General features: G+C 44.5%; 1 protein-coding gene across 1 annotated transcript; it reads right to left on the bottom strand.

Moving 5' to 3' along the window:
• Positions 1 to 29681: 29681 nt before the first annotated feature.
• LOC149347172 (putative sodium-dependent multivitamin transporter) lies at positions 29682 to 65265 on the bottom strand. The gene is made up of 16 exons (XM_089585516.1): positions 64815 to 65265; positions 63719 to 63979; positions 62694 to 62759; positions 61558 to 61609; positions 60253 to 60320; positions 59534 to 59691; positions 57123 to 57263; positions 56910 to 57039; positions 41347 to 41435; positions 38549 to 38658; positions 38124 to 38191; positions 37958 to 38044; positions 37310 to 37485; positions 34779 to 34879; positions 32541 to 32635; positions 29682 to 30707 (listed from the first exon to the last, which is right to left on the bottom strand). The coding sequence occupies exons 1-16, from the start codon at positions 64983 to 64985 to the stop codon at positions 30552 to 30554; spliced, it is 1929 nt and encodes a 642-aa protein (XP_089441642.1). The 5' UTR covers positions 64986 to 65265; the 3' UTR covers positions 29682 to 30551.
• Between the last annotated feature and the right edge of the window lie 2501 nt (positions 65266 to 67766).

Raw genomic sequence — 67766 nt, 5'->3', positions numbered from 1 at the left:
CTCAACGGTTTGATTTGATGCAATGAGTTTGATATTTCCTCTTGCTTCCGTACGGATGGCGTTTCTCCGGGTTGCTCTTGTACCCGCTGGTACAGCCGGGCACGAAGCAAGTTGGCATTGTTGCGCTCGAAAGCTGCTTCACGGCGAGCAGCGTTTGTTGTTCTAAGTGCACGATGGGGACCACGTGTTCGCAGAGCGCACAGGAACACAAATGGACAAAACAAGGCAACGACAAACCCGCGCACACAGGCTAAGCCGGCTAAGCAGTAACTGCAGCCTGCAGGAGAGGAGCCGCGCGCGCGTCGGCGACGGCGCAAACCTCGACTGCAGCGCCCTCTCACCGCCCGGGTACAAGCAGCGCCCGCTTTCAGGGGAGGAGTTATGGAACTAAAAAAGTATCTATAAACGTTGGCAGTGACCACGACGCAGAAAGAAGGCGCAGTCACGAGCTCGCGGTAACGTCCTTTCGAGCGCTTTTTCAACAATTCGGCTTCTTACCAGCTTCAGTCAGTTGCTAACACAAATCTCTCGCAGTAACTATTGCAGTGTCATTCACAGGTCCCCATAATAAGAAACACATCATTGTGAGCTTGCTATTAAGCTGTAAAGTTGCATAAAAATGAGAAGTACCGCTGTATCCATTGTTTCAGAGTTTCTTTACTAAGTTTAATTCGGTGTGCTCAAATGTACTAAAATGTACATACAGCTTTAGAACACAACTCCAGGTGCAGTTATTCCAACTAACGAATACTGCACGAGTTCTATTCTGTCCACGTGCCCCAGCTTTGTTATTTACATATTTGCTGACTCATTTATATGGAGCGTGCATTTGGCATTTTCTTAAGCAGTTATTTACAGACGTGAAAGTAAAAACAAGAACGCGGTCGAAAGCATCAAGACAATTAAAAATTAAATCAAATTTTCTTTTTTTCTTTGCCACGCTCTTAACACTAGATTATCTAGTGAACGCTGAATATAAAGCTCAAGAATTAAAACTGATGTGATTTCGTTCCGCGATTTGTTTCATTTTAGCATCGAGGAAGGGCTTAGCCGACTACACTACCGCTTTTTTGTTTTGTAGTCAACTTTCCATTGAACAGATCGCACGACTGCTATGAAAAAAAGAAAAAGTGCCTGCATATGGTTTCATTTCTTTCACGCACAAACAAGTCGGGTCAACATGCAGCCTGACGCGACTTTTCTCTCTCATCGAGCAGGGATCCTACGAAGAGGTGCAACGACCAACAGCTGTGCCTAAAAGAAATTCACGGCCAGCCTTATTCGCATTCGTTACGCTTGTTGGTTGCGTGAAAGAAAGAAAGATCACAGCTTAACGTGTTCCCAAAAGTGATGCAACAAATGCTTCACAGATACATACTAAAACGGGTGTTTGCTGTCAAAATAATTCCACGTGAACAACGTCAAGTTTCGAGTAAGTGCACAGCTCCGAACAACGGCTAATTACGCAGCTGCCGAAAACAACGCTGGAGTGCGCAGGCGTACGAACAACTAAAACCGCGCATGGCACCGGCTATTCAACACCTGAGCCGCTTGAGCGGGTTTGGATAAACCGGCTGTATCAACCACACGCGCACTCACTACATCCCCACGCCAGCGCCGTCTGCTAGGTTGTTGCCGCTGTTACCGGGGCTGTAATAAATCAATAGTTTCATCTATGAAGGGTGAACAAAATCATCAGCATCTAATGTTAAATGCCACTGTTGTATTTAGCCCTCTTCACCAAAAAAGTTGCAAGTGTCTCAATTCGAGAAACAAATAGCACCGTCTTCACCGCCCTATAGTGTACTATTAGGTTCCGCACCTCCAGCATGCGCGCGAATAAGCTGAAGTATGTTGAAAAACTTGGTAGGATAAATATGACACTTCAGTGCTATTGCTCGGAAGGGATCACCGGCCATTGAAATGAAAATTTTGTCTCTAGCATACCTCTTTGATAGCACTCCAGTTCCCACTGTACTAAAAATGTGGAGGCTGCGATAAACCAGGCTTTCACATGTGCGTTGTTTACAATCCAGATAGCTGCCTTGTACCTACGGCTGTCAGGAATAGTGTGGCCTAAATGATGTTTATTGTACACTTTCTTTTCGACTAGTACAACGGGTGGACACCGCGAAGTAGTAGCCGGTGTCAAGTGGAGCGATCTGCCATTCGTCCCTTCGTGGGAGCAATGGAAAGCCACAGGGGGGTGCCTCCTACTCCTGAGAACAGCCTAGCAGACGACGCCAGCGCGACGCTACCCCAGTGCGCAAGCGCGTGCTCTCGGCGACTTTGCCGCCTCTCTCCGTGAGAAGACGCAGAGGCTACCTTACGAGTGGGACCGCGGTCGACAGATGTCACTAAATCCTTGTGGAGAATGAACGGCTTACCGACCATTCAGTCTTCAGAGAAATATAACCAAAGTAGGCGAGTTAAAAGCGGAGGTTTTCGATGATTTTGCACCTAGAGTTACGAATGACACATGTGAATAGTTTCCTCACCTTTTGATTAGCGGTCCCGCGGCGCTCCTGATTTCGACGGCTAGTGCAGAGACAAAAATAAAAGAGGTACGAGAACAAAGTGGAGCCCGACCGAAGAGCTGCGATTGAATGAATCCTTCAACGGCTGCTTTAGGCACTGCGGCCGCGCTTATTTAGGGACCGGCTTTACCGGCGGAGTGGCATTCTGCCAAAAGCAGCGGATACCTGCATCCGGCTGCAAGAGATGGCGCGAATGTCCCCGTAAGTGGCGCCCTCATGTGCTTTCTTTTGAAACTCCTTCGCAGACAGCGGTATTTATGAAATCTCTCTCCTGCAACTCCCTCGCAGGCAGCGGTATTTATGAAGTCAGGAGCGGGTAGTTTGGGAACGAGACCGGGGGAGAAGGTTTTTCTTTTTTTAACTGTCAGGTCGAATACAATGCGACGCCTGAATGAGTGTCTTTGTCGTAATCCGCTGCTGATACGAAAGGCAAAGACTTCGATGCGAGCTCGCATACCACCGGCAAAAATGGGCACTTGGAATTTTCGCGCCGAATACGTGCCCAAAAGGAAGCAATAAGCCGCGCCGGCGGCGTAGAAGCTCATAGTCGAACTCGACGTTCAAACACTATACAGCCTGGTAGGCCCGCCAAAATACCTCGGAGAGGAGGCGCCCCGTATCCCTCGCACCGATTTCGTGCGATGAAAATCCTTAAACCGAATTAACCGTTTCTTGACAACAGGAATAGTAGTGTGCAATCATTCTGCCACTAAACAAGCGCAGTTGGCCCTTGGGCATTTGGGTAGCATTTTTATTTTTCAGAGCTTATTGGAAGGTGCGCTGTTGTGGTCTTACTTCAATTACTAATTATTCTGGAAGTTTCTGTAATTCCGCTCAATATTTCCGAATGATGATGGTGATGATGAATTTCTAGTGCGAAAGGGCATCTGTGGCCAAAGAGCGCCGTGGCATAAGGTATATTTACTCTACTGAGGGCGGGATCGACGACCATTTTCCCAAACATTTCACCCTAAAGAAGCCGAGCGCCAGGCAGGGGAAAGCTTGTGAGTATTCTATCACCGGTGGGTACCGAGCGGCACTGGGGACCGAACCCCGCACCTCCTGCATGCTAGGTAGATGCTCAGACCACTAGGCCACCGCTGCGGTTCCCATATTTCCAAATAATAATGCGTGATTTATGTTTTGTAACCGGGACCCTCGTCATCATCACTGTGTGAACGTATATTTTAGTATTTTCTTTTTAGTATCGCGACATTTAGAATTTTTACCTTTTATTACCACGAATTTCTTTCTTTCTTATTTATACTAACGTAAGCATGCAGGCTAACTATGAGCTAACACATAATGGACAGCTCCGCATCTGGGAGCCAGAAGAAGATCATTAGCGCGCAAAGATTTCGTTGAGCCACAGAGACGACACGAAGCACGAACTGCTAACTTGCTCGACAGAAGAAAAAAGGCTGTCTCAACTTGTAATTTTTTAGGAAATCCCAAATAATCTGACTGAAGGAGCTTATCACCTCATGAGTAAAGTCACAAGACATGCACTGGAACCAAGCCTCGTCCCAGTTGAATTCCTCGGCATTGTGAATGCAGCTCACACCAGAAACCACCGTCGAAAAATAGACTCCTTCAATTCTGAGCTCAAAATACGATCTTTCAGGATTCAATACAGGCTTGGTTCCCTAAAAAGTTTAGCCTTCAAATTGCTTACCCCAGACATATGAGGCCAGGCTATTGTTCCACTTTTTCTCATCTGTTTCGTTCCTCAGAACCTGGGCGTGCTAATGATCTCCATCAGCCTTCAAGGAGGATGGCTGTTCACTATGAATGTAACTTTTCTCTACATTTTGCGTGTTTATCCGTAGCACACTGTGCATTGAGAATAAACTAAATAGCATGAAATGGCACAAAGCACGAACGATGCCGGTAGAGAAATATATAAGAATGAATATCTGTTGTTGTGACGCTAGGAATATGCATCTTCAGGTAAGGAGCAGGAAAAGCGACGTGGCATTTTTCTTTTCTGCTCATTTTTGAATAGTTAGGTATAGATGCCACAGTTTACATTACATTGCACGTACATGCACCAGTGTGATGCACTAGTGTATGTAACATGCCTATATGTTTCATCATCGTTCATTGGCGTATGTGCACTATGTATATTTACGTATTGACAGCGCCGATGGCATTATACATAGTGTGTATATATATGGTGCCGGTGGTGACGGTAGTGATGATGCAACCAAATATGCGGCAACCTGCGGACGCCGCGCTCATATGTAAACATCTCATCTCAGCATGTTCAGAAACATATGTAAATAGTTCATTGTGTTCACGTGTTTATTGAACTTAGCAAAGCGCAATTAAAAGACAGGGACATAGAAGAAGAAGCATACTGGACAAACACTTGACAACTAGTTCTTTACTCGGGAAAAAACACATATATACAGATACATAGAGGGCGGAAACAAATTATAAACCAAGCAATGAATCGGCTTTATCACAAGTGTGTTAAGCGTGAACAGGCATCAAGGTAAGCAATTTCCTTGCGTGATACGGTCAGGGAAGGAGTGCTGATACATTTTTCAGCTTTCTTTGTAATGCAATAAGCCTCTATAATTTCTCTGTCAAGCCTCTTTTTTCCTTTACAAATGCATCAGCACTCCTTCCCTGACCTTATCACGCAAGGAAATTGCTTACCTTGATGCCTGTTCACGCTTAACACACTTGTGATTCATTGCTTGGTTTATAATTTGTTTCCGCCCTCTATGTATCTGTATATGTGTTTTTTTTTCTGAGTAAAGAACTAGTTGATATCAAGCGTTTGTCCTGTGTGCTTCTTCTTCTGTGTCCCTGTCTTTTAATTGCGCTTTGCTAGGTTCAACATGTATTACCAACTCGCCCAACTTTCTGCATTGCTTCAGATGTTTATAACGTTTGTTCCGTGTGCACCTCCTCAAGGTAAATTACGTATACATGCGGCACAAAAGCATTCATGCGCCCGGTGCCACTTCCTGTCGTTGGCGTAAAATCACAAATTACGCTTCATATGTACTTCCTGCTTTTAAAGTCGCCCATCCAACGGAACCAAGCTGTAGAAAGTTTGTTTAACATATTGGTGAAATAAATTGCTGAAATAAATAAAGGTTTATGGAGGTAAAAAGCTTTTTTATGACCTCTGCTGCTTTCGAGTGTTTACGGTAGAAGTCTCCGTTTTCTCTTCTCACTGCAAACGCGTTCTATGGCGGAAATATAGTATGTACGGGGACTGATGTGCCTTCCATCAAGCGTTGAAGCCATTATAAGTGCAGCAGTCCCAAAAGTGCAGGCAGCACACGTAAGCACAGAGAGGATTGAAAAGGAGACCCTGCTCCATCGCAGTGCTTTGTAAACTTCATGAGTTTTTTTTTTTGTAGGACATTTCCAAGCACACGGCATATAGTTCGAAGCGCAGCAAAAAAAAACATTTAATATGTTTAGAGCCTAAATTATGATATCTTAGGTGCTCGAACATCATCGCAGGCCGCGTTCGCACGGCAGATCTGAGGAGGATGTAGGTTCTGCCGTTGCTATTTATCGCGCATTTTCGTTTACATTGCCCCGGCACCCGTGAAGCCATGCACAGCCTTTGCTGGAACGTTCGTCATCATATGATTATGAACGTTACCTACAGTTTGCCAAGACCATAAGGACGAAGTGCGAGTATACGTCCACTAAAATTGCGCAAACACAATTTCATATACATTCGACTCCTAGCCGCCAACTGATTTCAGAGAGAACCGCTGCTATAGGGCTTATGAGACATTTGAAATTTGAAGGGCGAAGCGCAAGGCCTTTGGCTTCGGCTGTGCCGCGGGCAATGATATAGCCGCCCATCTTTTTAGTTTGTACATTCACGCTGAAATCCACTGGCAGGCGGTTTTATCAGTTTTGTCTGTGACGCAAGATGCGACGAGACCTATCTAGATTGATCGTGGCCACGAAGAACTGCTTCCACTTTTTCGCATACTGTTGTAGTTGCTTTTGGTCCCTAATCTCAAAAGTAGTTGCTTTCGCCGCCGCCGAGTCATTCAGTCCATTGTGGGCACAGGTCAGCACAATAAACAGGTGTCTTTTAAAAGGACCTTTCGCTGTCTGTTTTCGCCGCCGCGGTGACTCACTAAGTGTTTATGGTGCTCGGCTGCTGACCCGAAAGACGCGGGTTCGATCACGGCCGCGGCGGTCGAATTTCGATGGAGGCGAAATTCCAGAGGCCCGTGTACTGTGCGATTTCACTGCCCGTTAGAGAACCTCAGGTGGTAGAAACTTCTGGAGCCCTTCATTACGACGCCCCTCACAGCCTGAGTCGCTTTGGGACGTTGAACACCATAAACAAACCAAACAATTTTTCTCTGTCTACCTGACTACTTCGACTGCTGTCACCACTACGTGGCAATATGATACAACGTACGAACGCAACCAATCGCGGGCTTCTGGGATGCGCTTCGCTAGCCGGGCTATCTGTGATAGATTAGTGGCGCAGTCAGAGGCCAATCTTTATACACCATAAATATACAATCTGTCAATCAGGCTATGAGCATTTCAAGGAGTAAGGTCCGAATTCGTGCCCGTGTTGTTAGCTTTGCGGTTCCGTGGAGCAAGAAAGCTTTCTGCGCATCACCGGTTAGAATAAGCCACGAGTCAGAACAGCCCTGCCCACGCTGATCGTGGCCTGAGTAGAATCGCTGCATACGATGACGGAAAGCAACAGTCACCGCTGGCAGGCGGCATGCGGAAATAGTGTAATGGACATTTTCTGCGGTTGATCTCGGCCCCTGGCTGGTTTTCATACTGCAGATGCAGCGCGATGAATTTACCGCTTGCCGCTCATGTGAACTCGATATTTCAGATAGTGTTGTCGCTTTATGAAGGAGTTACGAATGTTTTACGAACCAGCGAAAACAGACCGCCCGTGCTTTCTCGCTAGTGAACAAAGAGCGATTCTGAAGAATACCGGCTTCCCTTAAAAAGTTAAAAACATGCGGCATCCCAACAAGCCCATATTCACTTAAAATCAATGCCGGATTAAAAAGAATGCGTTCCTGGCAAAATGTACTAAAATATTTTTTTCACAGCGATTCAAGTTTTGTGCAGAGAATAATATGTGGTAACTGTAAGTGCGTCTTCGCATTTTTCACAAACAGGTTTGTCTTCTTTTGCAAGTAGAAAGTTTTGAGTGAGGTATGTGTGTCCAATACGGAGACGGCATAAAATAACTTCGATGAAACATTCGTGGCGTGAGCATGACTTACGTTCTTCTATGAGAGGGTTTATTAAATGTAGCTTATTATTTCTTTAAATATTCCATTGCCACTGGCATTCACCTCCGAGCTTACACTGTAAAAGCTTACGACGGGCTACACAGGCAACAATTGGGCAATAATAATGAACCTAAAAAAAAGGTCCGCGAAACGAGACTGCTGAGTGGAGGCAAAAATGGAAACAAAAGAATCACCGCGTGAATACAGAAATGGAAAGAATGAAGTCCGGAAAGAAACGCTGTATAATAATTCAAGAAACAGAACCTTCCTATTTGAGGCTACATCAGGTTGCCTTAAAAGCCGGCTATGTACAAGCAAATATGAATAGGGAGATGATATTTGGGTAATATGCGGGAGCAGTGTAGAAAACATTGAACATGTTCTTGGGGAGTGTAAAGACGTGCAATCGGACGTCAGAAAGGACATGTTCAGGCTTCTAGTATCTAGGCGTCTTAGGGATAGCGATGGCAACATTAACAATTAGCTTTAGAAACGAGGACAGAAGATTGGTTTGGTTTGGTTTATTAGGGTTTAACGTCCCAAAGCGACTGAGGCTATGAGGGATGCCGTAGTGAAGGGCTCCGAAAATTTCGACCACCTGGGGTTCTTTAACGTGCACTGACATCGCACAGTACACGGGCCTCTAGAATTTCGCCTTCATCTAAATTCAGCCGCCACAGCCGGGATCGAACCCGCGTCTTTCGGGCCAGTAGCCGAGCGCCGTAGCCACTAAGCCACCGCGGCGGGGCGGCAGAAGATTGGAGTATTGGTATAGCGCAAGAGCAGAATGAGGAAATTACACAAAAGGTCACAGAAATCGAAGTAATTCAAATGAGGCCATGAAAGATAGCCTTCAAAGCCGGTGAATGAACGAACCGAACAGGATTAGTTGTTTCAAAAAGGAGGTGGACAGCTACAAAAAATAAAAAAAAAACATTAACCAATCTATTTTCTGGGCTCCGATGCACAAAGGGATCCTATTATCTATTTATCTACGTAATAGTTTTAGCTTAGAGTACATCTTTGACAGGAAATGCCATAGACAGCATGGAACTGAAGCTGCTTTACAGTGGGAATTTGCCTTCGATAAGGCTGCGAATCGAGCATGCTTGTGCGACATGTCGTGGAGAATAAACACAAAATTAAGGGGCCACTTATGCTCCGCCTTAAGGTGGGGTGAGACTTTGTTTGGTCAAAAAATTCAGTTTTGAGATTTTTCAGTCATCTGATAGAGAATTTCTTTATCTTTCAGAAAATATATTACACTTGGGTATTCGCTCTTCCAAAAATATTTTTTTGTCCTTTTTCTTCAACACGTTTACAGGAAAAGTGGGTGTATCTCGACCACTGATCTCCACTGTGATCTCGACGCAATCTCTTCGTTTCCGATACGTGCAGAAAGTCAATGCTCTGAAGGTTTCGGTTTTGGTTTTGAATTTATTCCTGTGAGTAGTTCATTTTTAAGCCACTAGGGCTCCTTCTGTTGCTCTTCTGTTTATGGCTGCGCGCTAATCTTTGACGCTGTCCCCTTGTGCTGTCGATGCTCTAACAATTATTCTGGATGAGGTGTCCTGAAAGCATCTTTTCCAGTCTCAAAACAGTTGAGACAGCTGTAGATGATGAAATTACGTTCTTTAATGATGAAAATGTAGCACGAATAAGGGTGCTGAAACATTTGGGAGCCACCCCTGGGCCTCGGTGTGTGTCAACGCTAGCATCTATACATAGACAAGCGGAGGGTAAAAAAAAATGATTTCAAGCTGAGATCTGAAGCGAAACAGGAAAGAAAGGACCGCAGAAACAATGAGAAAGGGTATGGCGATGCTACCACTTCAAAAGACAAAAGACTACAGCCCACAGAATTTTTGAAGAATAAAAATGCTTTTAAGGACTTTACAGACGTTTTTCTCAAAACAACATTTTTGGAACTTTGTGTACCTTTTTCTCGGGAACTATAGGGCACAAGCAAACAAAATTTCACTGAGGCGTTCATTAGTGGTAGTTACATAACTGGAACTAGAATAAATAGTCTGGCTGCATTTTTATTTTTTCTAGCATAAAAAGACCTGTCAAAAGTGGCAATTTTCATGCATCGGCAAAAGCAAAAAAATGTAACAAATCAAGTTTTTGTTGTAGGAACATAATTCTAGTTCCAGTTCTGTGAAGCATTCGTTGCTACCTTTGTACAAAATTGGAACACTCTGTGGGTAGTAGATCTTAAATAAAAGGTACAAACGTATAAAAAAGTAAAAACAAAAATAAAAAAACTACTTCAAAATTTAAAACTAATTTTTAACTCTACTGCAAGCTGCGACAATCTTTAATATTCCTTTCAAATTTTATGACCATAGCTTTTATTGCTACTGCTGTACAGCCAAATTTTGAAACTCGACTTCAAAGTCTCACCCCACCTTAAGGGTACGACTCGATAGCGTTAATGGTTATTGGCCACTTTCGTTATTAGTTGGCATTTGTATCTATTCACGCACTCATTAGCATAAATAAGTAGGCATTCTAGACCATGTGACACGCCACATGGCGCACGATGTCTCCCTTTAACAGTGTGGAACGTGCGTCAATTGCTGAGGGATAGCGTGTCTGACTCGTAACCCAGGAATCATTGGCTCGATTCCAAGCTAATGATCCCAATTTTGATTTCAGCATAATTAACTTACTACATACGTTACATTACTTATTTCAATTTGCTTTATAACATGCTACGGCCTCGTAATCAGAATTGAACTTAGTTTTAATCACTTGATTCCTCAGCTCAACGTGTGACGCTTCGAGCCTCTCGACCAATCGCGATTTTCTCCACAGGCCCACGGCAGTGCCAACTACGGCGGTTTTTCTGATGAGCGTGAGTTTAATGATATCGCGCATAAAAGGACAAAGCACGGGCTGACTGGACAAGAGCATTTCCTGAAGTACGAAAGAATGTTTTATTGGGGCCATGTCACAAGCTCCGAGGCGAAGGTGTTATTGACCTAAAATTAATGCATGCAAAAATTCTACAGGACAGAGCAATAGAAGGCAAGTTCATGCAGTCAAACCTGTATCGGGTGATCTGTTGAGATTCGGATCTTTTGCGCGCGTGACTGAGCCCTTTCTTTTAAAAATGATCACCTCTTTATCTGAGTTCAGTGTAATAAAATGCTCGGCAAAAAGCGGTTAGAAAACCATACTGAACCCTCACTACACGTTCATTTTTTAGGTTTGTTGCAAGTTCGTGAACCTATCGTTTCTCTTTGGTGTTAATAAAATGTACTGTCACAAATCGGTGTGGTTTGTACGAATTAACGTTGCCTGCCGTGTTCAGAGAGCGAAGTAAATATTTAACGATGCACATTAAGCTTACTTTAAATAAATATTGTTTATTGTATTCTGTACTGGGCGTTGACGCAGTGAGTATGTTGTTTTACGTTCATAATGCGAGTTTGAATTTCAGCCTCAGTGCTATTACACCATTCTCGTTACACTGCTGGATGAAAAAGCTAAACGTCGTGCGTAGGAAACCTGGTATATGGAAACCAGTGAAATGACACAGGCGCCTGGTGCTTCGTCGAATTTCACGATCGGATTGCAATGTCTCCCTTCTCTGTGTTAGTTTAGTTTAGTTTATGGGGTTTAACGTCCCAAAGCGACTGAGGCTATGAGAGACGCCGTAGTGGAGGGCTCCGGAAATTTCGACCACCTGCGGTTCTTTAACGTGCACTGACATCGCACAGTACACGGGCCTCTAGAATTTCTCCTCCAAAGAAATTCTAGCCACCGCGGCCGGGATCGAACCCGCGTCTTTCGGGTCAGCAGCCGAGCACCATAACCGCTGAGCCACCGCGGCGGCGGTGTTCTCTGTGTTAACCTGGATCTACAAGCCAAATAAGCCTATGGACGCCGAGCTTTTCAGCCGGCTTGTACGCAGCCGCGAACAGTGGTAAAGCCGTGAGTGCATACTGAATTTTTTCTGCAAGTTTCATTTTTTTCCCGCCGTGAAGCGGAAATTCAGATCATTTTGATATGCACTTTTCAGCACTGAACCAAAATCTGTGAAAATGTACGGCCCCATGCGACCATCGAACGCCTTACAGACAGGTCACACTGTTATAGAGTAAGCAAAAAAATCTACCATATCAGGAAACAAAGGTATATTACATCTGCAGCCATTTTTTAGGATTGTTTTCGAGCAAGTGTTGCTTGTATTTTGATATGCTATGGACGCTTGAAATCCCTAAGCCGCATGTGGGCTATTATGGATGGAGTTGTGGTAAACTGCTGCTTAATTTCGACATCTTATGCTCATTAACATTCACTGGCAGACAGCACACTGCCGTTATCACATTTCTCCGGCGACGACAGGCCACCACCGAGGCCGGCATCCGACCGCGTTTCATTGAGCTCAGAATCCGAAAGTCATGGCCACTTAGTGACTACGGCCGCTAAGTTACATCATTTTATATTAGCCTACACTGTCATTGGAAAATAGGAGGCATGACAGAAAGGCGATTCACACCCAGTTTACCAAGAAAACATGAACCCCAGACATCGTGAATCTCCGAGTACGGGATATTTTTGAATTTCAACTATGGACCACTGAACCGATGTCCTATATGCATTACATCTATACGTGAAGCTTGCTGGAAGGCATCAGTACGTAATCCGCAGAGGAGCTTTAAAGAAACAACTAAATCGAGGCAATGGAAGCGTTTACGGGCTGAGTATAGTGATCACTATATATTGGTTAAGAAGAGACAAAAAAGGACAAATAAAACTGTTATTGCGAATAACCACACTGCATAATTTTTTATCTTGTTTCTTACCCGTGTTTAGACGTCACTTTGGAGCTCGTGGATGTGCTTTGCTTGGTAAGCCAACCAGCTGAAACGCAAGCTACACTGAATCTAGGCAGCACAGCTGCTTTTCATCACTGTTCACATCTCATTAGCATACGATTGCAAAGGAGTTCGAGGCTGCACACAGGTATATAAAAAAAAGACCAACTAAAATATGCTTATGCCTAACGCACGCTGAACAAGGGATTGATACTCCCTGTGTAGCATTCACTCCGCGCGTTTGTTATCGCTCGAAAAGAGTCAGAAAAACTTGGTAGACTTTAAACATAGTTAAACCGTGTAGACGTGCGAAAGCATGTTTAGCATGGTTGGCTCATGTATTGCTTTGCTGGGTCGTCGACACGTCTGGCGACGATATTAGACTCAGGTTAAGCTATGATTGAGGTTCAGCTGATCTGATCTGTTTGCGCCACAGGAAGTTGATGAAGACGACGACGTTCAGTGCACAGCGAGAGAGTGTTGCAGTTGAACCATTAGATGCGTTGCATTCGAATTTGCGCATAAAGCCATCGTCCCGTCTTCGATCTCCCAGCTAACAGGTCCCATGTCTTCGCGTCGTCCAATCTGTCAGCCTAAACCCTATTACTACTCACTTTCCTCTATAAATGCTCCACTTTACAGTATTTCACCGCCTCTGTCTTGGCCACTCCCCCGTAGTGGGTATGTGCCATTTTATGGGAGGCCACCCAACCAACTAAACACCAGGTGTGATGGACTGCAGCGACAGCACAGGGATTTCGTGCAATGGGCAGTGAAGCTCATCTATTCGCGTCACTGCGGGTTGAAAGCCCAATCTTGGCTATATTTGTTTTATTTCTCCAGGTTGACCATTGGCACCCTCAGGGTCGTCCTACCTTTGCGAACCGCTGGGGCAACGCTCCTCCGAACTAAATCGAGCTTATCAGGCGTCACACAATTAATTTTTTTGTTGGTGAACCGCTTGAACGCTCTCGCACTAAAAACTTAAATAAAAGAGTAAGGGAGTCTAGTTCCACCTATCCTTGCTGCGCTAGAAGACTATACGCCAGGAAAAGAAAAGATGAAATGAAAGCGTCCAAAGAGGAAATTCAAGAAAAATTAATTTGCGAACCATTTTGGTCAGAATATAACCTGTATATACGAGAGACTAAACAGCGTCGCTGTCCTGCTCTTGTGCTATACTCTCCCGCCGGAGCCGTTTTCCTCCTCAGTGTTTAAAAATAGTTCGTACTAGATGCCAGACATTCGCCAGGTACAGGCTGGCCCTTGATGGAATGCAAGAGTTCAATGCCTAGACTACAAACGCAGAACGTTGAGGCTCGATCACCCTGTGCTTATCTCCTGTGAGATCGTTGCAAGTAGCGTCCAAAAGGATATGTACAGGTGAAGCAGTCATGTGTGGCAGTATCAGTCTATTCTGATAGCAGTTGTCATTCGGCCAAGCTGACAGACTGCAGCGTTCGCGTTCGTTCAGTTCTGCGGGCGCTAGTACACAGCGACCGGATCAATTTCGCTTAATTCATGACGGTGCATTAAATAAAACAAAATTGAGGGGACACTTGAGCTCCGTGTCCAAGATATGAAGCGACAGCGTTAATGAGTTAATGCCCTTATATGAGGAATTTATGATGCCCAGCTCTACATTCATATCTGCCTGATAGTCCTCACATCACTCCTGCCGCAACGGTGCAGCGGTTAAGGGATGCGCCATTGGCCTGCGATGATAGGCGCTGCCACTGGTTGGGCTTGCGCAACTCAGGTTCCACTTCCCGAGAAACCTCTCGCGATCAGCCAATAATACTGCAACGAAAAACACTTGCTGCGGATTTGCCCGGCTACAGCTTCTGTGAGACGACGCTTCTTAAAGAAGGTAGGCCTGCGATGGGACGTTGCAGGCGACTATCGCAAGTGGACTCATGATAATCGCTTTATCGCGAACTTTTTCCACTTTTTAAGCCAGGCTCGTTTACACTCTTTCTTATAACTTTCTTTCCCTTTTACATTATGCCTCATGGCAAATATCTGGAATAAAAAAAAAGAGCACACCTCTGAAACGGTGGTCAGTTTATTCACAACCCGGCTGGCAGGTTGCGATGATGCCACAGGGTCATGTAACCTTGGTGGCCCACCTTGGTTGTTGCTTCGGAGAGTGGCCACCTAGGCCACCCTATTTTTTGCTCACAACGCCGACAACGCCCTCACCAGACTTTCTGGCTAACGGGGCCTCTAACGCTACCGCGTTAAAAATGACGTCTCGAGACAGCGCTTGAGACTAAGTAGCCCAGTTTAGAGCCCCCAGCTTTAGATTCTAACCAATAAAGGCAAACCACGTATATATAATGGCGTGCCATGTTTATATCTTCGGGTAGAGGGGACTTTAGGTTAAACGCGAAGCTTTCCCTTCTCTTCACACGCCAAGTTTAAGATACTGAGTACGATGGTTCTATGTCTGCTTAATGCAACAATAGGCAGATTTTACAGCGACAACTTTAAGCCTCCCGCTGTGCAGAAAAAAATTGGCGGGGCTTAGCTTTGGTTAAGCCTGGTAGGTTGCGAAAGCAGGTGTTTTATACTGCATATGCAGGGCCTCTAGTGGGAAGAGTGGTGGTGGTGGTGGTGAAAAACTTTAATTAAAGAGAGCTTGAGGGTGAAAAAAAAAAACCCTGCTACATGGTCGGTATCCTTAGTCCGGGACACCGCACGACGAGGCCCCGTCTCGCGCCCGCTTGACCAGAGCCCTTTGGGACTCCAGTGTGGAGCAGTTGAGGAGGGCAGTCTCCCATGCCTCTCGGGTGGGGGTGGGGGAGGGGGGAAGGTGAGGATTCTGAGTACATGCCCACACCATGTGAAAGATATCGCAGATCTCTCCACAGTGCGGGCAGCGCCCATCTGTGTTCGGATCGAGGTGTTTTGCAATTGCAGGACAGAGAAGGGCCGCAGGCGCAGGGCTGCATGCGCCGCAGAGTTCGCTCCTCCGCCTTACTCAGCCCCTTGCCAGGTGCCGGGTAGAGACGGTGGCTGTCGCAATAATAAATTAGGATTTCGCGGAACCGCAAAAGCGGTTTATGAGCTTCTGAGCCATGAGAGCTAGGATGAGGAGCCCGGTGTGTGAGCGCTCGGGCGGCCGCATCAGCGGCCTCATTGCCTCGTAGACCCTGGTGGCCAGGAGCCCAGATCACTTTTGTGCGAGTTGGATCGGCGAGAGCGCGTCTTAGGATTTGCGAGGCAAGAGGTGATATTTCGCCTGCAAGATAATGTTCACAGGCCCGGCGAGAGTCTGTGATAACCGTTTTCGATTTTGGATCGGCGGCAGCGAGAGCTATTGCGACTTCCTCCGCTCGTGTTGAATTTGGGGCCCGAAAAGATAGCCCATCGACATTCATTCCCCGGTGGACTACGGCAGCCGTGAAGAATCCCGCGGGCGACGGCCCTGTGATGTCCACGTAATTGACGCCCTCTTTATAGCCATATTGCCTCTCAAGCGTGCGAACCCGCGCTTGTCGTCTGCCTTTATGTGAAGCCATGTCCATGTTACGCGGGAGCGGAGCCACCAAGAGCATGTGGCGCCACAGCACCGGGATGTTCTCCGTCCCCTGTGGTATGCATGTGTGTTGGATGTGTAAGCGGTTTAGCAGGCGGCGCCCAGGCACCGTCTGCGATAGCCGCGTATATTGGTTCACGAGGTGGGTCTCCCGCAACTCCTGATAGGAGTTTACCACTCCCAACGCCTTCAGTTTAGCTTTGGAGGTAGCCACCGGGAGGTCCAGTGCTCGCTTTGTTGCCTTCCTGATGATGGCGTCAATGCGCTCGTCTTGTTGTTTGGAGGTGCGTAGGTACGGCACGGCGTAGAGGATCCGGCTAGTCACGAAGGCATAGGCGATCCGTAGCGCGTCCCTGCCCCGCAGACCACCCCGCTTGTTGGAAACACGGTGGATCATGCGCCCTACCTGTTCACCTATGCTCTTGAGTTTCGCTAAACTAGAGTCCGGCCTAAGTTTGTTATTGATGAACAGACCCAGGATCCGGAGCTCTGCCACTTCTCTGATGGGACCGCCCGACAGAGATATGTGTAGAGACGTGCGGCGCGCCGTGCCAAGTGGCCGCCGTTACCCGACCAGCCGAGTTGGTAGCCCGTCTCTCGCTCCTGGTATGACGTCACGCCATAACGTCACTAGTGCCTCTGGCGGGAGGAGCGCGGCACGCCGTGGCAAGCGGTCGCCGTTACCCGACGAGCCGAGTCTCTCGTTCCTGGTATAACGTCACGCTATAACGTCACTAGCGCCTGTACGTAATTTCCTTTCCTCTAATTCATTTTAAGACGAAAGCCTTTAATCGCTCATGCGCGCGGTGTCCGTCCGTGCTCGCGGCGTCCGCTCTTGCTCGCGGTGTCCGTCCTTGCGCAGGAATCGTGGCAACTGTGGCCTCTCCTCCGAGCAGCGGCGAAACCTCCTGCGTAATTTACTTTCCTCTAATTCATTTTCTTCACTACGGGCCCTCTTTGTGTTCCTTCTTTCACTCCCACTTCCTCCCTTCCTCTGCAAACGGATGACGGGTGTCCACCGAGAGATGGCAGACAGTTACTGCGTAATTTCCTTTCCTCAAATACAATTTTCATTTCCCTCACTACGGCTCCTCTTCGTCTTTCTTCTTTCAATACCACTGCCTCTCTTCTTGTACGGTGCGGTACAGGTGTCCACCGCGACGGCTGCTACGTCAGAGGTCATTCTAAAGGTCAAACGCGGCTGCCGGCCGTCGCTACGCGAAAGGCTGTTAGTGAGCGTAGTATTGCTTTCGCAATAAAACTGGTGTCGGTGGCGGCGCCGTTGTGAGCGAAAATGCCGCTGATACAGCTGCCCCCTAGGTCACATGATCTTACGACACCGCCACAACCTTTTTTTCACTATGCAGTGAAAAAGGGAGCCAAGGGAAAAACCATTCAAGCACTGCTTGAGTTGTCCTTGCTACCACTTATCAGGCACTGGCAGCAGCGAGAACAGCACAAAGAACAATGTTCTAGGACCCATATGTATCAGCAGCGCGAACACAAAGCAGGAAGGAAAAGCGCTCTGTACTATCTTCTCCTCCTTAATGTTCTAGGACGCAGCTAGCTCAGTCAGTAAAAACAAAATATACAGCAATAAGAATAGAACCGTTGCAAGTGCTACAAACGTTCAACTTAAGAAAATAAACTACATCACACTGCACCAATTCACATGGTACACAAAATAATAGAGTAAGATTCAGCGGATGAACATTGCGATGAGATCAGAGAGTTGCAGTTTAGAAAGGGGGATACCTTGATTTATATAGTCATTTAAGATACGTGGTAACAGATCATGCAGCATTTGTCGACCGTAATTAGTCCGGCAGGTAGATATTTTCCAAAACGGGGCAGACCTTGTGTATATTGAATCGGCTAAGGATGATCTGGAAATGTCGGTAAGGGTATTGCTTCCATACTTTTGACTAATATAATATTCTCGTGTTAATATAAACCTATATAGCTCACTAACTCTGGGTATATTAAACTGTTTAAAAAGCTGAGAGGTAGATTGCAGCTATGGTACGTTAGCAATAATGCTCTGAATTTTTTTGTGTGTTATTAGTAGCTTGTTTAGATTACCCTCTGTGGTTGTGCCCCATACTAGAAATGAATAATTTATGTAGCATGCGAACCGAGGCCTGTTTATGACTAACTTCACGCTCTGTGGTAAGACACCTGTTTTGATTTACTATCCCTATCGTACTGCTCTGTCTGTTCAACATAAAATTTATGTGGTCATCTCACTGCAAGTGTTCGGAAAAATTTACTTCAAGAACATTAACATACCGCGTAATTTCAATCTTCGAAAGTTTTAAATATAAGGTCAGTAATCATATCAGCCTGTTTACCTCTAGGTTGAAAAATTATTGCTTTTGTTTTTGTACCATTAATTTTCAGGTGGTTATTTCTCGTCAAGGTATCTAACGCTAGCAAGACATCGTTTGCTTTTACAATAGAATCATTGACATTTGGAGAGGCAGTCAATACACTCGTGTCATCAGCATAAAGAATAAACTTAGTTTCTGGCGCTATATTAACCAGATCATTTATATGCAGAATGAAAAGCAAAGCGCCCAAAATGCTACCCTTTGGGACGCCGGATATGATTTCCTTCTTGCTCGATACCAAAGTGTTAACAGAAACAAACTGACACCTCTGTGAAAGATTTCTTTTCAACAAAGTAAGTGGAAGACCACGGATGCCATAGTGGTCTAATTTTTCGAAGAGAATTTTATGATGGATATAATCAAATGCCTGATTGAAGTCAACAAATACGCCTACAACGAATTGTTTTATCCCGCAATTGTGCAAAATATACACTTTTTGATCCAGTAGTGCCAATTCTGTAGATCGATTCTTTTGAAAACTTCTTTTGAAAGCGCTCTTCTGTATTGTGAAGCTCATTACATAACAGTGGACGAGGCATTTGTCCTGCAGTTGGCGTAACCAGGGATAAAGACGACGATGACTACCGCTATGATGACGCTTACACGGTCATTGTGCACAAGTAGGGATGGCCATGCGAAGACAAAGCTTGGTACTACTCTTGGGTCAGTGGTTATGGCCCTCGGCTGCTGACCCGAAATACGCGGGTTAGACCCCGACCGCGGCGGTAGAATTGCAATGGAGGCCAAATTCTAGACGTCCGTGTACTGTGCGATGTCAGTGCACGTTAAAGAACCCCAGGTGGTCAAAATTTCCGGAGCCCTTCACTACGGCGTCCCTCATAGCCTGAGTTGCTTTGGGACGTTAAACCCCAATAAGCCAACCAAACCAAAACACGGGAAGGATTGATATCGGCCTGTAGTTAGTGACTTCATGCCTCGAACCCTTTTCACAGAAAGTTGAAACGTGCTATTTGCATTTCTGTCGGAAATATACCCAGAGATATGGAAAGATTGTAGATATAGGCAAACACGGGGCTTATTATATCAATAACATACTTAATCGGCTTCATCTGTCCATCGTTTGCATGACAAGCGTGAAAGCTCTTGCGGCTTAAAAATATAGACTTCAGTTCGTTTGTATCTGTGGGTTCTAAGAAGAATGAACTCGTATTTACCTCACTTAATACATTATAAGCAACCTGCGATACAACGTTAAAATCTCTACGAAGAAAATAATGATTAAATGTATCAACCACTCACTGCCCAGTAATTGTTTGATCCTGGTGAATATTTTTTTTAACTGCTTCCTTTCCTGAATTCCGTCCCATTAGTGAATTTAATTTATTCCAAAAATACCTCTGTGCCTGAACAAGATCAGAAAATTCTCAGATAGTACATATCCCTCGCCCTCTTCAGCTCCTTACTTAACGCGTTGAGAAAGCTTTTAAAGATGCGAAGGACAGCTTCATTTTTGGTCCGTAAAAACTTCTTAAGCAGGGAATCTTTTTTATCAGTTTTCTTAAAATGTGATCGAGTAATCCATACCTTATGAGCACCTTTAACACTGGAACTAGGCTTCTGGAAAAAGTGTTTTTTATAAATAGGAAGTAATTGTTGCAGGAAGGTCTGCTAAGTGATTTCTGGGTCGTTTCAGTTAGGTCAGTATTCCAACATATCTGGCAGATTCCTACTCGAAAGGAATCCAGCGTGGCTTGAGTCACATGTTGATATGTTATAGGTGTATCAGCGTTCGCATTGTTAAGACACTTTGAACACTACAGCATGTGGTCACTCACAGCTTAAGTTAGAACGCAGCTATTTACCGAAGAAATGCCATAAATACTTATAACCAAATAAACCATGGTTTCCGAGAACAGTCTCACTCGGCTTAGTGACTGAATGCAGTTTCTGCAGTCATTGCAGGCAAGAAAGTTTTCGAAATCAAGTTTTGCTACACTGTTACTACTGAAATCAATGTTAAAGACGCCACCAAAAATAGCATTCAATTGATTTTCATTTATAAATGTTAAGAAATGATCCATGAAGATAACGAACTCTGATGTGCTTCCATCGAGAGGACGGTAGAAGGCAACTAAGATTAAATGTTTTAATTTTACACAAACCATCCGGTAATCATTTTTGACAAACGTAAATTCATCCAATAAATTCGCTTGCAAGGAGTTCTTCACCACTCTTTCACACGCCACCTCCTGTACGAATTGACCTATGTACGCTAAACGTGTTCATTGCGGACATGTGAAAAAGATCGAAGCTATTTGTTTGCCACGTTTCAGTAAACATTACTATATTGAAAGAGTGCCTTAACTCACTAAACAAACTTTCAAGTTCCGCGACCTTGTTTCCTGTGGATTGAATATTTGAATTAAAACTGTCAATAAAACCGCATTTTTTAATATGAAAGGATTTAAGCAATTTTTTTACTGTAATGTGAACTAGATGACCCATGTTCGGGCTATGCACACAATAGCACAGTTTATCCGCTCAAAGTTGACAAATCGTTCAAGCTCCTGATTACAACTGCTCATTCGCCACTCTTTCTGCGGACTAGCCCCTTACCATTAGCGTGCCATACAAAATCATAGCTCAGCTCTTTTGCCCAAGTTTTCGCAGGCGTAAGGATGGTACTAGAGTGCTTTGTCAAGTTTTCAGAGATGTACACGTCCTTTTCTAGTTCTTGCAACTTTTTGCTATTTTGGAGGCAGTAATCTCGGATTGTGAACCTCCCACAGGATTGTGAGAAATCTGCCCACCGTGACAGATGATAGTTAATGATTAGTCGCGAGATGTTACTTTGAAACAGCCACCTTAGCCTCACAAGCACCACCAAAGACAGCTCTTTGCGGGTCAATGGCTCATCTCTGAACCACGGCACCACAGCGCCAAGAATGGCATGACGACTCGCATGATCTATGAACGCAAATTTAAGAAAACGAATTGCGCATGTATGCAGGCATCGACCAATCAACGCTAACGAGTCATACTTTGAAGACGAAGCTTGAGTGCCCCCTCCACTCTTTTTTCTCCTTTCAATATATTATGCATCTTGCTTGGTTTTGCTCACTAGACGGCTAGATATAATAAAGAATCACTTTTCAGAATTGCTTCCCTGGTCTGCTGCGAGGAACGTCGCGGCACGACGTATTTCTGGGGGGGGGGGGGGCTTAAATACGCGAAGTATTACATTATAGCATTACGAGGCTCATTAAAGAAATACACTTCAGCTAAATTACTGACAAATCATTCAATAAAATGTGATTACTGGCGATTGCCTCGGTTTTTACTCGCAGTTGACTAGTTGGTTGTGAACAATTACAGCTTGAATTTTTGATGCCTCGTTATCAGAAGCAAACAATCCCTGCAGTTCAGGAGAACACTCTTGTACGCATGTGGTATCATTCAAGGGCTTTCTGGTAGTTCCATTTTGGCCGGATCTGAATAGGCACATACTTTAACGTATTCAGATGCGAAATAAGATAAGAGTTGAAAGTTAGGTAAAGTTCGCAGGTAGTAGGGTTGACAAACTTAATGCATGCGAAAACACGTGAAAAATGCAGCTTATAGTGTAAAAGCTGTTAAAAAGATTGCAAAACTGCGCATGTGCCATTTTGCGGCAGAAAACATGTACCTTCAATTTGATTGTCCGTTTGGAAATGTTATTAGTTCATTCTCCGAATCTACCGTTTTCCTTTCTTTTTTGGTGGCTGATTGAAATTATTAGGGCGCTGAAAAACATTGAAAGAGAAGGGGAAGACACTGTTGAGCTTAAAACTTTCGACACCCTCAGCAAGGCGCCATGAAGGGAAAAGTCGAACAAGTTATTTCTCTACGCACCAAAAAGTTTCCCTTGAGAGGTCCCATAAGAGGAAAAGAAACGGTAAGGAAGCCATGAGACTTACCTCTTGTTGTTGAACTTAGTATCTTTTGTGCATTTGACGTGACGCACTGGTGAAGTTTGTTTTCAGAAAATAATGGCCGCAATCGGGTGCAGCCTTCCGTGTACCAGCCACTGATGGCAGCGGCTATGACAACCCGTGCAATCACGACTGCGCACGCATTCGTAAACACGTGCGGCGATGGCGACCGATTCCGGAGCTTTGCCTAGTTAGACGCGAGCGGCAGTTGCCGTTCGTGGGCTGATTTCTTTTTCCGCTGCTTTTGTTTTCGTAGCGCAATGCGTAACGTGAGCCCATCCGTGTCGGGACAAGCCGACAGCTGTCGCCCCACGTCCGGCGCTGACGGGCCAGTATACCGGCATACCGCAAGCATTGTGTGGTGAAGGGGACGAGAGTCGCGCGCGATGCCAATACGATTCCGACGCCATTTCCAGCTAACATACAGCTTTGGATGGCTGCCAGAACTTTCGAGTGCGCTGCTGAGTCCGTAGAGACGGAAAATCGGTACAAGTGACAAAGCGAGCCAGCCGATTGTGTTCTTGTAGTGTACTTGTATAAAAATAAAGAGGGGCATACAACCGTGACACACAGTGCAACTAACCTACGAATTGTGAAATTTACAGCTACTTAGTTTCAATACGCTAAGTGGGTATACGGATGAAGCAAGACTACAAGCGTTTGTAGTGTACACGTAAAATGAGATGTTATGCGACAAGAAAGTGCCCACTATAGGAAGTGGGTGCCAGCAGCATACGCGTCACTTTTTTCATCATCGACTGAGCTATTTACCTATGAATGCCTTGTAACCCCGCGTTAGAAATATTAAGCGGATGGTAGCACGACATTCACGAGTGTTGTAAACAAAGAACACCTGCGTTATCTCCCTGGCAACTCTGTCTGCAAGTGGGAAGAGCATGTGTTGTATTGAAAATGAGCCAGAATGGAATCTTGGGCGAGTTGGTGACGGTTCACTTGCCACATAGCGCTAAACAGACACGGACACAAGGAGACAAACAGGATGGGCGATAACTTACAACTGCAATAAAGGTTCAGTTGTAAGTTAGCGCCCGTCCTGTTTCTCTCCTGTATCCGTGTCAGTTTAGCGCTATGTGGCAAGTGATTTGAAAAGGAGTTGTCTTTTTAGCAAGTATTGCAGTTTTTGCCGTCATTTGCCAGGGAACCTGGCGCTATCTTTCCCAGGTTTCTTGAACGCGGCTGCAACATGGACTAATCTGGCCAACATAACTGGCAGCGCAAGGCAGGGGAGCGCTGTAGATTGCTGGTTTCTATGGTGCGTTGCCCATTTACTTGATTTATTGGGTTTAAACTTTATTTACCTTGATTAAATGTACGTTTTTTAATATCTAAATGTATGTGCAGCGAAATTACCATTGTACTTCTGCCTGCATTCACCCTTTAAGCAAGAGGGAGAATATCACTCTTTTAACAGCACCCTATTAAGCTGTCAGCAAGTGGATGGCTTGAGGGACCAAAGCAAGGGAGCCAAAGTAAGCAATATTTAGACACATTGTGCAAGCGTTCTATTCTGCACGCTCCTTGCGTGCGTCTGGGCAATGTGTCACAAAGATGCGCACTTCGGCAGTTGGGCATTTTTATATTTCTTCATTGGAAATAATGCTGCTTGTCTTCAAAACAACTCGTGTACTCGCTAAATAAATGATTACACCAACAGCATTACACCATTCGACCTGTACCGTAGGAGCGCAAAACTTCCCCAGGAATGTCCCAATGAGGAGTGTCTGTTTACATCTTTATGTACAAGCTGCTAGTGCTCCTTTGCATCACTAGAGATTCAAGTTGCACTTTATTTCTAATTAACGACCTGTAACGGTTGTACGCTTGCATCTTTATGCACTGCGACAGCTCTGCAGGAAATGCCGACGCGATTGTCCACCTGGGAAACACTTTATAGGCGCTTCGGTGACGTCGAGTGAATAACAGTGGATGTTACAACCGGTAGGCCACTGTAGGGATTGCTGAGTAGTTAGATCATCCCCCTGATAATCGGCAGGTGTTCGCCCTGTTTTTGTTAAATGCATTTTTATCAGTGCCTGCCCGGACTGCTATTCGGAAAACGCCACCCGCGCGGCATTTTTAGGCACGAGCTCAGAGCGACTAACGCTGTAAAAAGTGTAAGATCACCCGTTTTCTTTTCTACCAGTGGGTACTAAAGCTTGTATGAACAAAGCCTTCTCTCCCGTAAACAGCAAACATCATTGAACATGGCAATACACGCTGAAGCAGTGCCGGTCGTTCGATTTAATAGTAAAAAATGCTACATCATTGGCGTTACACAAAGAAAAAGATTGCTAGACGTTAAACATTTCTGTTTTAAGCCAGCAATAGAATGGAGACCAATGCCATTCATGTTAGTCACCAGAAAATCACAAAATACCTAAAGCTCTAACAATCTACAAAGAAACACAATTCTGCATGGTGACGCTGTAAAGCACGATGTAAAGCAAGTCGCGAGCCCAGCACCAATTTTCTGGAATCCTGCAGCCTAGGCACTTCTCAAAGCGCAGTCCGCACATGCTCAACTGATGCTAACACCTAACTGTGTGTGAGCTAGCTCCATATGTGAGCATACTTGCACATATTTTGACCTATGCAAACAGCACTGATAAGAACGTTCCCGCTTAGGCTTGTGCATGGGCGATGTGATGTGATGGGCGCATTCTTATTTACAATTTTTGAAGCGAAAAGCTTCACTACGCCAGTCAACACCGCGCTTTGCGTGAGCCGGAGGCCAGATGTGCCACTTCTGCGCATGCGCGAAACCGAGCGACGTCACGCGCAGCGCACGTGGCCGCCGACTCCATAATAAAAAAATAAAAATAAGCACACAAACGACAATAAAAAAGAAATGAAAGGAATAAAATAGCAGAAATAAAAAATAAATAAAAGCCAAACAGTGCGCCAAGAAACACTTATATCTCGGTGGACACGCGACCCGCGCTGTAAGGGAAGAAAAATGAAAAGAAAATTGGTTTTAAGAAAAGGAAACGGCGCATGTCTCTCTCAAATGCCGGTGGATACCGGAACCGCGCTGTAAGGGCCTTAAGAAAAAAATTGGCGGGGGCTTAGTTTTTGTTAAGCCTGGTAGGTTGCGAAAGCAGGTGTTTTATACTGCATATGCAGCGCCTCTAGTGGGAAGAGTGCGGCGCGCTGTGCCAGGCAGGCGCCGTTACCCGACGAGCCGTGTTAATGGGATACTGAGGCGTTTTCGAATCAGCTGACCTTCTAGGGTTTTGAAGTAGTGTCATTGCTGATCACGTCTGTGAAATCATTTTTTTCGATTTTGGCTCAAACAGTGGCGCAATCACCAATTAAAAACGCGATGTTCAATTCTCCCGCGCCCCGCGCGAGCGTAGGAGAGGAGAACAGCGGAGAGGGAAACCTCGTCCATGTCGGCCAACGTGACGTCACGTTGAGGAGCCGGGGATACTGCGGCGCACCCGAGCGAGCTTTCAGCGCTCGTTGTTTCTCGTGCTGCGTGCGTTGTGACGTACAAAGCGTGTCAGCCGACCTTGAGAATCAGATTCAACACGAGGTACTACTCTGCGTTCGTGTCCATGAACAAATACGGCCGAGACTGTGTCGTCTTCCACTGTTTTTAGAAAGGTCAAAAGCTCGCAGCGCAAGCGCTCGCTGCTGTGACGAAGAATTCAAGCTGACCAAAGCAAGCCTACTCTGCTCGAAGAACCTTCGTAAGAGTGGCTACATGCAGAGCTTGTCCCTAATGTGACCTCCGGAGATTTCTGTCGAAAGGGCGCGGAACCATGACACAGTTCCTTCGATTTTCTCGCGCATGAGAGGCGTGTCACCATTCCGAAGAAGCGCCTCTTTTAAAAGTAGAAACATGCTCACTTAGCCCCTGAAGAAACCTTATAGAGGCTTAAGCATGTGTCGCTCTCCTCAGCTTAGGTGCGGCCAGACCACCTGAGACGTGCTCAGCAAAGCACGGTTAGTGATTTTATACTCGGTTCGACGTGTCCAAGCAAGCAAGCAAGCAAGCAAAGCAAAGCACAATAAAGCAAAGCAAGCAAGCATCGAAGCTCATCATATGCGGAATCTCGTTTAATCCTAGCTAAGCAATTAAAATAAAAGCGTTCGACGTTGATTTCGGATGCAAATTTATGAGAGAAATGAATGCCAACCGAGTTTTTGCAAAAAAACACCGCAACCTTACTCGGTTTCGTCATCAAGTTATGGCAGCGGGCGAGTTGGAGCTAGCTTGGCTTTTAAACACACATATAGTTGGCAACTGCTTCACTGAACATAAACTGCAAATCTTGGAAGGGCGAACGTTTCCGAGGCAGCGATTATTATTTTCTGGCATCTGCTGAACGCGCCAGGAGTGAAGCAGCAGCCTTGTGCGCGTATTTGGCTTGGTTTCCAGGGCACCATGATTGCGTCACTATCTTGTGATCACATGCCTCGCAGTGCTTGGCCACTGCGCTTCGCTAATTTTGACACCAACTTTGTGCTCCTTCATCGTTTCCTTGAAATACTTTCTTGCCCCAACCTGCAACGCCGGGTACTGAGAACAGGATTTTTTGTACACAGTGCTTTGGGCCTTTTCTTTATGATGACGCTCTTCCGGGCTAGCCAGGAGGCGTCCGGTGGTGGTAATTGACTTGAGTATTGTTCGCACCCCTTCCTTTCCGAGAAAACGAGCCGAGGTTGTGCTGGCACCTTTAACGCATGGTCTGCATACGCTCCTTCACGCTGGCGTATGCTTGTGCGAGGCGTAGAATTTTTTGCTTGTGTCTTTTTTGGTTTCAGGCAATACGTGGAATGAGCAAACTGTAGTATCCTTTTCTTCAGAGAACAGTAAAAAAAAAAGAGTCGCCGTATTCGCTTTTACAACGACACGGAAAGCTGCGATCTGCACTCAACGCAGCGCCGGATCCGCATCGGTAGCTTCTCCAGTCCTCAAAGTGACGTCACGACCTCTCTTGACCAATCACGGGCGGCGGCGCGCCGCGCGGCGTGCCCCGCTGCACAGGCCACATATTTCGGCTAAAAAAGGCAATTCACGCTTGTTTCTGCCTTATTTCATTTTTTTTTTCATTTTATTTCATTTTCATTTTATTTCGGACAACAATACATGGTGTCCGCGGGGAGAGGCTAAAGGAGACTGTAGTGTCTCCTGACGAGGCCTAACACCCGCTTTACACGTCGGTGCAGATGGTGCAGAGTGACATATCAGTGAAAACAGTGGTACATAAAACACAGTGGGACAGGAATTCAACATAAGCAATTACACAAACACTGATCAGGCAGAAAATAATACTCAAGAAGTCATCAACAATGAGCGATAGTAATTGGAGTAGAAAATAAAAACACATTCGCACAGAACAAGAAAGAACAGTACAGAACAGTAGGTGTAAAAATGAATGCAGCAGGTATGCATAACAAAATTTCACACGGGGGTGTTCAAAAGATTGCTCATTTTCTTCTTAAATTGGTGAATGGTGACACTCTCCTGGGCACAAGCAATTAGTGTTGGATATTTGTTGCATAAAAATGTTATTTGGTGATCCGTAGTCTGGGTTCCGTAATTAGTGCGAGGCCTAGAAGCAATCAAGGAAATTGTGCGCAAGTTATGTGGGATTTCTCTATTCAAATAAGAACGAGAAAATGATTCAAAGTCATGTTTTATTTTTCGGTAGATTAGGTGTGCTAAGTAGTGCTTATAGCATAGAAAAAACGGTAACACCTTACAAGAGGTAAACATGTCATTGGTACTAGCAGGATAACTACCCAATATGCCCAAGGCTCTTTTTTGCAGAGAGAACAACCTATCTGAGTCAGTTTTATTACATGTTCCCCACACTAAGATACTATACACAATATGTGAATGAATAAGAGAAAAATATAGCTGTTTTTTTACATGGAATGGAAGAAGATAAAGTCGTTGAATTAACCCAACTGATCTTGATATTCGTATTCGCAGACTGTTGATGTGATCAGTCCAGCCCAAGTCACTGCGGAAACGAACTCCTAGGAACTTATGAGAATTCACCTGTTCAATTTCTGTGTTATTAAAATATAGTCGGATATTATGATCAAGAGGCTTATTTTTGGCACGGAAAAGCACATATTTGTTTTTTTTTTATGTTTAGTTCAAGCTTATTGGCATCAAGCCATGTTCGCAGTTCATTGAGCCAGGTATTGGATTGATATTCAAGGATTCCAGTACACAGCATGAAAAACTATAGGATGCCGCTGCCAGCCCGATTTTTAGAAAAAGTGCTTCAGTCTCCCTTTAATAGCCCGTCTCTCGCTCCTGTTATGACGTCACGCTATAACGTCACTAGCGCCTCTAGCGGGAGGAGCGCGGCGCGCCGTGCCAAGCGGCCGCCGTTACCCGACGAGCCGTGTTAATAGCCCGTCTCTCGCTCCTGGTACACACTGTACTCCTGGTATGACGTCACGCCATAACGTCACTAGCGCCTCTAGCGGGAAGAGCGCGGCGCGCCGTGCCAAGCGGCCGCCGTTACACGACGAGCCGTGTTAATAGCCCGTCTCTCGCTCCTGGTATGACGTAACGATGTGACATCACTAGGCATGGTATGACGTCAGGGGCCATCTAAAGGTGAAAAGTGCCAAGTGGCCGCCGCTACGCGAAAGGCCGTTCCTGTGAGTAGTATTGCTTTCGCAATAGACTGAAATGAAATGAAAATAAGTTTCAAGGAAAGGAAATGCCTATCTCTCATACCTTGGTATACACCCGAAAGGAATGGACACCACAGTACACGTCTCTATAGCAACCTTCTGAGACAGCACCGTACCGTACACGTGCGTCTCCTCCTCCGCCTCTGTACAGGCAGTGTGCGGACGGCCGTAGGCCTCCACCGTTATCGTGGTGCTCCCAGTGCATTGTGCGCTATCTGCGACAGCTATGACGTCAAACCAAGCGTAACTGAACCTTTTCGCCTGTATATCCAGGCTTAACCACAGCTAAGCCACTGCCAATTTTTTTGACCAAATGTTTATTGCGCTTTCTTGGCATTTGATTTCCTTGGTCTACAACCTGCAAACGTCCCATTGACTCCATTCATAGCCTAGGTCAAGCACTAAACAAACCATGCAAAGGAAACGAAAGGCACCCACTGTGGAGAAAGAAACTGAATATATTTCTCTCCTCCGCATGTTAAGTGGATGCCATCAAGAACAAAATGTCCTCATAATATCCAAATAAAAGCTTTAGTGCAAGCATTCTTGTTAAGCATTGCAAACAAGAGTTCCACGGTGTTGCACTCAGTAAAGTACATACAAGTCGTCGAAGAAAGCACCGTAAATCAAGAGACGCAAACGCAACACAGTGAATATGACACTGAGCGTTCAGTACAAATGCACGGTACGAAAGCGTACATGAAGAAAATTAATACGCAATTCTTTTGCGAACAGGGTGCAGAAATGGGGCAACACAATGGTAGTTATGCAGCACGCATTTCCTCAAACAATTGAAAGGAAAACAAAAAAGCTAAATAAACGCACGAGAGATTTTATAGCTAAGAGAGGGAACAAAAAGTGCATCACTGAAAATGTAGAGACCACAATGCTTGTAAGTATTTGCCCTGAGATTGATCACCAACTGTGAATAAGATGGTTGGAAACTTGCAATGTTTAATGAAAGTTGTCATTTTAGTGTAATTTAAAGATCACATTTACACTCGGGAAATAGCCATTTCCTCTAGCAGGAGGCCAATTTCATTATACAATACTGCTGTTCCTGAAAAGACAAAAAACAGAATGAGCCTCCATTGAAACGCGAACAAAACCAGTACAACGCGAAAAGATGACAGTTGTGGGGCACGGAGCGGTATGGTTGGTTTTCTCTTCGGTAGTGTGAAGAGACGACAGCTCTTTGGATGTGACAGTGGACGATGCTGTAATTCCATTCAAGCAGCTAAAATCGGCTGTTTTTGTGATCGCGTGTCGGCTGTATTGTTCGTGCTTCTTTTCTCACTAATGGCACAGGTGCAGTATTGTTCATGAAGAGGCAATGCCAAAAAAGAATGTCTAGAAGCTTGGCAGTAAAAATTACGTCACGCATTCAGCTCTTTCTACAGCAGACACATCGCTACTGCTTCGTCGTTTGTACTTGGATGCCAGTTCTCTGTTCGGATTAGTATGTTCATCGTCGTCATGATGACCCGACGAAGCTTTCGTGCCGTTCTGTGCTTTTGCTTCTTCAAACTGCAAAGAAAACCAGCAAAATCAAGTCTTTAAAACAAAGCATAAGTGTACAAACGGTCACAACCTAAAAAACTTAGCTTCGTCACACGATATGTAAGATCCGCTTATTTCTTGTGCTATTATTTCTGAGGTGAAGAACCAATGGAAAACGTTTTTTTTTCAGAGCAGGGACCGAATTTTTGTTGTTCCTCACAGCACAGAACTTGCACTGCCGTGTGCTTTATTAAACGCGCAATATTCTTGGTATAGTTCGAATAAAACAACCCGCACACATCCATGTACCGTGTTTAATTTAATTTTGTCGCTATCGGCTCAGAGTGGGTTTCAGCGATCTTTACTGACGATCTTCTGATATAGTAACATACAAGCATGGTCTGGTTTTCATTTTCGATGTCGTATGCGTTTAACTTCAACCTTTAAAAATGGTAATTGATTCTAAATAATAATTAAAGGCCGCCGAGGACGGGAGACCGTTCATGTTCAGCGCCTCAAGCTCTACTACGACTCCGCCGTCTTGCCATCACCGCGGCCCTGCTCGGCTGCCACGACCTTCCGGCCCAACAGGGCGTGGTCCGGCGTACCCGAGCGGCGGTAGAGTCAAATGGGGTCCCGGAATAGGAACCCCACTTAGTATTGTGAGGGGGGTGGCGCACTAGGGGCCACCTCCCAAACTACCTCTCTATGTGTAGTAACCTGTAATAAATGCTTTTCACCACCACCACCGTCTTGTTCCCGGGGCGATTGTAAGGATAAAGAAGATGCGTCCGATGATCTGAAAAGACGAAGGCGAGGTGGCAGTGCTCCCGCGAGTTTTTGCCAGCGCTACGCTTCTGTGTGCTTCGCCGACCTGATCCCGGACTGTTGCCGTCGCCGTTCCCATCGCCCCAGTACCTCGTAATAAACCCCCGTTACAATTTATATATTTATGCACTGATCGCCCGACAGCATTATACAAGATAAAGAACAATAAAGACAGGAGGAGAGAGACGTTGTTACTTCTGGGGGCTACTACGGTAGAATGATACCAAAACTAGTAAAAGCAAAGCTGGAAATCAATACTTTGGAACATTCACCGAAGACGCATGTCCAGTGAATTTGCAGTAGGGGACGACAGTATAAAAGAGATATTTCACATTCAAGAAGTATTGCATCATTAAGCATTACTTAGATAATTTGCCAAAACAATCAGATTTAATTAAGCTTAATAGGGAATCAATTGAGGCACCATTTTTTAGTATACGGCCTGGCAAAAGCAGCAGTAGATCACAACCATAAATCCATAAAAATATAAGCAAGCAATCTGAAAAGACGGAAGGCATAAAGCAAAAAAAAACACGCAAAATACAAATCCTTTTTAAGTTCACTATTGGTGCGACCGCACGCCACTTCAGAAACTAGAGTTATGTACGTGATTGGCGGTATTTGGTCAAGCTTGAGCTGTGTGCCGCAACACTCAATAGGTTTTCAGCACAACGGGAACATGCCGCTATTAGCACGCTAAATCTAACATTTCCATGCGCAATAGGTCAGAACGCATTCTGTAGAAAACTTAAAAGAAATACGTATAATTCCGCGTTCTTTTTCGTTTTCATTATGGTGTGTGAATTTATTTGCAAAAAAGACTGATAAATGCTGCGACTAAAGAAGCGGTACAATTATTGAGGAAATATTGAAATATGTCTTGAAAGTAGCTTTCAAGAATCTCAAATTTCTTTCGTAATTTATCTCTGTGAAGAGATCAGAGCCCTTCAGTATCTGGCTTTGATTTTTACCGCGCTCCTGCTTTCAACCTAAAAACTGAAAAACCGGCGACCAATCCTTCAACACACTCACCTCACATTTCTCAGCAATGAAGGCGAACCGCTTCCAGAAGTTCAAAAATACAGGGCTCGTGAAAGGTACATTGTTTTTGGCATTCTTCGTGCCTCCTTGAGAAATAAAAAAAAAGCACGGACACAAACCATCGATTCATTTCTCACAAACAGGGCGCAACAAAATTGATCAGAGTAATGTTTCTCTGTGTAATGAAAGCCTCCCGGTATTCAGGCGCAGCGTATTTTTCAATTGTTCATCAAAACCACGGCATGTGAACAGCTTTCGTCGAGCAGTATAGCGGTGCTTCTACTCACTTCGTTCTCGACAGAGTTTTAACAGGAACACCGATTTTAAAGTCTTTGGATTGACGGAACAACATTCAAATACCACAGCGACAGTTTCGGTCGCACGAAGGAAAGCTCTACTGCAGACTTCTCATTATATGCCCATATTCTAAATTCTATAAATAAAAAAGATTGCCGACGATTACGTTACTTCCTATTGCGAAATTTGAGCGCAGCTCATCAGCTGTTTCAGCTTTCGATAGATTGAGGATAAGAATTCAAGCAAGTCATGTACTATGTACGATTACAGACAACTAATTTTTCACACTTTCCTTCTTCAAGAAACACATCAATAACAGTTACTGATTGTCATGAAGGAAGCTTTGTGGTCGGAGAAATAGATCAATATATGCTCGACTTGCTGCACCAACGTCTGGTTCTTAAAGACGAGGTCTATGCAAGTATATCGCGAGGTTGTCACAACCGTGAGAGGCGCTACGAGCGAGAGGAACGGGATGTTCTCCAGCATAAGTGGTAAGACATTCCGGTTTGTATTTATATGTACATTAAAGTCCCCACCCACCCTGTCACCCTGGAAGGCGGCAGTTAATGGTTGATCGCGCGAGAGTTCTCACCGTTCTCAGCGCTAACGCATGCCGCCCACATCTCTCTCTCATCACCCCACTTACCTCAAAGCGCGATTGAGGCGTCCGCTGGCCCAGGGAGCCAGTTGTGCGCACTTCCTTTCCTTGGAATGGTACAACGTTGTCAATTCCAATACATCTGTCACTACCACCACGTAGCTTAAAGCACGATTGAGGTGTCCACTGTTCCAAGAGGGCAGATATGTGCCTTTGCTTTCCAAGCTCCCGGTCCATCGGTTTCGCAGCTTAAATCGCGACTAAGGTGTTCACTGCTGGTCACAACGGCAACGGCGATGGCAACGCCGACGCCGCGAAACGCAGAAACGGGCGCTAAAGAGCTGCGCTCTAAAACTGGTGAGTTGCTGTACTTGCTGTTACACCTTACAACATAGCAATTTTGGAGCGCAGCTCTTTGGCGCCCGTTTCTGCCCGTTTCTTCGGTGCCCGTTCCTGATGTCGCGACAGTGACGTCGCGAAACACAGAAATGGGCACCAAAGAGCTGCGCTCTAAAAACGCGGGTGTAGTCTGCGGTTACAGTGCACGTTGAAGAAGCTCAGGTGTTCCAAATTTACCCGGAGCTCTACACTACGGCGTCCCCAATAACCACCGTGTTGCATTAAGACAATAGAATTGCACAATTTGCAAATTGTATATGACATAATAAGTACACACATTACATACATGCTGAACAACACCAGCAGCACTGCGCGTAGCTCCTGTCGCGGCAAAAGTCCGCCAGTGTTACTACCGCGAAGCCGACGCCAATTATTGGCTCAAGCAAAGGAGTTTGTTACTATAGTTATACGTGACTCTTATTGTGTCTTGGGCGGCAGTGTTCAGTGCTTCGGTGATCTAAACGCCTTCGGGAGAACCTAGTCAATTTCAAAATTCAGCAAGTCAGATATGAGAGGCAGACAGGCACAGATTTTGCAGTCTGTTCACTTGTTGATACACACCTCTATTAGTGCTGATTTCAGAGTTTAGAGACAGCTCAGCTGATGCGAAAATATTTCGAAGTGCTGAGAAATTGTCGAGCGATTCTTGCTTTTTTATGCTAAGTTTAAACAGTATTAACTCTCTGACGTAGTTGCCTTTGCTGATGTCGTTAGAATAAATGGGTTCAATAGCAAACTTTCTGCGTGATGCTAAATATGTCAAGCACTTGGGCGCAACTATAGCAACGAATGAGGCAATGTATAATATATGCAGAAAGACAGCCACACACACGACACCATTGCGGACTCAGCGCTAACTGACGTCGCGACGCGTAGGTTTTCAAATATCGATCGTTAATACATTTCACGTCGGCAGCGCTTCGTGTACTCACCAGTAGCGAAGCTGAGCGCAGTAGCAAGAAAAATCGTTAAGAGGGCGCCCAAGAATGAACTCCAGAAGAAGGAGAGCCGGTACAGTGGAAACACGTACGTGCTGTGAAGGAAACGCGTTGCAAAGTAAATAACAAAGTTATCAGTAAAGATTCGTCACATTTTGTGAGTTCAACAGCTGTACTACGGTGCTACGTAGTCGTGCATATTGGCGACACTAGAACGTGAAAGGACGAACAACTCAAGAGAAATATTATCCCTCATATGACCTACGCACTGCGCTAGTGTCTTATGATTCGCATTTCACGTTCTTCGTGTCCTTTGCGCTCTCACAGGTGAAATCTAACAGCGTGAAAAAGTTGCCTTCCTGAAATTCGCGGGAATTTATAAAATTGTGAATAGTTAAATAACCATCTTAGCCCCTGCGATGCTAAATTAGCAAGGTTGCTGACTGCGAATACTAAACATGCTTCTGTGCGCGAATGATTCGAATAACTTATACACGCTCTTTTTCCATAGTAAATTATTCGCAGTTTCGGCGGTCGTAGCCATTTTTTACGGACGGTTCATTCCTGAAACGTAAATGAGGCCTAAGGACGAGCAAAAAGCGTGTGCACTTTGTATTAGGCACTGCGCTGTACTTAGTGTTGTACCAGTGAAATGCACCGTGCGAGATAATATAAGATCAATTCAAAGTAGCGAGCATCATGGTCTTGGTGTTTCCTACTCGTCATGGAGCGGGTCGTAGAACCAGTTGATCTCCGGGTTGCCGCTCTCCGGTTTTAAGTGATGATGATGATAACGCTTTTTTTATGGCGGAAGAACTGCAGTGACCAAAAAGTTCCAAGAACCTGCTGAATGGCCAGCACAAATTAATATAAGGTATTTCGGAGTGAATTTCTCTAAAACGTGCAATCAAAACAGGCCAGGTGTATAAGGCTTGCAAAGAAATGGAATGCAATGCTTCTCGGGAGTACGAAGCACGAGATATTTCTACAGCTTGAGTGACAAATAAGAGTCAAAAATACTTAAATAGATCAATATCCGCCAAATATTTATCCTCATTGGAATGCCATAACAAGCGTTATTACAGTAGGCTGTAAGAGTCGCGTAGGTCTTCAGGAAGGATTTACAACGATTACGAACGGCAGTTAGGCCGACGTTCAATCCGCGATACTGGGTGGCATAACAGCTGAAAATTGGCTTCATATCTGATGTCATCGACGTTAGCTAAGTAGCCCCTACGCGGCGGTCATTACTCGTACCATTTGTTACGCCAATTCCCTGCCAAGCGCGCACAACTGAGATTCAGTGTCGTCACAGCAGCTTCTGATTCGGAAGCTACGCTCATTGTACAGTTCTTACGAGCGCTTGTAGTCTTTTTGTAAGCAAGCAGTAAATGCAAAGCGAAAGATCACATATTGTTGCGTCAATTGTCTTGTTTACTATTCGATGATTCCACGTCTTAAGTTTCTTTGGTGGTGGATCGTACTGGAGAATGCGACAGCGAGTGAAAATTGTTTATAGTTCAAAAATATATTTTGTCCCGTGTCTTGATTTTCACCCTATGTCTAGGTTAAGAGCGCTGTGGAGGAATCGCAGACCGCACGGAATACTTTGTCGGATCACTGCCCTAGGAAAAGCATTCCCTTTGTATGACCTGTCCCTTAGGAAATGTTTCTCAGTCACACAAACACTTTGGTGCCTCTAGTCTACTGCTGCACGCCGAACCCATTCCAGGAAAAATATCCGTCGCAAACCGGGCAGGCTAATCCGGTTCTCGACGCCCTTCTGTCAGGCACTTCGGGCAGCTTAAACAGGGCTCGCTGGCATACGTACGCCGCTAATATACATTTGTGCCAATTATAACTAGCACTCTCCAAAAGTTTGGCGCGTGAAAGCCGACAGTGTGCATTTATCTCTTATAAGTTAGCAAAGGTATAGCTTTCTTAGCACTGATTAGAATAGGCGGTTTCAGATGACGAACATCCTAGCAACCATAGGAGGTTGTCCTCAGCCGAAAGCTCCGTAGGTAGCTTAAATAGAGAGAAATTTGCATTCGTGGTTCCCGATACTCGTCATATAATGAAGCAATTCGGTGACTACGAAAGTGACATTCTCCATATTATAGCCGGTGAATGTGTGGAGTAACACATGCACCGTTACACTCAGTCACATTATACGAGCGAAAATACATTTCAAGGAGCACTTCATAGATTTATAGCCGTCACACATAAAAATTCCGGCAAAAAAAAGCTCAATTTCAAGAATAAAATGCCAGTGAGCAAAACGCACAAATGAAGGCAGCTAAGCAGCTAATCGGTACTAGGTAAACACTGTACAAAGTAAACACGTTACAATTCCCAGGGTGCTGATTACAAAAGGAGACAGGCTAGAGCCCAGACATTCTTCACTTCAGTTCGCACGGTGAGTTTTTCTCCAAAAAGCCATAGGATTCTGCTATACATTTCTTAAAGCAGTTAACCTTGTTGTTACACTTAAAAACTAATTCGCGTCAAACATAAAAATATACCCTTCTTGCAGTAGCCCTTCGATCACGCTTGGAACCTCAGCAGTACTGTTTTCAGGCGCTGGACAGCGGTCTAGAGTCCCAGGAAACACAGGCGGCTTTGCGACATTAGACAGGCTCCGACCCACGGCATGCCATAGCTGGAACCCGCAAACCAGCAAGCTTCCCCAAGCAGCACCCTGCAATACGAGAGAGACACACCTTTCGGTTGCCAGCATCTTTCGGTTGCCAGCACGCAAACGAAAAAATTCTTTGAACACCGTCATAGAGGCACTATCCGGAGCCAGGAGAGTAGTCCCAAGTCGTCAGGCCAGTTAGCAGTATGCGGGGCGTTAGGTTGAATGACAGCAGAGTACGTTAATTTAGTAAAATTGCAATATCTCTCTTGTAAAATTAGATATCTCTCATAAAACTAGACATCCACCCAAAGGTAGCATTCTCAAGGCTAACAGGTGGACATATCAGTATTCAATTACAGCACACGACGTTGTGTACACTGGCGAAATTCCCATACACCGTATTGCTCTAAAAAAGCGTTTCATGGCGTCAAAACAACTCCAGAATCTCTGTACTTTGGCGTTGCAGAGGTGCATGCCTGATCGAAGTAGTACTTCTGTCAGCTGTGTCACCGTACAAACAATAGAGCCTTACCCTGGCATTGATCCACGGACACGAGACAGCGAGGATGACTAGCGCGGCGAATGGTCCAGAGGCTGAGGCGTAGAAGTCCAAGAAGATCTGTGTGCAGAATGCAACACGATCACGAATATGGTAGGATACGGCAAGAAGGAACAAACGCGAAAAACTGGACACCTACCCGAGTAGCGGTGCCTAGAGTTGGTACAGCGATTGCAAACAGGGTCATGACTGCCCCACTCCCAAACGCTGAAAGAGAAGTAGTCTGTAATCGCAAACAGGTTTCATTCATGTTCTATTTATTCAAGCTCTTGGCATCTAGCACTAGACGATTTAAAGGATATTATAAAAAAACGCCCGCAATTCCTCCTGTCACTCAAAGACTCCTTTTTTACTGATTACAAATGGAGCGTTATTTTCAAACTAATGAATTTAGTTGTGCCCAAAGGGCAAGGCCGAAACTTTGCAAATGGTCCTTTGTTACTCTACTAGGCCACACTTCCTTTTCTTCATTTTTGATTACTTCATTTCTTTTTACTGTAATCAGAAATAGGAACGAAACCTCAGAAGAATTTATAAATATGTGATATCGGTCTTTCAACCTACCTAGGAGGCGCATTATAATCAATGCTTTCTTCTCTGAGATGCTGAAGTGTGGTGCAACAATGTCGATGTAGAATGTTGCAGCATGCGAGTTCACCACAGATGAAACCGTGCTGCGAAGCCAAAGAAGACAGTATTCCAGTTGACTGAGGGATGAATTTGCAATAGTTTACAGCATCTTAGCGAAACCACAAAAGTTTGTTCTAAAGGGTAGGAAATGTAGATAGTGATCTTTCCCTGAAATGTGACAGCGACAACCAAGCAGCGATTTTCTGCAAGCATCAGTGTAAATAAACGGCTGCAATTTCATCTGTGAAACTGAGTTGAATGGCGTCTATATTTGTGCGGCGATCCACGTCAAAATTTCGGAAGAGGACGTCAAAACGCATTAGGTTAGGTCACGTTGAATAAAGAGCATGAGGAGCATTACAGAAAGAAAAAACGAAAATATACAAACCCTCCAATCTAACTATAGTGGACAGCGCTCATTTATTTCGCGCGCATTTTTGTTTTCTTACGCCTTCCTCTTTTTTCAAGATTTCTTGACTACGGAATGACTTCTTAGTATGATTGGAGGCAGTTGAGGGTGAAATATATTAGGGTTTACACAGCGCGGGATGAACTGTGTACCCCTTTACTTTAGGTTGGAGATTTTCTTTTCGGATGCATATTTGTCAATGAATTAGTTAAACAATAAGAAAAGCAACAATATATAAAATTTTGTTCATATAACTCCATTTTCTCTTCTGTCCCCCTTTTAGGCTTCATTCAGCGACTGCGAGGAGGCGCTGGCATCATTGCATTGCTGAGTTGAAATAGAGATATATCTTGAGACGTATTTCATCGCTCGTCAACGCAACCGCGACGATGCGCTCACAGTAGTCTTTCAAAATGAGCCCGGAATCAGGGCTATGTTCAGCACATACACATAATGAACACACTGACCAACAAGCCGAAAAATAAAAGGGCGTCTGTCACTAAAATATTGTCTCTCAAGCAGGGAGAGGTGTCCCGAAAGCTTTTGTTCTGGAATTATTAGGAATGATTCGCCGACTATTTCACAGCTACTTTCTGAAATTTCCGCAATGAGAATGAATGCTAGAGAGCTCAGTGCGCACTTTGCCCAAGTCAATAAGGAGGTTTCATGAGAAATAATACAGGGTGTTTTAACGAAGGCCAACAGCATTGTTTGAAAATATGCTTTTGGAAGTTTAAGGATGACAGTCGTGGTGCAGTAGGTACAATGACGGCGGACATCACAAAACAGCGGAATCGCAATGGCTAGTAGGCTGGATGAAAAAGCTTATATTTCCTGCAATTCAGCTGCTTGTCTCATGTTTGTGATTGTATATATTTAGCTGGTTGTTACTAATAGCCACATCTGTTTCCGAAATTCAAAAACACGATTCTGCTCAGCGGTGTGGGATGACGACTAGGCGGGAACCCGGTACGTCAAACAGAAACCACGCGGCTGTGAAGCCAAGGCACAGGCAACCACCAGCACTGGCCAATTGCTCAGTGTAGGCAGCTTGTGTGCTACTCGCCGGTGTTCGGTGATGCAGCCCTGCAGCCCGGGTTATGAAGAGAAGTTGGCGTGCCAGGCACTCCTCTAAGCGATGCCTGCTGGCGAAATTGGAAGCATGCTCTCCAAAGCGGCACGGGCCCGGTTCCAGGTAAGAATTCACTGCATACTGCAGCGATAGCTCCGTGCTTTGAGCATCATCCTCGCATGCGGCAGATGTGGGGTTCGATCACCATTTCCGCTGGGTACCCTCCGGTGGTACAATGTGCTCGAGCTTTCCCTTGCCCTGGTGCATGGCGTTTTTGGGGTTAAATACTTGGAGAGAGAGAGAGAAATTAAACTTCGTTTATAGAGTCTTTGAAGAGGAAAGCTCCCTTCTGGCGCAGGTGGGCTACTGTCATCTGGCGGCCTCGATCTTTTGGGCCTCGGCGACCTGGTCAGCTATCTCTGTGAGAAACTTTTGTTGCCACAAGTCCGAGCTGCGCGGCGCGGTCTCCCGCTGCTCCTGTGTGGTTATTCCGCTGAAAGGGTTCTTACTGCAGGCCCACAGGGTGTGGTTAAGGTTAGCATACTCTCTGTTGCTTTTGCATTCTGCAGAGTATATATTTGGATGGATTTTGGCTAGCATTGCGGGGCACGGGAATGTGTGCGTTTGGAGCTGCCTGAGAGTGGTTGCTTCCTCTTGCGTGAGCGTGGGGTTGGGAGGGGGATATTCCAATCTTCTCTTTTGATAGAAAGTCGTGATTTCATTAAAACTGAGTAGATGGTCTCTCGCTTGGAAAATGAGTCTCTGAGCCCAAAGTGAGTAGGCGAAAATACATTGTGCTGTGGCACCTATTGCACATAGCTCCTCTTGCGCCAAAACGAGATCATCATCATGATCAAAGCACTGTGCCGGAGGGAAAAGCACAATCACTTTTTCGAAATTTTAAAAGTTCTAATGCTGTTACTGACGCCCAGTTATCTCTCAGTGGACAACCTGCCAAACTGTAATAGTTAAAACCATAACCATCATAATTTAGTTAACGCCCAGTTATCTCTCAGTGGACAACCTGCCGAAATGTAATTGCTAAAACGTTAACCATCATAATTTAGTCAACCGTTTGACTTTCGAAGACGATTAAAAATGTTTTCGCACTCTCCCCAACGTTCGCATTCCATCGAAAAATCACGGTTTACTCGACAAAAGCGTACATTATCAGGCTTAACTAAAATATCATTTGTCATTAAAATAGCAAAATACGTTGCAGGATGACAAACACTTGCTTCATTAACTCACCTTGTTGTTGCACCTAAGAGCCCAGCAAGAAACAAGCCTCGTAGCGTGATCACATCAGAAAGGCTCTCTTTTAAGTAATAAGGGACAAGCTGAAACAAAAGCACATTGAGAGTTATTTTGCTATTCATTTAACTAATCATCTGGAAACAATTTCAAAATCACTTTCGTGTATACGCAGCTGGACAATAATTTTAAATGTCCAGCGGCGTGCTTGAAAGCTTCCGTAACACTTTCGAGCGCAACCGCGATTGCTTCACATCGAGAAAACATCAGTATTACTCCCTATTTTGCTGCAATTGTGTTCTGCATTAAACGTGTAAGGCTACTACTTGTATCGATATTGAGAAATAGTTTCAAAAAGCGAGAGTTCTCAATTTCACTTGGATATTAATATAAAGGAATAAATATCAAGATCGGGGGCACCCAGGTTACAATGAATTGGAAACATCCGGTCTATCATCTACATGCCCCTCACAGATTGCCCGGGTAGAATAAAATAAAGACGTTGTACGCGCTTACGCTTTTTTGTCGCTGCAAATAAGATTTATGTGCGCAAAACCAAGTAAAAGAGCAGTGCACTTAAGTCGTGCATTACAAGCACAGGATTTAAGCATCCTTGCGGGTATCGTGGCAGCATCAGCGCAACAATACTTGAAGACAAATTCCTACTCTGCTGTATGGCTACAGGGGTGTGCTCACGACTGTGATGGAAACTAAAGAAAAAATTAAAGCCTTTCTCGCTACACACAAATATAGACTGCATTTAGGACCAAATAAATCAACCGAGAGTTCGTAAACAGGAAATCGCTGCCTGAAGAATTCATATAAGCTTGCGGACATTTCATCAGAGGAAGTGCTTACGCAGGTTGCCAACGGCTACGCTAATTGCTACTTGCAATTTCAGTTACTGTATACCTGAAAGAATTGCAAAAGCACGAATGTCGCAGCACTTTTGATTTCGCTGTCCATGAGGTATGATACAGAGACTGATGTTCTTTGCTGCACGCCATGAGCTAGAGAAAAAGAGATTGGAAAACAAAGTAGCTTTCATTACACGCCCTAGCAACGTCTCTAAACCTGTCCTTTTCGAAAGACCCATGAAAATGGCCGGCATTAAATATAAGCTTTCTGACAAAGTTTGAAGTAATGCATTACAAGGGGGGGGGGGGGTAGCTTAGCAGTGCTGTTGGAGGAATTAGCCGATATTAAATGGGATGTCAGAGGGCTTAGTGAGGTTAGGAGGACAGATGAGGCGTATACAGTATTAAAGGGCGGGCATGTACTGTGCTCTCGTGGATTAGCAGATAGGCGAGAACTAGGTGTGGGATTCCTCATAAATCAGGATATAGCTGGCAACATCGAGGAGTTTTACAGTATTAACGAGAGAGTGGCAGCTATCGTAATTAGGCTTAATAAGAGGTACAAGCTGAAGGTGGTGCAGGGCTACGCGCCTACATCAAGCCATGATGACCACACAGTTGAAAGCTTCTATGAGGATGTGGAATCGGCAATGACCAAAGTAAAATAACAGCACACTGTACTGATGGGCGACTTTAATGCAAAGGTAGGTAAAAAGCAAGCTGGAGACAAGGCGGTAGGTGACTATGGCATAGGTTCTAGGAACAGTAGGGGAGAGTTATTAGTAGAGTTCACAGATAGAAATAATTTACGGAATATGAATACCTTCTTCCGCAAACGAGCAAACAGGAAGTGGACGTGGAAGAGGCGCAATGGTGAGTCTAAAAATGCAAAAGGCTTCATACTGTGTGCTCACCCTGGCATCGTAGAGGATGTGGAGGTCCTAGGTAAGGTGCGTTGTAGCGACCACAGAATGGTAAGGTCTCGTATTAGCTTAGATTTGAAGAGGAAACGGAGGAAACTGGTGAAACGAAAGACTATTAACGAGTTAGCATTAAGAGGGAAGGTAGAGGAATTCAGAATGTCACTGGAGAACAGATTTTCCGCTTTAACTGAAGAAGACGACCGTAGTGTTGAAACAATGAATGATAATCTCACAGCTATCTTTACAGAGTGCACCGCAGAAGTAGCTGGTACACTGTAAAAAAATTTGCTCTAGTTTACGTAGAAACCTGGAGGCAATGCGTTGCCGAGCACTTTCCAATATTCATAAACGGACACTTTAAGAAACACGGCCAGTCCTTAAGAAGGACTCAGTGGTCTTAATCACGGATATTACGCAGAGTTTAGTGCGTACACCAACCGTAAAAAATGGCTTACGTCTTCCTACGTTTAACCTCTTTCGGACCCTTCTCTGTGTACTCGTACGTAAACTGTGTACTCGTACGTAAGCCAACCGTATAAAAATTGTTGATGTATTCTTACGTTTAACCTCTCTTGGACCCTTTTCTGTGTACTCAAGTGATGCGGCTTGTCGCCAATGGCTTGAACAAAACTTTAAAGTAAGAGGATCATACTGGCAAGCCCTCTGAAGTCATACTGACACTGCTGATGCATGGTGCGGCCAGAATAATGGCGTGGAGTGTTAAGTTGAATATAAGCTGTCAACCGCATCTAGATTCTTAATTTGTGTGACTGATCAACGTGTCTTGACTCACGTTCAATCATGTACAGTAGCCGTCCAGGTGCAGAAGAAATGAAGTACTATTACACACAAGCTCTTCCTTTATGCATGTTGTGCATTGCGCACATACAAAGCATGTGGCTTAGAATGAAAGAAGAGTGTTTGGGTGAGTAAAGGCACATACGTTTTATTTTCATGACAAATTGCATACATTGTACTTCTGCATATTGCTATCAGATTCATCTGAAAAGCATAAGAAAGACCTCACTTAGCAAACACAATCAAACTATTCACTATTGACCAACTGGCTTTTGTAGGGTCTTGCAAAAATATTTAATGAGAACCAAACCATTACGTTTCATTGACCAAATTCTTTTTTTCGTTACAGGAAAGAAACTAAAATCCACAGGACCAGGAAAAAACACACAATGCGCTTACCTGGACAACACTGTGTGCATGAATGCCCTGAGCTGCCGAAAAGAAGGTAGCTCAGGATGGGTGCCAAAAACAATTCAATGCAGATACCTTCTTGCTGTCCATAGTACTCACTGCAAACCTTAGTGAGCAAGGAACCATGGCAACATCTTAGTATGGCGAAAACTTGCCCACAAGCAATGTGCAAGTGCACTTCCCCAAATCTTATGCTCGCTCACAGCTGAAATTATCTGAGCACGGGCAATAAAATGTACAGATCTCCGATTTCGAATGAAAATGCAGTCATAAATACCGGTCACTGCCCATTGAGATATTCCAATATGTGTGCAGTACGCCTTACAAGGAGCGCATCCTCATGCTTTCAGAATGGGCTCTTTGCAGGAATCTAACCAAATGCCGTTGCCGTGTGGACCTTATCGAAATGACCCAAAAAGATGAAGTGTCCTCATGTGTCTGGCGCAAAAAAGGGCTAAAAACATGAGTCTTTCTGCTTCTTCATCAGCTGTGAAATGTTCTTTATTTCTGCTGCTTCGCACAGCCTCACAGTCTCTTTTTTTGTCTTTTTGCAAAACCGTTCTATATCAGCAAAACATCTCCCTCAGAAACATTTCAGCACCCATGAAGAAACAGAAATACCCACGTCTTAGGTATTTTTTCTCAAGTTACATAAGGAAGGCTCGCCTTTCTGGGCCATTATTTCGAAAAGGTCCATGTGGCAACAAACTTTGGGACATTTTCTGCAAAGAGCACTAAGTTCTGAAGCCTGAGAATTCATTCCTCATGAGATGCCTGTTCATATGACAGGAAGCCTCAATGATCTGTTACTGGGGCCTGTGAGTGCACTGGCACTAAAATCAAGGATGTGTACCTTTCCTCGCCACGTGCTGCAACAATGTATGTTGTGAGCAAAAGCATTAAGGTATCGAAGGACTGTGCTTCCAGCTTGCTTCCGGAGGGAAGCGCAAGAGTCTGGTCATGCTCAGCTGTAACCTTTGCTGCTTGTTCATTGAGTTATGCAGTGAGTACTAGGGACAGAAAGAAGGCACCTGCATCAGCTAGTCTTTGACACCCATCCTGCGTGACCTTCTTCTCGTGCAACATAGCAGGCAACTCCATAAGATCCTTCATGCACATGGCGTCATTCCAGTCAGTGTGTTGCATCAGCTATTTCTTCCTGGTCGTGTGGTTTGTGCTATTTTCTAGAAATTCTTTAAGAAATTACTACCTCATTCTCCACTTCCTGAAGACAAAGTGCTAGACAGGGCTGTTCCACACGTTGTGCAGCAACCTGGCTATTTTCTCATACGTCAGAGGCACTCAGCTATCAAGCAATGCTTACTGTATTCAGCAGTGGAGTGTACATGCGAGATATCATTATTTTCAAGTTCTCGCAGTGGCATCTCATGCAAGAATATCGAAATTCTCCTCAATTTGTGCTGATATTTTCAAGGATACGCACTCTTATTAGGTGAAAAACAAAAGCTGGTCACATACGAAACAGTTGAAGCAGAGCACCAAGGTACTCACCAATTGCCTGAAGAGCTGGCTGCCAGTTCTCGTGCCATCCCAAATATGGGTACTTTTGAGTGCACTCCTGTCAATGTCTTCATCACGTCAAGCCACTCCAGCATTTCGGCCGAAAGATTTCCCTCTAAAAGAAAGGAGTTTGTTTTGTTAGACTGGTCATATTTAATTTTACTTTGCACTAGGTACATGGCATTTTACTGCCCTAGACTAAACAATGCCAATGATGAATCACCTTTCGAATCTTGTCATATATGATCACAAAATTTGGTGTATGTGATACACTCTTATAAATTCTGATCAAAATAAAGCTGACATAGTTAAGTATCATTTCTAGAAATGTGGTATCAAGGAAGGAGGCTAACCAGATAACCTCCATGAATGTTTTTTAGATGGATGCAAGAGTCGGCACTCTAGCATACAAAATGTAAAGGGTCATCCACTCTTACTGCGAACACATGGCCGCTCTTTTCAGACAGCCACTGCAAGTGACACAGCTGCTCATCGCAGCAGTGTGGCGCTGGAGAAGGAGCTGAATGTGGTGTTTCGCCTCATCTGCCAATTCGTTTCGATGGCCTTCCAATGAGCCTTTCAAAGAGCCCAGCCATGCGCTCGCGTGTTCGCACTAAGAGTGAACGACCCTATACAATATGGCAGGTTTCATCTTCTAACATGTAACTTCATGCTCCAATCACGATCTAATTATGCAAAAAAAATTTCAACCTTCCATTCTGCATAAAGGAAAAATTCCTATGGGCTCTGTTCACCAGCCTCTGCAAGTACACGCAAACTGTGCACGTTTTACATTCAGTTTTGATAGCTTTGCTCTCTATATGACGTCTTGTAGTATAAAACAAAAAAATGAAATTTTTCAGGTGGTCGAAAATTTCGGAGCCCTTCACTACGGCGTCTATCATAGCCTCAGTCGCTTTGTGACGTTAAACCCCAACAAATCAAATCAAAGAAAAGAAATCAAATTAATTTTTCATATTGCCTGAGCTACTGAGGAGGTACAGAATATAAATGCAAAGTGCCTTTTGTCCCTGCATAAAATTGTTAATACAGATACAGCTGTGCTTAACTGAAAGAACTATTGTGCACAACTGGGCTATTTGGTATTAATTCGCTGAAGCCAGAAAATGTGTGTAAAATATGGGAAGTCCTAGTTCTCTCTCGTTCTTGTGTTCATTTTTTGCTACTCGTTTCAACAAACCAAGGCTGAAAAAGCATTAAAAGAGGGACATGCAAAATAGTATAAGTGCAGCAATTCATACGCCTTTAAAATGTGGCCATATATCATTATGACATGTTACAGCCAGAGTACCATATCTATTCACCATGCCGGAGCACTTAAAAAAGGTGAAAGAAGTACTTAATGAAGGTTTGCTAATCCCCTAAGCACGTCGCAGAAAAAATGAGGCTGGGTGTGATGTCTCACCTCTGTAGAAATCCAAGTCATGACATTTGCTTCCCCCATGATGAACGCTCAGCACATAATAAGGCGAAAGAAGGTTTGTCATTTCCAAGAAAAGGTCATGGATCCATAAATAGTGCTTCCTGCTCATAAGACAGAGCGGCACTCATTGGACATTCTACCTGCAACGCAAAAAGCAGTTGTTTGAGTGGACGAAACTAGAAAGAAAGCATACAATATCTATGGCCAAATGTCTGAACTGAAAGAAATTGAGGGTATTGTAATAGTGAATATGTTAATATATCGCATGCAAGATATGCATGACATTCAACTCAGCTACCATTGGCTTAGCTACTATCTTGCACATTATTATCACAAAAATACTGATATAGTACTGTCAGCATTAGTGGTAGCAGTGAAGATTTCATGGAAATAAAGGAAGGGACTTAGTGTTGGCTGTCATTTTCACAGCAGGCACCTGACCAATAGCCAGTGCAAAGGAAACGGGAGAAATGGCCGAAGAGAGGACCAGGAGGAATGAAGATAGCATAGGAGGACATGGAGGACATAGGATACAATAGGAAGGCAAGGCTTGCATAAAGCAAAATTAAGACATTAGTAAAGATGTAGAAGACCAACCACATCACTGTACAGAGTGGAAGACTTTAATTTACCATATTTAACTCACAATGTGCTCTCATATATCCTTGTAGTAAAATTGGTGATTATTAATACCATTATTATTAATTGGTGATTATTTGTAGCGCTTTTTCGTACTTTCTTTACCATGTATGCTCACTCCTGCCAAAGGCCTTCTGCGAAGGCTGGCAGTACCTCTGAAAATAAAAAAATAAAATAACTCAAGGAGTGAAACCAATACAGGGGTGAAGGGCAGTGAATTAGCCATGGGCGTGACGCTTGTGCCTTCCTAGCGGGAGACAGATTGACGATTCAGTTGAATATCAGGTCTCAGATACTAATAGTTCAATATTGGCAGCTGCGCATTGTTTCACGCACCCTTCTAAAGTATATGTGCAGCATTTTTCACAAGACAGTGCATGCTTCAGTTGGGGTACCTGCTGGGAGAGTAGTGTACAGTCAGGCTGGAATGAAATATGAGCCACACGGATGAACAAAACAAATTATTTTACCTGTGCGCTTTCAACTGCAGTATACAGCTTGCCTAATTCATGTTTCAGGGTAAAGAATCTACCGAAGTACTAATTTACAAGCCTTTTCTAAATGAATATCTCGCTGTAAAGTAGAAAAGTATGACGTGTGTTTGCATTTCATTCCGCCCTGACTGTACATGCAGAACATGTCTGTAATAAGTATTATTATCAGTCATGGCTGTTACTTCCAACACTAAGCAAATAAGTGAAACCTCCAAGCCCTCCTTGAAGGAAAGAGTCTATGCAGACAAGATGCTAAACACGCTTTGAAGTATGCAGATTCGATATTCAGCACGGCAAATACTGCTACATTAATAGCGAGCACTTCAGGTCAATACACGGTGCCTTTGAAACTTCTTGCCTAAAATTTGCTCGCGAAAGTGCAGAACACATGCAAAAGTGCAATCTGTAGGCACAACAAGTCATACTGTGCAAGCAAGAAGAAAAAAAAATTAAGGCAATGCTGTGATACTCTTTCAGTCATTCAGGAGTAAAAATGATAATGCATGCTGGCAGATGTTGCTACTTTAACAATGAAAAATAGCGGCTTCTGCTCACTTACAACAAACGCTTTCTCTGAACAAACAATGAAATAAGCAATGCCAGTCATGCAGCCTCTCGTCATTCCTTTTACGACAGCCTTTAATGCTGGAATGCAAGCCTCCCCGCCAGTGCAGCGACACAAATACACGGAGGTTCGAATGCCAACGATATAAGAGTTAATTTACCACGTCGTCATTATAACGTAAACGATTCACACGCGCTCTGCACCAGGCCGCCAGTCAACGCCAACTCTTGGATCACGGTACATGATAGTTTGCACCGAGTGTGCGACGCTACCAAAAAACACGAGCAAGCAGTGTATCCAAGTGAGCACAAAGCAAATGTAGCCAAGCACATGCAGCAGCCGATGAGCAACCTAGATTATGAAAACGGGAGCACTAAGTCGCGCGTGAAACGGAAAGGAGCGCGAAAGGCGCGCACGCCAAAGGTAACTCCTGAAAACGATACCCTACGGCGATAATCGAGGCGACGATGGCTGAAGCAGGCAGAAGCTCGAGCTGGCACGCTAAGCACAGCACGGACAAAATCCGACGACGGAGAAGAGTGCGCTGAGAACATGTCGAGAAGAGAGAAGAACCGCGGCAGAGGCACGGGGAGGGAGGCGAGCGCTTCGAGAGACGTACCGCCATGCCGACGTTGTGTGGGGCAGCCGCACACCCGGCAGGAAGAAGGGCCACTCGGGCCACTACAGGAGCTGCGGTGAAACGTAGTCGGCGTAAGACGCGCGCAAAAACAGTTGAGGGTTACTCTGGTTGCGCGTGGAACGACCAAAGTGGCGCAATGGCTGGCGTACGCCGGCGTGCACCACAACGCCCGAAAACAATCACCGTCCACCGCCAGCCATGACCGCCAGCCAAACATATACAGTGCTTGGCTTAGCTTGGCTTGCTCAACGAACGCGACAGTGGACATAGAGGAAGTCGCATGGTACGGTCAACCTTGGAATGCAGGGGAAGGTAGGAAAAAAAAAACACCGCGGACATTAGAGAGTTTTAGTATAGCGTACGTAGACATACGCAAAGGCATAGCGTACGCTATAAAATAGCGTCAGTCGTACTGCGCATGCGCCAAACGCTATTTCAAACCGATGTCTTACGTACGTTCGCGTTACGTACGCTATTTTTCGAATTTAGCGTGCGTGCTCTTACGTACGCCAGGAAAAATAGCGTTGTCAACATGGCGGCGCCCACGTCGCCCGCTTCGGAGAGAAAATGTCATGTTACTGGGTTTTTAGGCATATTCATTGCCCTTAAATGGAACGGGTGATATTCGCTTTGCCTCCTCTCGCCGACAGCAAAAGGAATGAGTGATAAACTTGCCCTATTTTGGATTCTGTGCAACGATTCCGCCGTTCCTTACCCTATCAAAACACCGCCGACAGTGGAATGGCTTGATTTGGATTTTTATGCCAAGGTAGTCATAGCCTTGCCAAAAGTAGCCATGTCGGCCGTTTCGGCTGTAGGGCAGTAGGGGTCCGAAAGAATAGTAGTACATACCATGACGTTCTTAAAAAACCTTGCTCGGTTCGGTTACCTAAAAAAAATTTAAAAAAAAGCTAGGCCCTGCCTCGACTGCGCAGTGCGCGACTCATCGGGGACGCCATGCAACCGGCTATCTACGTGATACGACTTGGATCAGCTTGGCCAATGCCCTGGCTCCTGGCTAACCGCGTAAAAAGCGATACAAAATGTTTTTACATTATAACACCAGATGGCGCCACTGCGACCTTAGCTATCGTTGCGTTTGGGCGGTTCTACGGTAAACTAAAAGTGCTCTTGCGATTTCCACAGTAACCTCCTGCTAAATGCTTGCGTATAGCGTACGTAAGAGCTCGTACGCTATACTAAAACTTTCTATTCACGCCGAGGTTGAGAGGAGGATGCCCTCTCCCGAACGGCACGGTCGGCGTGCTCTCTGGTTGGAAAGGTTCCTTTTCACAATGGGCGCATTCCTCCCTTCTAAACAGCCTCTACCCCTGCGAAAAAAACTTTACCCAAGGAGAAGCAGAAAGGAACTGGACGCACACCCTCCAAGTAGTTACATGCTACTCACTGCGAGACGCCTCAAAGATCAGTTGTAGTGAGCAATAATCAGTTTGTTAAAGTTTAGTCGTATTTATAATACGACTAAACGAAACATCTTTGCTTTACGAACAAAACGGGTCGTTTTTCGAAGGTTGCTGGAAGCGGCTGCAAAATAAAGTTGTTTCTCTCTCTCCGGAAGCTGCTGCACTCTGCTCGGTTTTCTCGACGCATTAGAGCATTCCGTAGTAAGCACTAAATGAACGCGAGATTCTTGTGGGCTAGTGACAGCGCTTTTGCATACCTGGGACCTGGAATGTCGTTTACGCAGGAACACCGCGCTGTGCACGCTTGAGACAGCACCTGTCTTCGCAGCGAAAGGTGAAATACGACTCCGGCACGACAAATCGTTTGATGCAGAGCAGTGAAATTACACTTACCTTTCACACATCGGTCTTCCGTGCGTCAAAGCGTACTAGCGCCACTGCGTCTACAAGAACGCAAATTGTCGTTGAAAAGAGAAGCAAAGTGGAGCCGCCACCACAGCAGCGCACTCAGTGGCGTAGGGGTATAAAGGTGACCCCAAGGCACCGACCGAGTTCAAAGCGAGTATCTCTAAAATTTCGGGGGAAGAGGGGGGAGTGGGATGAAGGGTGTATGAGCACCAGCACAACTTGCTTGGCTGCGCACATGCCCCTGGCCTCCCCCCTTTCGTTCCCAGAGATCGCAAGCGTAGCAGACATGAAATTTTTTTCTGCACCAATTTTGCAAACAAAGGGTGCTGCGTAAGCCCATTTTCACATCTGCTGTCAGACCGTAACGCTTGGCACCCCCTGGAAATGCGGCACCGTGCAAAAAAAGGCGGTCAGTTAACAAAAATGCTTCAAGTTATAATTATCGATTTCAGAGGAAATATTGCATTTGCAAAATAGAATTAAAATTTAATTGAATGTGTTGTAACCCAAACACCACTTTTCAAAAGTCTTAGTAGGTACTACGGCCTGGAGTATTTCGGCTCTGTGGGCAGCCCTGAACCGAAGCGAATATTAAAAAAGCGCGCCAGTGACTTCTCTCCACTCATTTGCAGCGTTTGGCAAATGCTATAGAAAAGAATTTAACAGCATTGTCATTAACGTTTGACCAAAACAAAAACGTAACGCTGCTGTGATGGTTCCCGTATTAGCTGGGACGGCTCAGGGGCCCACCGAAACAGTGAGACAGATATTGCCCCCTTTCCAATAACAGATTATTATTGATCATGCAGGCATGAAAGTAAGCAGCGGCGTCAAATCATGACAACCTTTGCTCTGTTTCTGTTGTCGTTAATTAAGTTATTAATGCGTTTGGCGGTAACAGAATGCCGAAGGAGTCAACCGCTGTGTGGTGTTAAGCTTTGCTGCCTAACAGAATGTTCAAGTTTTCTTCCCTGCAACGCCTACGGGCGAATAATGACGATTCCTCCGTTATTGAACTGAAGTACGGTCTCCTCCTCCGTGTTTTCTAAAAATGCAAATCGTCCTTTTTTTCCACGTAGTAAGTCTCCGTAAAGTCACGGACTTTTTTTACAGGGTAGGATGGTTCGACAGGATACCAGCAAGCTATCTCAGGAGACTAAAGATCTGATTAAGAAACGCCAAAGCATGAGGACGTCTAACTCCACAGACAGGATAGAACTAGCAGAGCTATCGAAGTTAATAAATAAGCGCAAGGTAGCCGACATAAGAAAGTTTAACATGGAGAAAATCGAGCATGCTCTAAGGAACGGAGGTAGCCTAAAATCAGTGAGGAGAAAACTGGGCATAGGTAAAAACCAGATGTGTGCGCTAAAAGACAAACAAGGCAATGTCATCAGCAATATGGATAAGGTAGTTGAATTAGCCGAAGAGTTCTACACAAATCTATACAGTAGCGAATGTAATCATCAAGTTACTGAGGGAGGCAGTCGAGCACAGCAATGGGACAGCCCGCCAGTAACAAAGGAGGAAGTAAAGAAAGCCTTAGGAGCAATGCAAAGAGGGAAAGCAGCTGGTGAGGATCAGGTAACAGCAGATTTGTTGAAGGACGGAGGAGAGATTGTGCTACAAAAACTAGCCACCCTGTATACGCAATGCCTTGTGACCTCAAAAGTACCAGAAGCTTGGAAGAACGCTAACATTATCTTAATTCATAAGAAAGGAGATGTCAAGGACTTGAAGAATTACAGACCGATCAGCTTATTTTCCGTTGCCTACAAGGTATTTACTAAGTCTAGTCTGCTCGGCAAATCACGCTTTATCATTAGTTAGAGGAGAGCAAGTTGCTGGGCTAGTTGGTGCTGTTGCATCGTGGTGGGGTAGTTAGAGACTGGTCGCAAACAAATTACCTGCGGCTGAACACCAAAAAAACTCAAGCTATTCTTTTCCGTACTAAGAACACAAAGGTAAACATCAAGGGCAAAATTCTTTTAGACTGCGAAGAGGTAAGCATTGTTAATGAAATTAAGACTCTTGGCGTAATATTATCGGAAACTCTAACTTAGAACAAGCATGTTGATGCGCTTTGCAACAAACTTAATAAGGTTTGCGGGATACTAAACAGACGCCGCAACTTCTTGCCAACAGCAGTTAAACGCTTAATTTATAACGCACTATTTTTGTCGACACTTAACTACTGCCATTTAGTCTGGTCAACTACATCGAAAGAAAACATACAGAAACTTAAAATCTGCCAGAAACGTGCCTTGCGCGTTATTGCTAATGTCCCTTGTCATGCACACACTTCCGATAACTTCTTGCGCTATAAGCTGCTTCCCACGGAATGCATATATCCTTACCGTCTAGCTTGTACATATCGCTCATCCGTATCGGCGTGCAATCACAGCATCCTGAATTTGTTAAACATTCGTCCCCGCACTTACATTTACAATACACGTCATAATGACGCATGGGTGGTGCCTCACTGTCGTACAGAGTACGGTCACCAGTCCATTTCTTATCATGCTGCTATTCTTCTAAATAGCCTTGCGCTCATCGATACCTTCCCGGAAAAATTGTCATTACGAGCGCTGCATGCACATTTCCTTGCAGCCAACATCACATGATTCTCTTGTATGATTGCGTTTTGTGTTTTTCTTGGTGCTGTAAGATGGGAAGTTTGTCGTCGTCTTCGCCTGAACAGGAATTTCTTCGTCGTAACAGTGCCTTTTATTTTTTATTGGTGCTTTTTTTGCTGTAAAATGTCTTTTAATTTCTGCTACCACTAAAGGTAACGTCTCTTCCAGAATTTTAAAAAATTGAAAATTATTAAACTGAACGTGTTTTAATCTCAGTGTGTTTGAAATTTTTATGTTTAAAACCTGATGTGTTCTAAAATGTGTGTTTCGAATGATTTAAAACTGCATGTGCTTTCATTTGGAGTGTTTTTATTCTGTAGGGTGCAAATTTTAGGTCTGTGAGATGAAGTGTGAAATTGAATTCTGTATGTGCACGAGCACTATTGCCGAACTGTACATAGAGGGGGCTGGGCTTTGTCAAGCCGCAGTTATGCGGCTTTTACCCGTCACCCCCTTTTCTCCTTGAGAGAGAAAATAAAGACGATTTGATTTGGTTTGAACTTAATCGCTAATAGAGTGAAGACAACCTTGGACTTTAGTCAACCAAATGATCAGGCAGGCTTCCGTAAAGGATACTCGACAATACACCACATTCACACTATCAATCAGGTGATAGAGAAATGCGCAGAATATAATCAACCCCTATATATAGCCTTCATTGATTACCAGAAAGCATTTGACTTAGTGGAAACCTCAGCTGTCATGCAGGCATTGCGGAATCAGGCTGTGGAATAGTGTTATGTCAAAATATTGGAAGATATTTATAACGATTGCACAGCTACTATAGTTCTCCATAAAGTAAGCAATAAAATTCCAATACGGAAAGGTGTCAGGCAGGGAGACACGATCTCGCCAATGCTGTTCACTGCCTGCTTACAGAAGGTATTCCGGGGACTGGAATGGGAACAGTTGGGGATAAGAGTTAATGGAGAATACCTGAGTAATTTGCGATTCGCTGATGACATTGCCTTGCTAAGCCACTCAGGACAAGAACTGCAAAGCATGATCAATCAGTTAGACAGGCAGATCAGAAATGTGGGGCTAAGAATTAACATGGAGAAAACCAAAGTAATGTTCAACAGCCTAGCGAGGGAACAGCAGTTCGCAATTGGTAGTGACGTGCTGGAAGTAGTAAGAGAATATGTATACTTAGGGCAGGTAGTGACCGCAGATCCGGATCATGACAGGGAAATAACTAGAAGAATAAGAATGGGGTGGAGCGCATAGGGCAGGTTCTCTCAGATCATGAATGGTAGCTTACAAATATCTCTGAAGAGAAAAGTATACAACAGTTGTATCCTACCGGTACTCACCTATGGGGCAGAATCGTGGAGGCTAACAAAGAGGGTTCAGCTTAAGTTAAGAACAACGCAGCGAGCTATGGCAAGGAAAATGATAGGTGTAACGTTAAGAGATCGGAAGAGGGCGGAGTGGGTGAGGGAACAAACGCGGGTTAATGATATCTTAGTTGAAACCAAGAGGAAGAAATGGGCTTGGGCAGGGCATGTAATGCGAAGGCAAGATAACCGCTGGTCCTTAAGGGTAACGGAGTGGATTCGAAGAGAAAACAAACGTAGCAGGGGATGGCAGAAAGTTAGGCGGGCGGATGAGATTAAGAAGTTTGCGGGGATACAGTGGCGGCAACTGACAAAGGACAGGGTTAATTGGAGAGACATGGGAGAGGCCTTTGCCCTGCAGTGGGTGTAGTCAGGCTGATGATGAAGATGTTGATGATTACAAGGATCAAAAAACGAGAAATGATAAAGAAAATGTGATTCTTAGAACCGGTTTTCTGCACATGGAACCTTTTTTTCATGATACGACTAATTTTAAATGTTTCAAGTTTGCATAGTATATGGGAAAATTTTCTTCAGTGCGGGATCAGAAGATATCCCTTGTTTGATGAGCTATTAAACACAAGTGATTACTGAATACAAGACAGGTTGCAAGACGGCGTTCAGTTTTCTGGCAAACTAATGTAAACATTTTGGCTTTTACTGAATTATTTGCATCCTATTTTGGACAGATTACCTCCGTACGCTTTCTCCGTACATAACAACGTCCCCCTATTGTGCTGATCTTGATGACTGCATGCACGCTAGAGCAATTGCAGCACTCCGCAAAACGCACATTCAAGGACAAAATTAAATGACGCGGGCGCCTTTTCACGATGCATTCCTGGTGTGGAGACCGGCGCACTGTGCCGGGCACCGCCGTGAAGTGCTGCCGGCATGAGATGCCGCACTATTGGTAACTTGGAAAGGGAGGGGGTGGGGATGTAGTTAACTTTGTCCTCCAAAGTATATATTGTTACGAAGAAGACGAAGCTGGCAGTGGCGCGTGACGGAGCGGTCGCGCTAGGCCAGCGGCCATTAAAATCATCTCTTTTCCATCGTTCATCACGGCTCATTCTTCGGCTGGCCGCCACGTTACAATATTTTGTGACTAAACCAACACTTTACTGTTGCCAGGACTTTATCAGGAAGACACATACTCGTAATGGCGGGATTCTATTTTCAAGCCAGCAACTTATACCTGGAGAAGGCTAAGCGCGTGCGGTATGCTAATAGAGATACACCGAGGTTCCAGGTCCTGACATAGGAGCGTTACAACAAAAATACGGGTTGGTAACTCTCTTTTATGTGACCATCATCCAGTCGATGCACTGTTTTCTTCCTAAAAGCTGTGTGTCGATTGCTGACAATATATCTACTAATTTGCTACATGTAGTGCCGTCATTGTAAATGACCTTGATAGCACTGCCCGCTGAAGAAAAAAGAGGTAAACTATTATATTTCACCTGATCGTAGCTCTTGATTGCACCCGACAGAAGTGGGTCGCAGTCTCTGTACCAGTATATCATAGTTCCGCCCGCAACTCCAACCAGGAAAAAAAAGAAAACCACGAACACTGCACTGACGACGGCTATTCTGAAATAAGAATGCACACATATAACGCATCTTAAAATTGATATGAGAACGCAGAAACGAGAGTAGCGAACAAATAAACCTACCTTTTTGCATCTCGCAGGCTCTTTGCTGCCATGAATCGCTGGACAACCATTTGGTCAAATCCGACACGAACAAAAATGTACGGAAGACCACCAATGAGGACACTCCAGAGGTTCTCATCAAGTGTTAAGTCCAGATTTGCTCTGTGTACGAAAAAAAAGTGCTTTTACTTATTTTGCATAATTTCTGCTGCGAAAGCAACGGACAACTGCGCAGGTTTAGAGCCAACATGCAGAAACAAGGTATAGCAAAGTTTAGAAATGCACAGACGCGAAGATAAAAATACATACATTATGCATGACCTGTCAGTCACCTAAACATCAAATGATAACAGGAGACAAAAATAAATTGAAAAAAGCGGTGCATGCACGAAAACAGCTTTTCCAAAAACTAATTGAAGACAATTGGGAAAGCCCTTTCAGTCCTTTCGTGTTTGTGGCAGAACCTAGAAGAGGCAATTCGTTCAATTCCACACCCTTTGGGAAGAAATTTTGTTCTTTGCTGATGACGTACCTGATTGGCGATTTTGTTGAGCACTGTTCGTAGACGCCGATAATAACGCCCGCCGGGTTTTGTTGCTCATGAGGCATATAATGTTCTCGCCTTAAAAGCGTCACTTCAGTCTATCCATGCCATGCCACGAATGCCACGTTGTGTGCCCCTCTTTCATAACTCAACTCTCTAGCTTTGACGTCGTGGTTTATCTCCTCAGATGATTTAGCACGCCTTACATAGCCAGAAAAATCAACGTACGCGTGTAAACAGCTCTCTCTCTCCTGAGCGAAAAAAAATCATGTGCTGACTAGACACGCCTGACTGGTATCTTTTACGCTGTTGATTATTTTATCCACGTTTTCCCGGCCGTGTCTTTAACACACCAGTAACAAAAATAAATCGCATACATTTTTCTCGGAACCGTCGCCATAACGGTTATTCTGTACTAGCATTGCCATCTGTCTGCAAACAAAAAAAAATGATTTCGACGAGTACTCAGACTGGACGCACAGTCCATTTCTGATTCTGGTTCCAGAACCAGAAATGGCAGCAAGCTTATGACGATCCTGGCTCGTCAAAGCCGGCCAAAAGGCTAGCTTCGGAGCTCGCTTAATAAAGCAGGAGTAGCAAGTCAAGGCTTGTTGTGTCCGTTTCTCTCGTTGTCGCTCATTTGATTGCGCTGATCGTTTCATTACATCTTTGGTACATCACCAAGGCGCATGAGGCCTCTCACTTCACAGGTTTTTAAAGGCGATTATGTGCAATAAGGGCCGTCTGTATTTATTGACTGTAGTAGCACTCTAACTGGTTTAGCTCCGACCCATTGTAGCCGGCCTTCTCTAATTCACACCTGATTCCTTCATAATTTATCCCCCAAAAAACGCAATTACGCACGCAACGTCTTTAGCACAACATCTAGCAAAGTGAAATGATGGGGGCTCGTTCTGCAGGAAGTCAGTGCTGAAGGCCACATTTCATACCAAGCATTAATTGCGTTAATTCTTCCTGCTGAGGTAGCCACAATGACTTTATAGCACTCAAATAGTTTAAATGCTGCTCGTTCTACTGTCAGAACGGTACAACTAAATTTCAAAATACAGCAGGGTATTGATTATCGAGAACAATATCATGATGCTTTGTACGTTCTGAACATAGTTTTCACGTTACAGAACCCTGTCAGCTTTACAAACCCTGATTCATTTTTATTCGCTTTGGCACCAGATGACATTACCTTCATGCTGTCGACATAAGCGATGAAGAGTTCGTGAAGAAAAGCAAAGCCTCATGGAAACAGTGGTAATTAATGAAGTAGCCAGAAATATTTTAGTTACCAGAAAATGTTTATAAGTGTTGCTTGTAAAGTCGCCACAGAGCATTTAGTGCTGTACATTGATAAAAGGGGTGCATATAAAGACATGCAATGTGAACATTTCGTGTTTCAAGCGCCAAATATATTGAGCATAGAAAATTTTGATACCAGAGATTGCACCTGAGTATTTCGCACACCATACTGGCATAAATATTGTTTCAGTATTGCGGATAAAAATAACAAGTTTTAACTATTTTAATTTGTTCCCTACACACAAAAACAGTCAACTGGACCGCAATTTCTGCTTCATGTAAAATATTTCATTGAGTGCAGGCTTAAACGGTTTAACATGGTTATTAATATTTTGCAAAGAGGAACTCCGAAAGCCGTGAGAATCCAGAAAAAAAATGTTTGGAAGCGAATATTGCCAGATAATAAATTTCGCTGCTGACTATGGAAATGCAGCGGGCTGATCCCTTCGCGGAATTTGCTTCGCACCCGTTTGCTAAGTAAACATTGCTAAAAAAAAAGAGGTAAGTTTCACCTTTCACAAAACCAATCACAGGAGTTGATACCAACTCTCGCTCATCTGGCTGCGATTTAACTTACCTGAACATGTACTCAGTGACGTTTAAATCAGACATGGGTCGGAGCGGCGGTGTGACACTGCTTGAGTCGTATATCACTTTTGCTATGATTGTCACTGGTGCCACGGCCATAACCAATGCCTGCACGCAGTCGGCCCATACAACGCCGCGGAGTCCCCCCTGAGCGGAAATGAAAATACATCGAAAAAGAGGGACTCATTTAAATGGGCTAAAAAGCGGCTACTTCTGACGAAAGCTCCCTCATTTTAATGTAGCGGAAAATTCTGTTTCTCCGTGTAATAGAAAGTCGAGAGTGAAAGCTGTACCACACTGCAGATATTTCGTCATTTGCATAAGCAAACTCAGACAACTAATACCGTGCTACTAATACCGTGCGTTATTGAGCCCTTTTTTATATTTGACTTCGCACGCGAATATCGCTAATACTATTTCACTTCGCACGCAAATATAGCTAATTTTTTTGTTGACTCTTTTTACTTCAAACTATTTTTTACATCGCCCTAATAGGTCTGTTTGCCCAAGCTGTTCTGTTTCTTTCACTGGATCCTAAACCAATATTTCTGTGCATAAGCCTGCCTGAATGCAAACTTAAGCTACCAGCGATGTCTTCGAAGACCAAAACCACGCTCTAATACCACGTGCTACGACACAGTGTGGACAAGGTACGTTGCAAGTGCTTTCTTTATGGTCGCGCGAAATATAATTGAAGAAATTATTTACCAGAGCTGTGTATATTGTACCAGCAAGACCGATGACGATGTTTGAGTACAGCAGCGGCACCGAGAGCACTGTAAAGAACGGTAAGTATTGTTGATGGTAATCAGTAGAATCTAAAAGCATTGCGAAATCTTGAAAGATTTCTACTATATTTTTTCTATCGGTCATAAAACCTACACATACCATATACATAATTCACTTTATGCCATCAAATTTTTCCTGCAGACCAATGCTCAAATTAAGGATGCAAGGCGTCCTCTATATGTTTTTTTTTCTGCGAAGAGAGTAAAGAAAAATTAAGAAACAGTCCGTCATTCGCATTACGGAACTCTCACATTCTACAACGGCGCTGTTTGATCGAATATACGAACAGGTTAAGGTATCACACAAAAGTTAATGCTAGGGGTATGGTGCTCGTGTAGTCGCCTGTTTGGTCAGGTTCAGTGCACTATTCGCAAAGGCTTATGGTCTCCATTCTCCTCAACGACTGCCGACTAGCACGGAGACGCAAACAACTGTAGTGCTATTTCTATCAGGGTTCTTTTTGGCGTAGCTCGTACTGCATTCAAATGCGATCGCTAAATTAACTGTACAATATACGTTTCAGTGAAGCAAGTATGCAAGAGTCGAAACACGTCGACTAAAGAGTGCCTTGGCCGTGACAGCCGCGACGGACTGAGTAAACGGGCACCTCTGTGCGACGCAGCCGTATATTTCAGTCAGCAGGATTACTGCAAAGAAATGGGGACTATAATAGGCATTCCATTCCAAAGACCGAGTTTGATGCACATGTACACTGCCGGTGCTGCAGAGGTGCGGCGCTAGGGGTCACCTTTTACGCCGTTCACGGCACGAGCTCGGGTGTCTGACCAGCTAAGACTGCGAAGTGCGCCTGCTCTATGCGAATACAGGACGAAAGTAATGGAATTAGACTACGCCTCAGTACAACTTTCAAAGGGGGACGATGCATGGACAAGTTTTGCATAAAGGAAAAGTGATTGCAAGTAATTCCTTTCATATCCAGCCTCTAAGACACTGGCATGAACGCTACAGCCCTCAGTGAAGTATCGGTAAAATTGAATTAAGCGAAAGCATCGCATATAAATTTTAAAAAATGCTTCGTCCTACTTCTATTTCGGGCGGTCTCTTCCGTTGCCCGCCGCGACTATATCAATGCAGCGAATCGCAATTTGAGCTCACGGTGCTTCTCATTTGTCTAAGCAAGCTTCATTGCTGCGTGCAGTGTTTACGCTGACTACGCTGTTTATGTAAACGAGAAGAACGTGTGGGAAACGTGTGAATACCTACTTGTAGCGAATCCAATCGCAGCGCTGTAAATTCCCACGGCGCCGAGTGTTTGCTGAAAATGTGAGCCTTATATGAGTGCGACGACTTCGGCGGAGGCAGTGTTTAGCGAGAAGCATAAAAGAAACGAATGGGTGAAATTAAATTCCCCAAAATAGAACATGCAAAAGTTTTCGTTCTGCCAGGTTACTAAGGAGACAGTGGTTATAACCCTGGGATTATTTTCAGACTTAAGGGCCTTTCCGCAAGAGTAAAAGTTAGAGTTTAGCGCTTTGGAAAGGAAGTATGCAAAGTTTAGATGTTGGCCATAACGTAATTTCAACAGTGGAAATATTCCTGCGAATGACAGTGGTCACAATAAATGACCTGTATTTTTGCAACAGTCGCCACGGAGCACACGTATGTGCAGTCGTGGTTACTGTTTCGAGCCCAGGTTGTTTTGCTTCTCCGTTACGCCGAGTGGCTCATTATGTGCAACCAGCGTTCGAGATCTCTTGAAGGTAACAGAAACTCCGATCTTCTCCCCGACGCAGGCCGAAATTTTTGCCCATACTAAATGAGCCCCGCTAGACGGCTATGATTAGCGATCCCCATGGGCACTAGAATTTTGATACCGGCTGTAGAATTCTTATGTATTGAAGCTCTTTTAACTTCAATGATATATAAGAGCTTACTAGCCACCAATGGCTTCACTGAAAGTAAGGTGACTGCATGCATAAGGTTTATTCGAGTGCCTCTCCGAACCCGGAATGATGGAAGTAAACTTCTAGCTGCTCCTATCATAAACAGACGTTCCGCGATTACATTTCAATAAGCACGATGTAGTCGACAAATTTATGTCGTTGGTGCCTTTTTGTGTAAAGGCTTTAGCGCACTTACCCGTAGCATATCTGTACGCCATAAGAGCAGGTGCCCGTTTACGCTATCACGACGGAATAAAGGTAAAACACTATTATGTTTTAAAGCAACCGGCACTACACACCTCGAGAGTGTTAGAGGACTAATTATACGGTGTATTATATTCTTCAAAACAATATCAAGGGCTATTGTGAGAATATTAATTTTAAAGTAGAGATTCTGGGCAGGAACTACGAAGTTGCGTTGCACATTTGACAATAATAAAAATGTCAAATACTTACGCTCAGGACGAAATAGACGACGCTCGCTGTGATGCCGACCTTGTTGTCAAACCGCATACGCAGGTACTAGGGTTTCAAAAAAAAATTACACAGAGGACATAAATGAGGACGCGTTTAAATTACTCCGTACCATAACGCCACTTGTTACTGCCCACATGTTGAGCGCACATATCCCATACTCTTAATCCTCTTGAGCTCAAATAAGGCTGACAGCCCTAATAAGCCTGGTAGCAGAATGTTACAAACTCAATGCAGAAAGTCGCAGATTAGCATGTGAAGCATAATCGAATGCGTTCAGTGATGATTTATTTGGGGAATTTTTCTTTTTGCGGGGCACTTTAAGGGTTCGCTTTGGCCAACAGACAACCTAAAACGATTTTCAGGAAATTAATTTGAAATGTTGAAATCTAAATCAACGAATCTCATGAACTGCCGCAGCCAAAAGGAACCAAAATAAGAATTTTTGGTCCGATCAGAGGAGTTCTTTCTTACGCCATGCAACATAATTTAATGCTGCCATCCCTCGGCATATGAAATTATTGATGACCGGTGTCGCACTATAGATTGCAAATAGGCCAGCAAGGGACATCGCGAACCTTTAGGTGCCATTCGAGCGCTCACAACAGGAAATAACATCATCAATCGCAACGCAAATATCCTTCACACATATACCCTTTCCATCGGGGAAGAGATGTGAAACGCCTCCTCGTTATAATATTGAAGACCGGTTCCTCTGCCTCCTCCAAAGTGCTAGATTCAGATGCACAAAATAGTCAAGAATGATATGTAGGGGCCTAACAAGAAGGAAAGATCTTATTTGCGCATAACAGAACTCTTTAAATCCTGTCATCAACCAGAAGCGCACGCTCGACATGTGCGTTAATGTTTATAGAACGTGTGCCGTAAATTGGCGCTCCTGTGCTTTCTCTTTACACGCTTCTTCCTTACGCTAGACTTTTCTATGCATTTACTTTTTTATATATGCAAATGTTGAGAATTTCCGCACACCACCCGTTGGCTGTTACCTGAAAAACAGACGCCACCCGTAGACCATACAGGAGTGGCACCAGCGCAGTCATAACGAACGCTGTCGCAAGCGGTGTCCCCACCAAAATCCAGAGCACGTGGAATCCATGGGCGTAGTAGTGTCCCACGAAACCCACGACGGTCACGCCGTTCGCCACGGAGGCCACAACGGAGACGGCCAAGGCAGCAGCCGGGAGGCTCTGGCCCCCCAGGAAAGCCTCCATTTCGGCGCTGGCGGCATTGCTGATGCCAGACACTGCCTAGTGTGAAAAATAAGATGCACATTAAGGCAGCTCTTATAATGTGCGGCAATGAGCGCACTGATATGAGAAGTGCTACTCAGTGCTGCGAGGCTGGTTCTGGGGCAGTGCTCAGCTACCTAAGGCAAGCCTCGTTTAGGACATTAATTATCAATTTAGTGCCTAGCACTGCGCTAAAAGATTGGTATAATATGTCCTTCTGAGTGTGACAGGGGCTCAACGTAATTAATATGAATCAATCAATCAATCAATCAATCAATCAATCAATCAATCAATCAGTCAATCCGTTTATATCGGACAACATTACATCCTGTCCACGGGGAGAGGCAAAAAGAGAATTGGATGTTTCCTGATGAGGCCTAATCGCCGCATTACATGTCAATGAAATTATTGCCCTCACAAACACTGTGCACAAGTGTGGCGAAAAGGGCTTGTTGTTGAAGGTTCAGACTTAAAAAAGCGCGAAAGACGGGACAAAAGAAGGAGAAACACAGGCGCTCTCTTGTCTCCTTATTTTGTCCTATCTTTCGCGCTGTTTTAAGAATGAGACATTGTCGTAAAGGAAATCAGCAGAGTGATGTGCTAAGCAAGGCGTAAACACTTGTGAGGCGAGAAAATAGCGATAAAATAAGGATATAATGGCCAGCATCAATTTGAGACACTAAGTGACAAAACAAAGAGCAGCAGTAATATACATTCGCTGTAGTAGGAAAGAAAGTTGGGCTAGTTGGGTTGGCTTAAATGCTCAGTATAACAAATTACTATCCCAGACGAAATAATTTTCAAAAAATCCGAGAAATGTTTCGCACAGTTGAAGACCGGATGGAGCACTTACCTTTTTCCGTCGTTTCACTACAGAGAAATATATGCCGACCAGGTAGCCGACAGCAGTGAGTACGCCGAAGACGACGCAGTCCGCGGTGTCGAGGTTTGTTGATACGGACATACTCGATGTGTTCTCTCGTTCACGTAGTCTCTGCAACCAAAAACTTTCTTGTGACGTCATTCGTAAGGCTCTAACGTCCTGAAATTGCACGCTTACTTTGATAGACGCCGCAATGAAGGGCGCCACGGCGGTTTCTACCCGCTGCGGTTCTTTAATGTGCAAGGGGGTCCAAAAGCACTACAGCAGTTCTTGCACTTTGTCTGCATCGAAACGCGGCCGGCACTGTCAGGATCAGGGTGTCGAACCGGAATTTTTCTGGTTCGGTTCGGGCTCGGGCTCACACCTTTATTTACAAAATACTGCAGCCCGAGGGCCAAGCAGAGTGGGCAATATAACAACAGCCAAAGATCACACCAAACTTCAAAAAAAAAAACACCAGGCAAACACTACAAAACACCTGTATGATCAACATAAAGGCAGTCAGAGGTAAAAGGTTGCTGTATGAACAACATTGTCAAAAAGAAAAAAAAACAGGAAGAAATATTATAAAACACCAGACGTAGGATTCCAAACAGAACTCAGATGAGAGGGGACAAGCGTTCTTCAAAATCATGAACATTACGGGCGGAAAAGACGAGAGCTGGCAAGCTGTTCCACTGAGCGATAGTGCGAACAAAAAAACAGTTTTTAAAGAGGTTTGTACGGGCAAAGTACGGCGTAAGGCTTTGGTCATGAACGTTCCTAGTATGCCGGGTTAAGCGTGGGCGCAGGTAGTCCTTGGAAGAGAAATTAAACTGTTGGTGATAAAGTGAAAAAAGAAATTTTAACCTAGCGAGTGCTCTTCTTTTTTCCAAGGATGGAATATTATTTACAGACATGATGGCGGACGGTGAAGCATTCCTATGATAACTGTTGAAAATGAACCGGATTGCTTTTCTTTGTATCATCTCTAGTGAATGTATATCTTTTTTGAGAAATGGATCCCATGACACACTAGCATATTCAAGTTTAGGTCGAATGTACGTGTTGTATGCCAATAGCTTCACGGACTGTGGGGAAGACTAATTTGTGGCGGAGAAAGCCAAGTTTCCTTGCAGCAGCAGCGCAAATTTTGTCGACGTGACTAGTCCAACTAAGGCGCTTATTTAATGTTACGCCGAGGTACTTGTAGTTGTCAACTTGCAGTAGGTTTTCGTGGTTCAGTGTGTATGTAAACTGGAAGGGATTCTTCTTTTTCGTGACCCGTAGGAGAACAGTTTTATCAGTATTTACTTCCATTAACCATTCCGCGCACCAATCTGCAACTGCATTAAGGTTTATCTGTAAGCGTGCTTGATCCTGGTTACTATTAATAGACTTAAAGAGAATGCAGTCATCTGCGAATAACCTAATACTTATAGCTGCAGTGTCAATGGCCAAGACGATGTCATTGATGTAGATGAGAAAGAGAACCGGGCCAAGGACGCTACCCTGGGGCACTCCAGAGGACACCGGTAGAATGTGAGAGGAGCAGCCCTTTACCTGAACAAAGTGCTGTCGGTTGGAAACATAAGAATGAATCCAATTAACAAGGTTATCGGGAAGGCCAATGTTTCGAAGCTTAAATATCAGTTTACTATGACAAACGCGGTCGAACGCTTTACTAAAGTCCATGAAAATTGCGTCAATCTGTGCGCCCTTATCTAGTGATGAAGCAAATTCATGAAGAGTGGTCACGAGCTGCGTGGTAGTTGATAAGCCTCTTCTGAAACCGTGTTGAAAGGGTGAAATAATTTTGTTTTCCTCAAGGTACGAGACGATGTAGTTTGATATGATATGTTCAATAAGTTTACATGTACTGGAGGTAAGTGAGATAGGTCTGTAGTTACCAATATTTAAACGGTCACCTTTTTTAAAGACCGGAACCACTCGAGCCACACGCCAGTCATTTGGAAGAATGCCTTCGGTGAATGACAAACGAAAAAGGTGGGTTAAAATGTGAGCGAGTGGTTCAGCGTAGCGGTGCAAGAAGACATTAGGTATGTTGTCCGGGCCGACTGAGGATTTAGTTTTGAGTTTGAGTATCATGTTGAAAACACCTTCATAAGTTATGAAATTGGCTTCAATGTCAGAGGACGAGTTTACATGCATTACATCTGCAACCGGGAGAGAGAAGACAGATTGAAAGTAACGGTTGAAGTGCTCGGCCACGTCAGATGCGTCGTCTACAACGGACCCGTTTATTGTTATTTTATCTACCTCATCACTTGAGTCACTAAGGTAGCGCCAAAATTTATTAGGGTTACTTTTTAGGAACTGTGGAAGGGAATAACTAAAATACCTTGCCTTAGCTTCAGACAATTTAGATGCAAGCTCACATCTCAAGTGGGCTAGGTTTGAAGGATGTTTACCACTTTTTCTAGCGCGTTTAAGTCTTCGACGAATATGTATGATTTCCCTAGTCACCCATGGGTTGTTTTTGTTCACTCTAACGCGCTTATTAGGAACAAGTGAACTAATGCAATTATTAATGGTTGACTTCAGCATATTCCAAACCAAGTTGGTGGTTTTCGGGGTAAGTTCGGGGTTCGGCTCCGCTACCGGCTCCGGTACCTTCCGTTTCAGTTCGAACCGGTTCGAACGGGTTCAAACGGGTTCAGAGCAAAAAAAAGTTCTGACCGTAGCTGTGTTTTAAGCAAACTTATTTCCCTGTTTACTTTTCTGTGAGACATTGGCATGTAGTGAAAAATGCAAAATTTGCTCAGTAAGAGATGTTTTCACTTTACCGAGTTTAATTTACTCCGCTGCAAAATGACCCAAATTTACGGCAAGAGTCGCGGTATCGAATGAGCTCAAAATTAGTGTTCATTGGCTGTGTACACGCTATAATCCAATTGATAAGATGCATAAGGAGAAAAACTG

This window comes from Amblyomma mixtum, chromosome 4, assembly GCF_055824585.1.
Source record: "Amblyomma mixtum isolate Tamu chromosome 4, ASM5582458v1, whole genome shotgun sequence".
Classification (NCBI taxonomy): Eukaryota; Metazoa; Arthropoda; class Arachnida; order Ixodida; family Ixodidae; genus Amblyomma; species Amblyomma mixtum.
This window is presented reverse-complemented; position numbering and strand designations above follow the sequence as displayed.

Excerpts from the sequence above, each read along its gene's own strand:
- LOC149347172 (XM_089585516.1), bottom strand. The coding sequence starts at position 64,985 with ATGACGTCACAAGAAAGTTTTTGGTTGCAGAGACTACGTGAACGAGAG. Across the intron at positions 61,610-62,693 it reads TCGTCTATTTCGTCCTGAGC|CAAACACTCGGCGCCGTGGG; the intron begins GTAAGTATTTGA and ends TCACATTTTCAG. Across the intron at positions 32,636-34,778 it reads TGCGCTCAGCTTCGCTACTG|GAGGCACGAAGAATGCCAAA; the intron begins GTGAGTACACGA and ends TTATTTCTCAAG.